We start from the raw sequence: 72,089 nt of genomic DNA, 5'->3' as shown, positions 1-72,089 counted from the left end.
CTTACCTCTCAACACACAAATTAACTCAAAATGGATTAAGGACTTAAATCTAAATCCCCAAACTATGAAACTACTGCAAGAAAACATTGGAAAAAACTCCAGAACATTGGCCTGGGCCATTTATAGTGCTTTGGGAGTGTCATAATAACTTGTTTTTGTTTTTTTTTTTTCATATATTTCCTGTATTATTATGCTGATTTTTTTTGCATCTGCAGAAATAGTTGCTTCTGTTTATTTTTGAAGTTATTTTGTTGGCGTAGGGCATTTTTCCCTGAGAATACAACAATAATGTATGTTGAGTAGAGCCATATGACTTTACTTCTGGGTGAATTCAGTGTTAAAATACATGAGTTTTTTGGTTTAAATAGCCTTAATATAGTAGGTTTCTCAAATGCTGATGGTAGTAGCAAAAGAGCTTGTGCACAGCAACCAAAATAACAGAGTAAACTACCACCTACAGAATGGAAAATTATTTGCAAATAATGCACATGACAGAACACTAATCGCCAAAATTTAAAAGGAACTCAAACAACCCAACTCAACAAAAACAAAATAATCCTATTACAAAGTGAGCACATGCCATTTTTCAAAAGACATACAAATGGCCAAGAAGCATATGAATAAATGTTAAACTTCATTTCTCTTATCAGAGAAATGCAATTTTAAATCACAATGAGATATAATTTTACCCTAGTCAGAAAGACTATTATTAAAAACTCAAAAAATAATAGATGTCTGTCAGGATGTGAAGAAAGAGAATGCTTATACACTGTTGGTAGGAATGTGAATTAATACAACCTATATGGAAAACAGAAAGGAGATTTCTCAAAGAACTAAAAATAGAACTACCATTTGATCCAGCAATCCCACTACTGGGTTAACTATCCAAAGGAAAAGAAATCATTTTATCAAAAAGATACCTGCAGTCGTATATTTGTTGCAGCACTATTCACAATAGCAAAAAGATGGAATCAATCTCTGTCCACTGATAGATGAATGAACAAAGAAAATATGGTGTATATATATATAAGTGTGTGTAAATAGATACACACATGCACACACTTTATATGTATATACATATATACACATATTCAAACATTCATATATATATTGGATATATATGTTATATATATTGAAACATATATATATAACATGGAATAGTATTCAGCCAGAAAAAAAGAAAAGAAATCATGTATTTTGCAGAAACATGTATGAAACTGGGGTCCATTATCTTAAATGGAACAACTCAGAGACAGAAAATCAAATACTGCATGTTCTCACTTACAAGTAAAAGCTAAATAATGTGTATACATGGACATGAAATGTGTAAAAAGAGACACTGGAGATTCAGAAGGATGAGAAATTACTTAAGGGAAAAATGTACATTATTTGGTTAATGGTTACACTAAAAGCCCAGACGTCACTATTACACATTATATCCTTGCAACGAAACTGCATTGTACCCCTTAAAATTCTACATAAATAAAATAAAATTAGGAATCTTTGTTTATACCAAAGTAAAGAAAATAAGCCACCGATTGGGAAAAGCTATTTGCAATGCACATGCAGTAAAAGGGTTTTAACAGACTAAAAAAATGAACTTTCACAAACATACAAAAACAAACCCAGAAAATTCAATAAATGGGTAAAAGCTAACAGATTCTTCAAAATTAGATAATATTAAAATGACAAATAAACATATATAGATTCTCTACTTCATTGTTATTCAGAGAAATGCAAACTGTAACAATAGTGACCTATCATTATAGAAGAGCTAAATTTTAAAAGACTAATAATGGAACAGTTGGTAAAAATGTAGACCAACAGAAACTTATGGATACTTCAAGACATCATGTTGTATATGATAAATACATAATTTACTATCCATCAAATTTAAAAATTAAAAAATACCATCTGAGGGGTGTGAGATATTGAATTCTTAATGTAATTTAAAATTTCTTAATGTTGGTTCTGATTATAGTGAAGATGATTTTAATTGTAATTTGCTGAATAAAAAATGACTAGTTTCTTTACAAATGGACTACTTAAATGATTAGAATGTAAAAGCAAATTACACAAAGTGAGATTTAATTAAGGAGGATATAATAATACCTCACAATTTTTGATCTTTTAAAATAGAACTGTATTTAGCAGTTGAACTGTCTTATTTAATATTCATAAAAATCTGGGCACTAGACATTATCATCAAACATAATTTAGAAATAAGAAAACCAGCTGAGCACAGTGGCTCATGCCTGTAATCTCAGCACTTTGGGAGGCCAGGTGGGCTGATCACCTGAGGTTAGGAGTTTGAGACCAGCCTGGCTAGCATGGTGAAACTCCTTTTCTACTAAAAATACAAAAAATTAGCTGAGTGTGGTAGCACATGCCTGAAATCCAAGTATTTGGGAGGCTGAGGCAGAGAACTGCTTGAACCTGGGAGGCAAAGGTTGCAGTAAGCCGAGATTGCACCATTGCACTCCAGCCTGAGCAACAAGGGTGAAATTCCACCTCAAAAAAAGAAAGAAAGAAAGAACAAAACCAAGTATTACAGAGCACAAGTAACCTTTCCTATTGTTAGATCTAGGAGTTGGAAGTAAGCAGTCTCATCCTGAATTTGTGTTCTTGGTATGCAGAGGAAGTGAAAACAATTACATAAACAAAAACTGATATTCAAGATTTTCAAATTAGGCATACTTTTAGTAACTTAGATTGATAAAGAAAAACTGCCTAGAACATCAACGAAGAATTACTGATTTTCAGGATTAATAGGAGTCTAAGATGCCATTATCCTAGCTGAACACTCTCTATTTCAGTTTTCTTTTGGACATCATTCTTCATCCTTGTGAGGCTCCACACATTAATTCCTTTTGTAGAACTGAAATTGGTAAGTTTTGTTTTGGTTTCATTTAGCTTCCAATGGCTGACCCTAACTCTGTCCCTGATTAATTTGTAGTCTAATTATATTACAGTGGGTGGTTCTAAAATAATTAGATAAATGTATCAAGTTATACATAAATAATTTCTTCAAATATTTCCAGTTCGTTCTTCTTTTTTTTCACATGGAATGATTCCTGATACCTTTCCTCAGGATATGTTCATTTGTCAACATCCCTTATTGATAAAATTGGAAAATTTCATAGGATAATTGCAAATATAAAGAGATAACTTATGTCCAATATCTGGGACATGATAAAATCTTTCAAATTTCCTTAAGAATTCAGAGCTGTGATAGTCTCATTTGTGTGTGGAGTAGGTCCCTCTTCAAAATTACAAAGTTCATTTATTTTAATTTATGAAAGTTTTTTTATTTTTCCTTTGGGGCAAAGAAAGAAAAGTATTCATGGGCACTCTCCTTTTCAATATGTTCATTTATTTAGGTTGTATTTCTATGAGTGGAATTGATGGATAAAAAATTGTCTATTGGGATAGAGGCTAAGTTGCTGTAATGAAGAAAATCCCAAAATACAATCAATGGCTTAAATATGATAGAAGTTCATTTCTAAATCAGGAAACAGCATAATTATCAGGGTAATCCTGCCTCCTGAGAACTTTTAGGAAGGGGGGCTTTCTCCATCTTGTTCACTATCAACTAATAAGACATTGCCCTTATCTTCATGACCAAAATTACGTCACTGCTAAAATCTGCTTTCCAGTCTAAAGAAAGCAGCAGTCCCAAACAAGAGATTTCACTTTTATTATAAATTGTAACTGACCTGGAAGCTGCACACGTAAATATTGTTCTCATTTTCTTGAAGAGAATGGATTTGAACAGACAGGTTGGTTATAAGGAGTCTGGGGAGTGTGGTCTTCATCCGTGAAGCCATATGCATTACTTCAGCTCTTTTCCTGTGAAAAGAGAAGAAAATTTGGTGGGTCAACCATCTCTTCTACAGAGAGTACATTCTTTTGTTTCTATGAATTTCAAAATAATTTTCAAGATTCTTTACAAATCTCTTTAAAATATTAGTAAACATATTAGTAATCTGTAGTGTATAAATCAAAATTTTTAAGACAGGAAATTAATAATAAAGTCAACATCAACATGTGGTAAGGAATGTAATTGACTCAATAAGCAAACATCTCAAGTTACAGAAACAGAAGGGTGTAATCATATTAGGAATGTGTATGTTGACCACAAGCCTTTGTGCTGTCATGGGCTTTAGTGAATATAATTTACTTAAAGAATAGAGAGTAAAATTTGTCTTGCAGGTTGGTTCAATGTGGTCAGTTAAGGCAGCTTCACTTGTACCAACTGCTCTGTGGTACATCATATGTTTCTCTGAACACCATATTCTCAAAAATCTGCTCAAAGCTTTCTTTCCTCTAATAATTCAGAGCTCACTCTAAGTAGTCACATTAACATTACAATAAGAAATTCACATTTCTTATGTATGCTGGTTACTTTTCTAGTAAATACTGCTTATATTGAAGAATCATTTACTAATATTTTTGCTATCACATGAAAAAGTGTTTGCACAAACAAGATAAATAAGTGGAAACCAAAATTTGCATGTTTAGTGATTTTAGAGGACACCAAAATAAATAATGCATATTGAAAAGGTAACTAAAACCATTCTGCATTCCTTCAATTCCAATCATAGACAAAGAAAGCTTATGATATTCATTTTTGACATTCTGGATTCTCTCCAACCTTTCATGTACATATTCATTTTTAAAAGTTTTGTTCCAGGATAGCCCTATTGAACTGTACAAATTCTGAGGGAAGAAAGCAACACATGCAGCATTTCAAATACATCCTTGCTCTTAAACCTGAGATGGCGAGTCCACGACTACTCACTGGAACCCGTTCTAGGAGAGCTCTGTACTGCATGAAGATCATGGGAAGGAAAAGCCTCTACTCTCCAGGACCTTAGGTTTTAGAAAGTGACGATAAAATATACTCTAAGAAACAACTATTTACCAAGTCTAATCTGAAAGCTTTGAATCATTCATATTTTAGTCCCACATCCAAGTAATCACAAAGTCTCATATTCTAACTTCTCATCTTCACAGCCACTAGTTTATAATATTTCCAACAGCAATGTCACTTGTCCAACTGGCTCTGGTCTTATCTCACTGTAATACTCTCTTGTAGAGAGATTTCTTCCACTCTGCACCATAACCTTGAAACATATAAGAATTTATTAATAAATAAATTACAGATGAGTAACATAAAACACAACTTAGGTAATGACTCTGTTCTCATGCTCATAACTCATCTCTGACTTAGTCAATATAATATGCTCAGTCACCTACTTTCTCCACATTCTTATATGGCATACTTAGTCTATGCTCTTCATAAAAGATTGACATTTTTAGGGTTGAAATATAATTATGTCATCTCCATTCTCAGTTGAAATATTTTAAATATACCCTCAAAACTCTTAGATAAGTCCCAATTCCCTTATATGGCTCTTGAAGTTCTGGATGTGATGTTGCCTTGCTGTCTGGATTTATCTCTAGTTATTACTCTTCATGTGTGCTAAAGTATGCCATTTAAAACTATTTATAGTTATCTAACTTTATATTCTCTCTTGCCTTGGGTCTTTAGCACTTCCTGTTTCTTCCCTAAATGTACCCACCCCTTTCATGTTGCTTGTAAATTCCTTGTTGTCTTCCATGACTCTAGTCTGAGCACTAAAGTATCTTTCTTAAATGTTCCCATAAAACCATGTACTCATCATAACACTAATTATACTACGTTGACATTGTCAACTTTCTTTTTCAGATGCCTATGAAAACTCAAACTCCCTGATTATAGGGACTGTATATTTTTCTACTTTCTATGCTAAGTGACTAGTATAGTATCTCATACATAGAAAATATACAATAATAATTTGTTAAATTGAAATTCACAATTTGTGGTATAGATTAAATGTATTTGTGCCTAACTAAAAAAATGGGGGGGGGGTGGTTTCTCTATGATAGACATTATGCTGGATATTGATTCCAATTTTAATGTGCTAAAATTTCTGTCATTCCAGAACACATCTTAGTGTGTTACTTTCTTTCTCTTTCATTTTTTATGTAAGTTGCCACATTTGTTATTGTTTTTTAGAAAATACTTGCGATAACTCCACATTTGAATCCATATCTGCATTGCAAATATTGCGTAGAGTTAATTGGAGAGAACTTGAATTTTCTCTTGAAACAAAATTCTTATGCATCTAGTATAAATAAATTGAGCAAAAGTTTCATTCTTTTGCATATAGGTATCCAGTTTTCCCAGCACCATTTATTGAAGTCTATCTTTTTCCCCATTTTCTGTTTCTGACATACGATACATAGCATGGAAGGGAATCAATAAGCATTTGTTTGAAATAAAAATACCTGAGTAGCTTTGCTGGAATAAAGATAACCCAGGGGCCAGGTAAAAGAGATGAAGTATATGGACTACAAATGGGATCTGAGTCATAAGAATAGACGTGGGGAAATGAAGAGGTTGAATGACTGAGCTGTGATCAAACAGATAAGTTATCCAAGTAGATAGGAATATAATAGATGATATTTCTCTAAGATTTATAATGAGCAATTTTCAAAACATCTAGGCTAGAGAAATATAAACTGAGAATGTTGAAATTATAGCAAAATTTTGAAAATACATTAGAACATCTCCAACAATGATAGAACATGTCAGAGCCTCATAATTTTAGTTCTTAAAATTTTAACTAAACGTGCATGCTGGGATGAATAATTTGGCCTTTGATAACCTTGTTTAAAAGCTTCAAAAAATCACAATCTAGAACATTGTAAGATTTTTATATTTTGCGCCTGAGAGAATTATAAATTATTCTTCGGAAATGTTGTCTTTCTAAATTTGAGAGTTGTCTAAAGAGGAAATAACCTCCAAATCTACATGCTCACTGAAGACAGAGTAAAATAAGACGTGCCTTTACTGAAGCAGAGGAGATTTGGAAAAAATTTAATCAAACCCTTCCCATGTTAGGGATTTCTCCTCACATTTACTTAGAACTTCAAAGAGGAAAGGTTTTGAAAATGATATAGGCATTCCAACGTACAGCTGGAAAACTTTTTATAATTCTATAATTAAAATTTTTTTTACTATTTAAAAAATGTTTGTGGGTACATAGTAGGTATATATATTTATGAGGTACATGAGATATTTTTATACAGATATTCATGGGAAATAAGTACACCATGGAGAATGGCGTTATCCATCCCCTCAAGCATTTATCCTTTGAGTTACAAACAATCTAACTACATTCTTTAAGTTATTAAAACTATACAATTAAGTTATTGTCACTGAAGTTTCTGAGACGCCTCCAAACTGTTCTCCATAGTGGTTGTACTAAGTCACATTTTCACCAGCAGTGTACAAGAGTTCTCTTTTCTCCACAACCTTGCAAGCATTTGTTCTGGCCTGGCTTTTGGATATAAGTCAATTTAACTGGGGTGAGATGATATCTCATTGTAGCTTTGATTTGCATGTCTCTGATGATCAATAATGTTGAGCACCTTTTGATACTCTTTCTATGGCTTCTTTTGAGAAATGTCTATGCAAATCTTTTGCCTAATTTTCCTCAGATTATTAGATTTTCTTCCTATAGATTTGTTGGAGCTCCTTGTATATTTCGGTTATTAATCCTTGTCAGATGGGTGGTTTTCAAATATGTTCTCACATTCTGTGTGGTGTCTTTTCACTTTGTGGATTGTATTCTTTGCTATTAAGCTTTTTAACTCGATGTGTTTGCACTTGTCCCTTTTTGCTTTGGTTGCCTGTGCTTGTAGGGTATTGCTCGAGAAATTTTTTTTCCCAGACCAATGTCTTGGAGACTTTCCCCAAAGTTTTCCGGTATTAGTTTCATAGTTTGAGATCTTGGATTTAAAACTTTAATTCATCTTTATTTGATTTTTGTGTATGGTGATAGTTAAGTGTCTAGTTTGATTCTTTTGCATATAGATATCCAATTTTCCCAGCACCATTTATTGAAGGCTGTCTTCTTCCCCATTGTATGTTTCTGATGTCCTTGTCAAAAATGAGTTTACTGTAGTGGGGCGGATTTGATTCTGGTGTTTTCTGTTCTTTTCCATTGGCCTATGTGTCTGTTTTTATGCCAGTACCATGCTATTTTTGTTACTAAAGTTGTGTCATAAAATTTGAAATCAGGTAATGTGAATCTTCCAGTTTTGTTCTTTTTGCTTAGGGTAGCTTTGGCTATTCTGAATCTTTTGTGGTTCCATACAAATTTCAGGATTGTTTTTTCTATTTCTATGAAGAATGTCATTGTTATTTTGATAGGGATTGCATTAAACTTATATATTGCTTTGAGTAGTATGAACATTTTAACCGTATTGAAGCTATCAATCCATGAACATGAAATATTTTTTCCATTATTTGGTTTCCTGTTCAATTCCTTTCATTAGTGTTGTATAGTTTTCATTATAAAGTTATTTCTTTGGTTAAATTAAGTCCTAGGTATTTAATTTTATTGCTGGCTATTACAAATGGGTCTATGGTTTTATCCTTTATTCTGTTGCTGTATCATGTTAATTGATTTCTGTATGTTGAACCATCCTTACATCCCAGGGATAAATATTATTTGGTCATGATGAATGATCTTTCTAATGTATTGTTGAATTTGGTTTCTTAGTATTTTGCTGAGGATTTTTGCATCAATATTTATCAGAGATATTGATCTGTAGTTTTCTCTATTTGAAATGTCTTTGCCAGGTTTTGTTATCAGGGCAATAATGACCTCAGAGAATGAATCTGGAAGCACTCTCTCCTCTTCTACTATTTTTTGAATAGCTTGATTGGATTGGCATTAGTTCTTTAAATGTTTCTCATTCAGTAATATGTGCTAACATATTCTTTAAATGTTTGGTAGAATTCAGCAGAATTCAGATGAAACCATCTGGTCCCAGGGTTTTCTTTACAGGGAGGGTTTTTATTATGGCTTAGATCTTATTACTTGCAATTGGTCTGCTCAGGTTTTGGATTTCTTCCTGTTTTAATCTTTTTTTTTTTTTTTTTTTTTAAATTGCATTTTAGGTTTTGGGGTACATGTGTATAACATTCAAGGTTGTTGCACAGGTGCACACGTGGCAGTATGATTTGCTGCCTCCCTCCCCTTCACCTATATCTGGCATTTCTCCCCGTGCTATCCCTCCCCAACTCCCCACCCCCCCACTATCCCCCCTCCCCCCCAACAGACCCCCGTGTATAGTGCTCCCCTCCCTGTGTCCATGTGTTCTCCTTGTTCAACACCCGCCTATGAGTGAGAACATGTAGTGTTTGATTTTGTGTTCTTGTGTCAGTTTGCTGAGAATGATGTTTTCCAGGTTCATCCATGTCCCTACGAAGGATGTGAACTCCTCCTTTTTAATGGCTGCATAATATTCCATGGTGTATATGTGCCACATTTTTCCTGTCCAGTCTATCATCGATGGGCATTTGGGCTGGTTCCAGGTCTTTGCTATTGTAAACTGTGCTGCAATGAACATTCGTGTGCATGTGTCCTTATAGTAGAACGATTTATAATCCTTTGGATATATGCCCAGTAATGGGATTGCTGGGTCAAATGGAATTTCTATTTCTAGGTCCTTGAGGAATCGCCACACTGTTTTCCACAGTGGTTGAACTAATTTACACTCCCACCAACAGTGTAAAAGTGTTCCTATTTCTCCACATCCTCTCCAGCATCTGTTTTCTCCAGATTTTTTACAAAAGCCAAAATAGACAAATGGGACCTAATCAAACTCCACAGCTTTTGCACGGCAAAAGAAACAGTCAATAGAGTGAATCGGCAACCAACAGAATGGGAAAAAATTTTTGCAGCCTACCCGTCTGACAAAGGGCTGATATCCAGAATTTACAATGAGCTAAAAAAGATTTACAAGAAAAAAACAAACAAGCCCATTCAAAAATGGGTGAAGGATATGAACAGATACTTTACAAAAGAAGACATACATGAGGCCAACAAACATATGAAAAAATGCTCATCATCACTGGTCATTAGAGAAATGCAAATCAAAACTACATTGAGATACCATCTCACGCCAGTTAGAATGGCGATCATTAAAAAATCTGTTTTAATCTTGATAGGTTATATATGACTAGGAATTCATTTATTTCTTCTATGTTTTCCAGCTTATTGGTATATAGGGGCTCATATTAGCCACTAACGATCCTTTTAATTTCTGCAGTATCAGTAGTAATGTCTCCATTTTCACTTCTGATTTTATTAATTTTTATCTTCTTTCTTTTTTCCTAGCCTGGCTAAAGATTTGTTAATTTAGTTTAACTTTTCAAATAACCTACTTTTTGTTTCATTGACTTTGGGGATTTTTAAAATTCCATTTATTTCTGCTCCAATATTTATTATTTATTTTCTTCTACTAATTTTGGGTTTGATTTGCTCTTGCCTTTCTAGTTCTTTAAGATACATCATTAGATTGTGTATTTGAAGATTTTCCTCTTTGTTGATGTAGGCGCTTAATAGCTATCAACTGCATCTTAGTGCTGCTTTTTATGTTCGTTCATTCTAGCCTAGACAAGAGCAATTTTTCTGGAATTCTCCCTTTCTCTCTTGCATTATTTTTTCTCATGAGCATAATAAAATTATGCCATTTCACTCTTTTTTGAAAATATAGACATATATGTATGTGTATGTAGGTACGTGTGTATGTGATTCCACCATACCTTCCAGTTACTGTCCCATTTCTTTCTTTCTTTCTAACAGTAAATGTCTCAGAAGCATTGGTTATATCCCAGTTTCTTTACACTTGAACCTGCTTCTATCAGGTCTTTGTCAATACTATTCCACTTACATAGCTGCAGTTAAAGTCATCAGTGGCATACTCTTTGCTGTATCATGTGGTTTATAGTTATTTAACCTATTTGGACTATCAGCAGCATTTGCACAGCTGATAAATCCCTTCTCCTAGACACTTGCTTTGCTTGGCTTCCGAGACACAAATTCCTCTGCTTTCCGTCTCCTTCACTGGTCTCTTCTCACTCTCCTTCATTTATTCCTACTCATCTTTCATATATTTTAGAGCTCAGCCCCTTGGGATTCATTCATGACTAAGAACAATCTATCTCACTGCTTTAATGTTCATCTAGAGTCTCATAACTTCTAATTTGTATATTCAAGTGACTGCAAAACAGAGAAGTAATCTCAAAATATGCATCTCCAAACCCAAATGCCTCCTTTTACTTAGTTTTTTGCAATAGCGTTTTCTATTTCCACTCCTTATTCAATAAGCAGCAGCCCCTTTCCACAAGGCAGCTCCTTATTTCTGATTGTTCAGGCCATATGCCTTGGAGTCACATTTGTTCCACTTTTTCTCTTATCTGCTGTCTATTCATAAATACTCTAGGTTATGCCTTCAGAATATTTCAAGAACTTTTACCCACTCACTGCTGCATTGTTGTTTGTTACTAAAATATGACTTAGACCATGCCTCTGTGGTAATCAAAGTTTTCAATGGTTTACTTTTAATCCAGAGAAAAAATCAGCCATTTAAGACATGTACAATTTGCCGGCTCCTCCTCTGCCATCTCCCCACTCTTCACCTCTCCGATTTCTCTTACTTTTCCTCGTGTTTACACTTTCACCCAGAGTATTATCATTTTCTCTTCCCTCTGGCTGAATGACCTTCTTTCAGATACTTGTCTTTCATTCCTCATTTCCTCCAGACTTGAGTCTCCTTCTCTGACAGGCCTCCATTAACCACAGAAAATTTCTATCTTCCCACTTCCTCTTCTCTTCCTCTTCTACATTTTTCTCCTTACCATTTACTACTCTCTAACATGGAATTTTAACTTTATCCACTTTATAAGGAATTCTGACTGTTTTACCCACTGACATATCCCTAGCACTGAGCTTGTGGCAAATTATAGGTACACAATAAATATTTATTGCATATTGCCGTGTTAGAAATACTAATGAAGACACAGTAGGCTTTCTTTAAAGGAAGGGATTTTTAAAAATGAAAATCTTGGAAAAGGTTTTGAAGAACAAGTTGCATTTGAATTGAGCTTAGATTAAATGATGGGTAATATTTGAGTGTGTGGATAAGGGAATGGTGTCCTGTGGAGGAGATTACTGAGTGTGCAAAGTGAAAGATCCTGGAAAATAAAACATCTACCAAGAACATTGCTTTTCAATTTGGGTGGAATTTGCAAGACTTGAAAAGAAGGTATGTTCAAGTTACTGGGAAGTAACTTGGGACATACAAGATAAACAGAAAGCCTATTTGGGTCACTGAGATTAAGCAATGAATTTCTTCCCTTTTTTGAGCAAACATGCAGATCCTTGCCATGTTACATTTAGATATGTGCAGTGGTTCTAATATCTTCTTCCAGAATTCTGCCAGTGACCGTCTTTCTGCTTATCAAACTGGCTAAGGGAAATCAAATCAACAAACCTCATTTCTTATTGAAGTGAATTAGATACTTATTTATGCATATTTAGGGAATAAAAATCTCAGTTCCAGAATGTTCAAACTATAGACTATTCTGCATAAGCCAGAACATAATTATAAAGATGTAGAAAGAAACCACTTTACTCCAAAGGGGTATAACCTATACATATTTTAATAGAATTTCTCTTTTATACTAGAGACTTAAATTTGAGTTTAGAAAAAGCAATCAGTAAACTTACATAATGAGATTTACGAGGAAATAAATAGTCAAGCAGAAAATTCCTCTCATAGGCAATAATTTTTCTACTTCCTATTCTGCATCTCTTTTTTTCCTGCTTGACTCAAAATAGCAAAATTCTAGCTTTAATTCACAAGAAGCCCTAAAGGCATTCTCTCCTAACAAGGTGTTTTTTCCTTTTGGTTCATCTTCCTTAGCTGTTTTAAGATTAGAGGGCCTGGCTTCCTCTGCCTGGATTTGACGTCCCTCACCACTTTTGAAAATCAGAAATAAATAGTGAATTTTAAAAATATGAGTAAAGTCAAAAGCCAACATTGGTTAACACTGTCAAATACAATGAGAACATCAAGTGAAGTACTTCAAATAGCACTTCAGGTCTGTATATGTAATTATATGAGTTTTTTTTTTTTTTAGAATAATATATTCTTGACCTGGCATGTGTTGGCCTGTCACGTGCTTTAGATTATTAGACTGACAATACCCCCTATGACTTAAGGATATTAATAATCATAATTAGTGTTTGCTTTCAACTCTACTTATATAATTATTACTGTAATTATAAACAATTATTTATTGAGTACCTACATGTCAGCCACTTAATATGAATTATCTGATATAATCCTCACAACAGCCCTGTGCATTAGAATATAGTATAACCTCCAATTGACAAATGAAGGAAGTGAGGCAAAGTGATGTCAAGTTACCTGCCCAAGATCACAAAGCAAGAGGTGGCAGACCCAGAATTCTAAGGCCATCTGATCAGTGCAGCCTGATTTCAGAGTGTACAGTTTTAACCATTCCACAATTCTGCTTACTTTCAGTATATACAACTTCTCCAGTTAAGCAAAAGTGAGAGCTAGCATTAATTAGATGCCTATACATCAGATATCTTGCATTATTTCTTTTAATCTTTGCAACAGTTCTACACATTAGAATTTTACAGGCAAGAAAAAGGTTAATTTAGTAGCCCAAGGTCCTTCTCACTCCAAAAAATAAAGACCTATTTTCCTTAAAAACGTATTGGAAGATTGGCATTAGGGCAGTAATGTTCAGCAGGCATATTTCTGCAAAATCAGAAAATCCATTTTAATTACTTAGTAAAATCACAGCTAAATTAAGAAAGGGACAAATAAAGGTTCATTCCATTATTTTTTCCACTTTCAAGGTCCAGCTCAAATGCTGTATTTTCTAGGTCCAGTTCCTTTATTAAGTGTTCTTCAATTCCCTGATCCCCAAATCAAACTAATCTTATATTTCAATTCATTTAAGGAGAAGCAAGTCTAATAGATAGGGAACAGATGTGCATATTTTTAAACTGCTGTTGCTTACAGTGAAAGTCAGACCTGTTAAACCCTTCATTTTAAAAACCTTTACCCTTTACATTCTGATTATTTTATGGTATATATTCCCCTTAGTAGTAGTGTTATTGTAATGTTCTTATTCTGTCTTCCAAACGATAAGCACATAAGTAAAGACTGTTTTATATTCATTCATTCTTGTATCCTCGGTACTGTTTAATACATTGCCTAGCATGTTGTATATGGTCAAAAATAGTTATGAAATTCATGTCAGTGGATAATTCAATGATCTTATCTTTGATTAATTTTTAAATTTAATCATCTTTAAATGCCTAGAATAGCACCACTCTCTCAGCTTGTATAGCCAGGGTAATTTCTGGACACTTCTGATGACTTTTCCATGATTTAATGAAATAATAAAAGATAAGTTCTACAGATGAGGTAGCAGATTTGCAAAATATTAAATATGCCATTATCTGAAGAGGGAATGAGATGAGCCCTTTCTTTTGTCTCTCCCTTGCTCTGTAATATCTGTGCAAAAATATTAATACAAGAATGAGCTTAGCATATTTCAGGGACTGCCATTAACTGAAATATATATAACAAGCAGGGGAAGATACAATAAATGTGGAATTTATTCTAATTACAATGGGAAGCAAGTGGAGAGCTTTAAGTAGTAAGTTTTATGCTTTTTTTTTTCCTTTGGATTCCTGCATGGAAAAGTTTTTTGAAGGATAAAATATGAATAGAGAGTGGTGAGAATGGCAGAGGACTATTGCAAGAGTCCAGGTGGTTGCTGATGTCACCTTGGACCCGGTTTATCCATGTGGAAATGGTAAGAAGAGGTAAGATTCAGACTTGCCAGTGCACTACCTGTGGGTGTGAATGAGAAATGTAAGAATCAAACCCAGGTCTATAGTATGCTAAAGTTAAAAACATTTGCACACCTATATATTCCCTCAATCAGGCATCTTATTTACTTCTTCTTTTTTTTTTTTTTAAAAAAAAAAAGACAGTATAAGACTTTTAAGCCTAGTTTTTCTTCAGGCTACTTCATTGCTTTCTGATTTACCATTATTATCTTCCTAAAATCTAAAACTAGAGAGTGTCATTACACATTGAAAATATAAGAAAATGCATGGGTGCATGGAAATTAAGTATCTTCAGAGATTATATCTATTCTCAAATTTGACCTTGACAATGCAAGCGGTTATACCAAAGAGATGAACCAATTACTGTAAACAAGATAGAAAGCATGTAATCTTTATCTTTTTCATTGTATAAATAACTTGTAGCATTCCAGACTTTCATCTCATTGCAAACTGATATAACCATAAAAGGATTCTGAGTATCATTTCAAGGAACATTTGTTTGTTCTCATGCATCCCACCTCTCACCAAAAATAATAATAATAATAATAAAGATCATGGCTAGAACTAATGCTCTAAGAGGTACTTTTAACCTTAAGAAAGTATGCAGATTTTAAAATCTATTAGTGAAGCAAAACAAACTTTGTTTCATCTAGTGCTACAGAAATCAGACCACTACCACAAGAGAAGTATAATGCCCATTAAAAATTAAACAGGAATTGTGATATTAAAACATGCCTGGGTTCATTTCCAGAGGTTCTGGTTCAACTGATTTGACATGAAACTCATGAAGCAGTACTTAAATTTTTTTCAGATGATTTTAATGTACAAATATGATTGATGAGAACAAACTTTGAGGAAAATAAATTATGTTGTCTTATTTTTAATAATATCTTAGGATGGGAATTCATCCTAATTTTTCAAGTGAAAATAACTCTCTTGCTCTGGCAAAATTCAGAACTCATGGAAAATACAGTTTTCAACTGTGTGTATTTGTGTGTGTGTGTCTACATGCACGTGAACCCACACATGCCCAAGCACACATATGTAAGCACACATGTAACAATGGTTTAAAAGAGGATTTTTAGAGCTTCACAGTCAGGTAGAGACACATATCTACCAGAGAAAGCATAATTTTCATCATAAGTCAAAGGAAAGGAATGCAATTAAGAGCATGCACAGATATTTAGAAAGCAATACCAAATGGTTTGTAAAAGGGAACCTTTGTGAAAATAGTGATTGTGTGCTATAATTTTCCTGCATTTTTATTTCACTCCCAATTAAATATTCCAGTGTTAAATAGTTCAGGATAGAATTTTTAGACACATTTATATATCCTTCTCTCAAGTCCTTTGCTAGAGGCTACTAATTTTGTTTCCAATGATTTCTGCCTTATCAGCTACTGATTGAAACCCATTAATTAACTTAATTCTATTTAACAAAGATTTAATGAAGACCTACCCTACCACACCAAGTATAGTATAAACCTCATGGAGGTGATTTTCTGTAAATATGATGACCAGCTTTAAACAATTGTGTTGTAGTAAGTCCCTTCTGATGATGGGTTCAAAAGCGAATGCAAAGTCAGGGAAGGTAGAATCTCTAGATCATGTATTCTGGGTGTACAGAGAACTAAGCCCTCTTAAAAGTCCCAAAAGATCTGTTTCTTCTACTTTTTACATAGATTTGAAGTGGACCATTGTGTTGATCAAGAAGTCCCTTTCAAATACTATCTTAAAGGATACAAAACCCAGAGAACATAGGAACCAAGAATGGAATCAGGTCCTCCAGAGCAAAGGAGAATACAAATAAGAAATAAAACTTGTGTAACAGCAATAAGATAATTCTTAGGGAATATTATTTTGATAATAAAAACTTGAAGACTGAGTTTCTCAAGGGTTAAAATGAAAATGTTTTCATTTCTTAATTTATTCTTTCTGAAATTATTTATTGAGCATACTAACATCAGGGAATAGTTTGTGAATTTGGAAATAATGATCAAAATAGACATAATCTCCATTTTCTTGAAGCTTTTATTTAAGAGTATACAAACAAAAAACAGCTGAGTGCATAAATGAATTACATAGTCAGAAGACAATAAATGCCATGAGAAGAAAAAGTGCAGGATAAATGCAAGGGAAGGTCATGGTGGGTTGGAACTTTAAGTAGGGTGATGAAGAAAAGTCTCTTTAAGAAGGTGATACACCAGCAAAGACCTGAAGAGGTGAGGAAATTAGGTGCACAGATGCTTAAGGAAATAGGGACAAGGAAAGGTAACAGTTTGAGATGGGGCAAATATTATCACATTTGTATGCATATGGGAAAAATCTGCTAGAGAAAAAATATGGTGATGAAGAAGAAGAGGAGAAATTGTGGAAACACTGAGCATGGAAGGGGAAGGGATCTAGGGAACATGTGAAGAATGCTTTAGAGAGGAGCATGGACCCAGCTTGTAAACTAACAGGTGGAAAAGCAGAGGACCTTTTGTGCCAGATTGAAATTCCACACACTGAAAAGTCCATTCCTCAGAGTGTGTGCAACACCAGCATCAAATAATTTCCATAACTAATGTTTTTCTTTTGTAAAATTAAAGTTTATAATTAATAACCTATTGTGGCTACTAATTATGTTGGTGGAAAGCAGGAAAACAGTGAAGAGCAGCAAGACTCAGGTTTACATGCAGAAGACACATCAAGAATGGAGCAGACTGCCTAACATCACTCAACTCTGAATCACAAGCTTTCATGTTTTTCATATCCAACTGAACGTGGATATTGAGTGGCCTGCTGTAACTTATACTGTAAGGGCAGTGTGTTGGACCAAGTGAATGTATATGCCACTTCACAGAGGTCCACCATTCCAGATGTTTACTAGCACTCCAGGTTTTGATAAGTTAGGATTAAGGTGTATCACAAAGATTTTTCCTTTTCACTGATCCTGGCTCCTCCTTTGTGCAGTGGCCAGGCCTGGCTTCTGCCTCAGCCAGATCATTTTATTCTACAAATTTCTGCTCCACTGTCAGGTCCTTTTGCCTTATGTACAATAAATCTTAGAAACAAATTTGCACATATTTATTAGAATACCATAATTGGCTAACCCTCAAATCGCATCTGCTTTATTAACAATATGTTTTATCAATAAAAAGAAGCAACTGAGGGGAAGTACAGAGGGTCACTCTTGGAGGTATTCTTGAATAGCTCTCAGGTGTGGGTATGTCTAGCACGTGATTTACTTTGCTCACTGCATTTTACTCTATTTCTTACCATCTATTTAGTTATGTACAAATAACAATTCAATTCAGCAAATCAGGTAATTGCTAAGTGTCAAGAACTATGCTTAGTTCTTAGCTCAAGCTACTGAGATAACGTACTGCCCTCTCCTTTAGGACTGTAGATAAGCTGGAGAAACAAAATTGCAAAAGGCTACTCTCCCTACAATAGGCCAAGTACTGTAACAAACACATAAACCTCATGCTACTGACATACAGAGTAAAGAATCCAGCCTGGAAGAGTCTGGGTTCAGGGAATGCTGAGACTCACAAGAGTACAAGAGTGATCAGAAGTGAACCAGGGTAACAAGGGTGGGAAAGATTACTCCTGGTAAATAATTAGATAATAAACAGAAGATAGATATAGATAATAGAAGATAGATAGATGATAGATTGACAGATAGACAGACAGTAGAAAACATATATGTTGGTGTCTGTATGTTTGTTTGGATGAGTTGGGTAATCTGAAATTTAACATACAATAATATCTAGTTAAACAGAGCTATCCCTCCTAAACTAGGTAAATATTTCCTTGCAAGGTAAATTTTCAAAAGACCATTGTATTCTCAATGTTGAAGAAATAAACGTACACCTTAGACAGGAAAAAGTTATGTCAGGAATACACTATTTTCTAGTCCAACTTGTTTGTAACAGAGGCAAAAAATTATGACAAAAGCCATTCTCTACATAAATAAATTGAAAAGTTCTACAGAGTTCAAATGTTGACCACATAGTGAACCTACTATTGAATTTTTAGATGTGTTTTCTTCAAAGATATACTGATGTAAAGGTCCTTTGAAGAAACATAATAATTCTTTTGAAATCATTTTGAATATACCCTACGTGATACAGATTGAATCATTTGTCCAAGACTTTTTATTTCTCTCTGAAGTTGCTACTGAAAGTCAACCTTACGTAGAACAAATATCAAGTTGTAAAAGTAAAGATTTCTAACAGCCTTGAGGATTTTGAACTTGAAGGAAAAAAATGTACACACTGGAAAATTGTCTTTGTAAAAAGTATAATATGCAATTTAGAATCTCCAAATGCCCAACTCCAACAGTAGTGATAATGCGTTATTGTCAATGGGATAGGCTACTCAAAAGAAACTGACTTTACCATTCAGGACATAGGCGTAGGCAAGGACTTTATGACCAAAACACCAAAAGCATCGGCAACAAAAGCCAAAACAGACAAATGGGACCTAATCAAACTCCACAGCTTTTGCACGGCAAAAGAAACAGTCAATAGAGTGAATCGGCAACCAACAGAATGGGAAAAAATTTTTGCAGCCTACCCGTCTGACAAAGGGCTGATATCCAGAATTTACAATGAACTAAAAAAGATTTACAAGAAAAAAACAAACAAGCCCATTCAAAAATGGGCGAAGGATATGAACAGATACTTTACAAAAGAAGACATACATGAGGCCAACAAACATATGAAAAAATGCTCATCATCACTGGTCATCAGAGAAATGCAAATCAAAACTACATTGAGATACCATCTCACGCCAGTTAGAATGGCGATCATTAAAAAATCTGGAGAAAACAGATGCTGGAGAGGATGTGGAGAAATAGGAACACTTTTACACTGTTGGTGGGAGTGTAAATTAGTTCAACCACTGTGGAAAACAGTGTGGCGATTCCTCAAGGACCTAGAAATAGAAATTCCATTTGACCCAGCAATCTCATTACTGGGCATATATCCAAAGGATTATAAATCGTTCTACTATAAGGACACATGCACACGAATGTTCATTGCAGCACAGTTTACAATAGCAAAGACCTGGAACCAGCCCAAATGCCCATCGATGATAGACTGGACAGGAAAAATGTGGCACATATACACCATGGAATATTATGCAGCCATTAAAAAGGAGGAGTTCACATCCTTCGTAGGGACATGGATGAACCTGGAAAACATCATTCTCAGCAAACTGACACAAGAACACAAAATCAAACACCACATGTTCTCACTCATAGGCGGGTGTTGAACAAGGAGAACACATGGACACAGGGAGGGGAGCACTATACACGGGGGTCTGTTGGGGGGGAGGGGGGATAGTGGGGGGGTGGGGAGTTGGGAGGGATAGCATGGGGAGAAATGCCAGATATAGGTGAAGGGGAGGGAGGCAACAAATCATACTGCCACGTGTGCACCTGTGCAACAACCTTGCATGTTATTCACATGTACCCCAAAACCTAAAATGCAATAAAAAAAAAAAAAAAGAAAAAAAGAAACTGACTTACTGTGTGGACAGGATTTGTCTCTCAAACTTTAATATTTCAAAATTATTCTGAGTTCATTTTTGAAAAAGTAAGAACTTCTCTTTTCTACCTGAGGGTAAAACTCTGTTGCTGGTATAAATGCAGAAGTTAAAAGTAGTTTCAATAACTCAATTATAACATGTAATAATGTTAATATATAATAATTATAGTATATGTTATATAATACAATCTATTATTATAGTGTGCTACTTTTAGAGTATTGATGTGTTATTGCCTCTCTCCACACACCTTTCCAAAAAATAATCAAGTAAAGAAACAACAGAGAATAAAGTAAATCCCATTTCTTCTAATAACATGTTGAACTAAAAAACAAAAAGAGTAGTCTTTTTGTTTAAAGATGCTTTGATATAAGTAAGGTTTTTGGCAATACTTGGATTGTTCACATACTAGCAGAATATGCTGTGGGGGGGGTCCTATACAAAGCATGTTCCTGGCGTTTTATCTTTTAACTAGGGGGTCTTCGGGATGACACTACTTTATATTCGTTTAGTATAATGTGAACAACTGTTTTTCTTGGCCATAACTTTCTCAATATGATACCTGTACAGTGTTAAAAATAGATTTTTGAATGTTACATAATAAAAATGAACATTTTTTAAGAGTAATTGCAGAAAGACTAAGTTATGACATGTATTTTAATATATACTTTCTCAAATCCTTATTTGTATTCTTACGTTTAAGAGTAAAGACCCTAAGACAAAAAAAAAAAAAAAAAAGATAAATATCTGCAGTCTGGAAATGAAGGAAGGCACCTTATCAGTTTTAATTATATTAGGTTTCATTTTCAAGTGTCAGATTGTCCAATTCCGTACAGCCCTTTTACTAGTTCTCTGAATGATCTGTATAGACAATACCATATTGTGTCAGTTTCCTGGCATAGGACAGGATGTATTTTAAAAAAAACATCATGGAAGAGAAAACATTATTCAATCTCCAATTACCAGCTTCCTCAGTCACCTAACTTCTTAGAGCATCAGTTTTAATATCTGAAAATGTAAGGATCACTACAAATGCCTTACCTATCTCATAGAGCAGTTGGGAAAGTCCAAGATAAGAAACATAGATCTGAAGGTGGCTAAGTGATGTGTAAAATGATAGTTGTTCTATTTTGCAATGTACAATTATGGTGAGTCTAGGATTGAGTCTGACACTGCCTAAATCAAAGTTCTCCACTCTTCTCTGGATTATATCCCCTGCTGTTTATTCTGGAAGTTTGGTGTATTACGATTCTCCTAAATTTTCAATATCTCCATGTTAATGGCTAGTTATCATCAGCATTTAAACATAATCCTAAACTGTCTTAAGAAAGAGTCTTTATTAATCATAATCCTTTTTGGTTACCAGCATCTCTCTCCTCCCTTTTAGAACCAAGCTATCACAAAGTTGTGTATCCCAAGTTTCTTCATTTTTATGTTCCTTTCCCCTTCCACCTCATACAATTTGAACTCCAACTAAACGAATCCATAAAAACAGAAACTTATCTCAAAAATGACCTCTTTCTGAAGACTACATCTTCTTTAACATTTTATTTTACACTGTTTACCAAATCTTTCTTCCTGTAACACTTTTGTGGGAGGTGTCTTCCATGAAACTGCATTTTACTGCTTTTCTTTCTGCCTTTTTAGCTGCTTGTCTTGATCTTTTTAGAAGCCGCCTCCTCCTCTTCTGTTTATCCCTTGAAGACTGACATTCTTTAAAACTCCACCACAGGATCTTCATGCTCTTCACCTTTACCTTTCTCACTATAAAATCATATTTGCATGGCTTAAATACACAGGGTGCTCTTTCATTCATCTCAGTTTATTTTCTCCTGGACTTCAGATGGATGGACGTATCCAAGGATATCTTCACTCCAATGTTTCACATGCAATTTGGACTCATCTTTGTTTTCCCATACCTACCTCCTGTGTCCCTCTGTCTAAATGAATGACATCATAATCTTCCCAGTGACTTACGCCAAATCTGTGTTTTAGCTTAGATTTCTCCCTTCCCTCAACTTCCACATCAAATTATTAACATGTCTTGCCGGTCCTACTTCTTAAATGTCTCTCAAATACATCTTCATCTTTTGATAACCTCACCACCAATTTTGGTTACAACGATGTCCCATCTAAACTGCTGAAAATATTTTACAACCTGTGGTAGCACAAAAGATTGACTGCAGTGTGTTTGTGGAGATGTTTTGGCATGCTCATTGTATTAATTATCTATTGCCATACAACAAACCACCATAAACTTAGTGCCTTAAAACAACACACATTCCTATCTTACACTTACTGTGAGTCAAAATTGGGTACGGTTTAGCTGAGTTCTCTGCTACAGTATCTCTCACAATGCTAAAATCTAGGTGTCTTATCTCAAAGCACAACTGGGGGAGGATCTACTTGTAAGATCATGCAGTTGTCGGCAGGATTCATTTTGGGTTGATGCACTAAGGACCTTAATTCCTTGATGGCTGCTAATCAGAGGAAGCTCTTTGTATCCTGTCATGTGAGCCCCTCCGTAATGCAGCATGCAACATGGTGGCTTGTTTTATCAGAACTAACAAGGGATAGAGTTTGACAGCAAGACTGAGGCCAGAATCTTATGTAACCGATTCACAAAAATGACATTTCATCCTCTTGGCTAGAAGCAGGTCATAGACTCTGTGCACACACAAGAGGGAGAAACTGCACATAAGGATAAATACCAAAATCACCAGAGGCCATCTTAAAATTGATCTGCCAGATTTCATTATTCCTTTCTGCTTCTTAAATTTCCCACAGCAGCACACAATCTAGGTAAATACTATTGCTGTCTACACAGATGCAGTTTTAAGGAAAATCCTTGAGGATGCAGAGGTAGGTAATGAGACCATCTCATGTACTTTCTTATTATCTTTTTTCTCCTTACATAGCCCTACGTTGTGTTATAATTGTTGTGTTACATGTATAATGACAGAGACCTTGGTTATCTTATTCATCACAATGCCCAGAACAGAGTCTGCTGTATAGTAAGTGTTCAAAAAATATTTCTTCCATAAATAACCACAACTAAATAAAATGCAGTGTGGCATTTTTGCTCTCTGTAGCTTATATTCAAAAGATTGATAAATCCCTCAAACAAATAACCTTAATAAAACAATTCTGTCTTCATCACCACTGAATTTATCTAAATCCATCTAGAATTATTTATGGTTTTTGCTTCTACCCCCTCCAGGATTATTGGGTACTATTCCTTAATAACTCCATCTTTTGCTCTAAAATTATCTCTTTCTTGACTGAAGAAGATACTCAATTTCTGCATTCTTATTTTTTAATATTTAATTATTTATACTCTCTGTACTCATCATAAGATTGAAGATTACAATCCAAACACTTCTTAATTAAAATGTTTCAGCCTTATTCTTCTGTTTTCATGTAGAAAATGCCCAATCCCCTTGGTAAGCTGCCTGGATCTTCTCCAACTGCATATCTTATTTAGGGTGCAATGATGAGCATTTCACACTGATTCACAGTGGTTTTAAGGAAAGATAAAATTCATGTTGCTAAGTTGAGATACAAAAATAAAGATGGTGTCATTCCTCTAAGATCTTTATAAGAACCTTAGTCGTTACGTAAATTAGTGGCTGGGCTGGCATGAAGGCTTAAATAATGGTTTGGATGCACTGAATGCAAATGGAAAACCCTGCTCCAAGTAGAGTTTATCTTCTGTGAACTTTATTACTGTTTTCTTAACTTCCATTTGTCCATAATACATTCCCTCCCTGAGGTTCCAAGGTGAATCAGACCTTTTTTAAAGTACCTTATGCCTACTAACCAAATAATAGAAAATTAAATTGGAAATTTTAATTGGAACCAGTTACAGGGGAACATAGATCCTGGTTATACCATTTTGACCCAGTGCTGACCATAGAAAAGACACAATACCAAACCCTGTAATCCTGAATGTTGAAATCCTAAAAGACAAAATTCCCTAAATCTATAAACATCTAAAATTCAGAAAATCACCATCTCAGAAGATTAAAATCCCAAAAAATGAAAATCTGAAAGTCAAATTCTGTGCAATGTATTAGTGCATTTTCAGTTGTACTCAGGATAGTTGCATCATGTTAGTTGCATAATGTTATGTGGAACAATATTACCTTTTTATTGTCTTTATTTTGAAATTAAGTATGATTTAAGGAGACATGAATGGATGCCACGTTGACATGGAGTGGACTTGTGGACTTAATTGTCAGGGTCAACCAGACTAGATTAAAGAATATCTAGAAACCTGGTGAAGTATTACTTTGGGTGTGTCCGTGAGAGTGTTTCCAGAGGAGATCACTATGTGAGTCTGAGTGACTAGGTAGGGAAGATCTGCCCTCACTGTTGGAGGGCACCATCCAATTGGCTGAGGGCCTGGAGAGAACAAATATAGAAGCCAAATTGGTCTTTATCTGAGAGCTGGGGCAAACTTTTCTTTAGCTTCCTAGGACATCAGAACTTTAGGCTCACTGGCCTTTGAACACCAGGACTAACACCAGTACCCCTAACCAGGTCCTGAAGCTTTCAACGTTGGACTGAGAATTACACCACTGGCTATCTTGTTTCTGAGGCTATTGAATTTTGATTGAACCATACTACTGGCATCCCTGGGTCTTCATCTTGCAGACAGCCTGTGGAACTTCTCAGCCTCCATAATCACATTAGCCAATTCCTATAATGAAGTCCCTCTCATGTATCTATTTATATATGTTCTTGGTTGTGTCTCTCTGGAGAAGCCTGATGAATACTGACTTGGTATTTAGGAAACTGAATATTATTCCTTCTTACTGTATTGTATTTGTTACAACATAAGAGAAGAGATTGTGAAGTTGTTCTCTCACAAGGAAGCTGTACTACAATAAGTGTATGAGGCTACTCAACGGTGAAACATAAAATTTAAAAGCTGATTGTTATTGGTGCTGCGAAAAGCAGAAAATCACTTAGTTGCAATAACTGAGTGATAACCAATCCTAAAAACAGCATATACTTACAAAATGTGTAGACCACAACCACACACCAAATACCAGTGAAGCAAGTGTTTTGAAGATCCTAGAAGTGAAAATTCAAGTGAAAAAGACAAGAAATCCCTGCCAAATAATTTAACCTTGTATGACTTCTGCATCTTCACACATAGCACGAAATTGCTACATTATGTATTTTATTTTAGCATTATTTTCAATACTGAAATCCAAAATTCTGCAAAGAATTTTTAAGAGTTCTAATTTGTTTTATGCATGTTTTGCAAATTTGATTCCATGAAAGTACATTATCACAATGTTTACTTTTTGTGTAAGCATTGTGCATATATATATAAAAAAATTGAAACTTCTTCAATCAACTAAGAAAGAAAAGATTCTTCTTTAACATCTGCAGCATTTGTGAAAGAAAAGATTTCTCAGGATCCTGTCTCTTTGGGCAGCTGCATATGCAGTGGTGACCCACTGCAGTTTTTGATGGATTTCATCAAAAGACTCAGATTTCTTGTTGCAATATTTCATGACAATGGTTATAAACCGGGTGCATGCAATTACTAACCATAGTAATATATGTTTATACATTTTGGTTTTAGACTTATGTCATATGAATACAGTTCATCTTCTCAAAACTGCCATACCACCGTGACTATCATTAGTTTACCTGAGTATTTATGCTTACAAAAATATGTTTATTATTGCCTACTTAATTGTGTAAAGTGGCCCATAAAGTGTTGTCATGTTTTTATGTTTCTCAAGTAAATATTCTTTTAAAAATGAGATAAATTATCTTTTAATGAATTAATTTTTTTTTACAATTATATTTTCCAGATTTTGATCTCTCAGGATTTCAACAATCAGGATTGTGCCTTTTCAATTATGGCTCAAATCTATTTTGGCTTAATCGTATAGGCTGTGAGAAGCCATTGAAAGTTTTGTCACAGAGGAATCACATGATGAAAACTGAGCATAAAAAGGATAAAAAGTGCATTTAGAGACTGTTACTATAATATCAGGAAGAAGAGGCTGAAGAATAATGATGAGGGTGATGTTTTAAAAACTACATGCCAACAGAATGGGAAAAAAATTTTGCGATCTACCCATCTGACAAAGGGCTAATATCCAGAATCTACAAAGAACTAAAACAGATTTACAAGAAAAAAAACAAACCCATTCAAAAGTGGGCGAAGGATATGAACAGACACTTTTCAAAAGAGGACATATATGATGGCAGCAAACATATGAAAAAATGCTCATCATCACTGGTCATTAGAGAAATGCAAATCAAAACTACATTGAGATACTACCTCATGCCAGTTAGAATGGCGATCATTAAAAAATCTGGAGATAACAGATGCTGGAGAGGATGTGGAGAAATAGAAACAGTTTTACACCATTGGTGGGAGTGTAAATTAGTTCAACCATTGGGGAAGACAGTGTGGCCATTCCTCAAGGACCTAGAAATAGAAATTCCATTTGACCCAGCAATCCCATTATTAGGTATGTAGTCAAAGGAGTATAAATCATTTTATTATAAGGATGCATGTATACGAATGTTCCTTGCGGCACTGTTTACAATAGCAAAAGACTTGGAACCAGCCCAAATACCCATTGATGATAGACTGGACAGGGAAAATGTGGCACATATACACCATGAAATACTATGCAGCCATAAAAAATGATCAGTTTGTGTCCTTTGTAGGGACATGGATGAACCTGGAAACCATCATTCTCAGCAAACTGACACAAGAACACAAAATCAAACACCGCATGTTCTCACTCATAGGAGGGTGTTGAACAATGAGAACAGATGGACACAGGGAGAGGAACATCACACACTGGGGTCTGTTGGAGGGGGCCGAGGGAGGGAGAGCGGGGGGTGGGGAGGTCGGGGATGGATAACATCGGGAGAAATGCCAGATGTGGGTGATGGGGAGGAAGGCAGCAAACCACATTGCCATGTATGTACCTATGCAACAATCCTGCATGTTCTTCACATGTACCCCAAAACCTAGAACGCAATAAAATATAAAAAATAAATAAATAAAAGTATGAATATGGCCAGGCATGGTGGCTCATGCCTGTAATGCCATTAGTGAATGAGACCCTAACTCTATAAAAAATAAAAAGTGCAGTTGTTCGTGTCTGTAGAACCAGCTACTCATGAGGCTGAGATGGTAGGCTTGCTTAAGCCTATGAGGTTGAGTGAGCCATGGTCATGCAACTGCACTCCAGCCTGGAGAAAAGAGCAAGACTCTGTCTCAAGTAAAAAAAAAACCATATAGAAATGGTATACTATGAACATGCTGGAAAAAAGGACATTTGTCTTGACTTAATGATTCTGAACCTGGATAAAAACATATCCTTAGACAGAAGTAATATGTTTTAGTATTCAACAACACATTAGAGTTTTGATGAGATCTATCGAAACTTGCATAAAACAAATTACAACTCTTTAAAATTCGTTACAGAATTTTAAATTCCAGTATTGAAAATAATGCTAAAATGAAATACATAACCTAGCAATTTCATGTTATGTGTAAAGGAGCAGAAGTCATACAAGATTAAATTATTGCATTAAGAAATCACAACAGGGAGATAATGACAGAGAAAATTGGAGGAATGATTAGACAGCATATTATTTAAATTTATGCAAATGAGGTTTAAAGCAGATGAAAATAATTGTTGCTAAGGAAAAAATAAAATACCAAAAATGTTCCCTGAAGATACAGCAAATTCTAAATTATTAAAATTTTTAATTAATTTTTAAATTATTTAGTTTTTTATCTTTTAAAATCACATTAGCAAAGGTAACAACAACAACCAAACAAGGGAAAATACCTAGAAAGAAACTGCAGAATCTACATGAAGAAAACTTTAAAGTCTCCTGGGAGATGCAAACAAGTATTTTAAAAAATTGAAATGTAGGCCAGGTGCGGTGGCTCACACCTATAATCCCACACTTTGGGAGGCGGAGGGGCGAATCATTTGAGGTCAGGGGTTCAAGACTAGTCTGGCCAACACTGTGAAACCCTGTCCCTAGTAAAAATTAAAAAAAAAAAATAGCTAGGTCTGGTACCAGGAACTTGTAATTCCAGCTACTAGGAGGCTGAGGCAGAAGAATCTCTTGAACTCAGGAGGCGGAGGTTGCAGTGAGCAGAGATCATGCCACTGCACTCCAATCTGGGTGACTGAGAGAGACTCCATCTCAAAAAAAAAAAAGAAAAGAAAAGAAAAAGTATATTCTATTTCTGTATGTCAATTTTTAACATTTCATAAATATCAGTTATCCCTAAATTAATCTGCACATTTAATATGACAGCAATAAGATGACAATAAAGTTTTAGAAATAAATAAGCTGATTCTAAATTTCATCTAGAAAATTGTTAATAGCATTAAAAAAAAAACAAATCTTTTAAGAAAATATTAAGAAGGGATTAGTCTTCTTATATGGAAAAAAAAAAATATATATATATATATAAAGCTACAGCAAAAAAAAAATGTGGTTCTGATACACAAATATGTACACAAATAAATGAAACAAGATAGATGATATGCTGTTAAGCTTAGCCTTTGCTCTGAGATCCAATTTCCATGCTTGCTTTTCTCTCATGTGAATGGCATGAAACTACATTTATAATTTCTCTTTATTTTCTGATTGGGTCTACACAATAAGAGGTACCGGCAGAAGTTGGCAGGAAGGAAGGGGAGAAAATCCAGGATATTTCTCTGGCTCTCTCTCCATGACTCCTATTTCTGTCAGACAGCTACTATCTTCATGATCTTAGCCCTTAAGGGACTGGATGTCCCTTAAAAAAGCTGTCTCCCAATTTAAATCCTGACTTTTGGACTCCCATTACTAACTTCTCTTTTGTCACCATAGCAATAGTAGTTGTATCAGCTTCCTGCTCTTGCTAATCTTCAGGTTGTCTCACTTTCCCCTTTCTGGTTCCTTCATTTCCCTTACCCATGTAACCAATTCTGTCCATTCTCCCAGCATGTATAAGGGCACCTTAATCCTACAAAGCATTAAATATTTTTCATGAGATAGGTTTATCATTATAGAGTCAATTTGCTTTTCTCTTATGAGCAAGATTTTACATCTGTTTATCTATTTAAGATATTTCACATCTAATTGTATTTTTCCCTTCTGTATACTGTCTAGTTATACCTTTGCTCATTTTTCTTATATTGTTCATTGTTTTTGAAGATTAGTAGTATAATTTTTTTTGGCTTTGTTGTGTTTTTGAGATGGAGTCTCCCTCTGTTGTCCAGTCTGAAGTGCTGTGGTGCAATCTAGGCTTACTGCAATCTCCGCCTCCCAGGTTCAAGCAATTCTTCCACCTCAGTCTCCTGAGTAGTTGGGTTACAGGGGTTTGCCACCACATGCAGCTAATTTTTGTATTTGTGGCCTGGGTTTTATCACGTTGGCCAGGCTGGTCTCAAACTCCGGACCTAAGGGGATCCACTCGCCACTGCTTCCCAAAGTACTGAGATTATAGGCGTGAGCCAACGCACCCCCTGCCTGTAGTATAATATTTTTATATCAAAAAATAGACTATTATCTGTAATTAAAGAATATATATTTTACAGTTTGATTTTGTTTACTCTGCTTTTGTTTCCTGGAAGTTTTATTTGTATGTAATCTCATTTATTTATCTGCCTTGTCTTTCATATCTGAGTTTTCTTGTAATAATTTTACAAAATGTTTTTAAGTGTAAATCATTTGACCCATCTGGATTTTATTCTGGGCATAAGGAGTTAGATAGGCTATCACATTATTTTTTCATAAATGTTCTCCAATTTTCTCAACCCAATTTGCTTAATGGCACCTATTTCCCTCCTTAAATATATTGCCACTGGGAACATGTGGGGTCTGGGCAATAAAACTGAAATCACGGTAGGTGATTTGACCAGTACTAAGAGAGAAGAGATTTGGCCTCCTCATCTTTTCCCAGGTGCCATTCGGGTACAAATTCTGCAAATGTGAGTAAAAGATTTTGATAATGTGACATCATAAGACACTGGAATCAAATGGCATTAGAAGAGTGTGCTGTTGGTTATAATGAAACAATATCAGACCAGTACTTTATTGGACATTCGTATTATTTTCAGTCTTTTATTAACAATGAAACAATTCATGTCCTAATGCTTATTTCAATTTGAAAATGTGCAGTTGTGGTGAAAGGAAAAATTTCTTGGAGTAGGATTGCTAGGATTTGAGTGAATATTTCCTTATCTAGTAGTTTCTGTGGATTTGCTTCCCGCTCTTGCTAATCTTCGGGTTGTCTCACTGTCCCCTTTCTTGTACCCTCATTTCACCTGTGTAATCAGTTCCCTATATCAAAGTTTTCTGCTTGTAATACCTACCAAGATGTGTTACATATAATAACAAGCAAAATGCAGTAGAGCATATGTGTTATACTGTCCTTGTATTAAGAATGTATATAGAGATAGACATACATTCAATGTATAAAATAACATTGAAAAGATAGTAAAGAACTATCAGAGGGGAAAAGAGTGATTAATGCACAGGTGGGGAGACATTTAACATAAACTTTTGAACCTTTTTATTCTTTCTACTATGTGCCTGTGTAACTTTAGGAATGTAAAAATACGAACATTACAACTTACAGGAGCAACATGGTTGGTGGGCTCTTCTAAATGAAGGAAGCCATTTCTTTTACAAGAAAATGACAGTTTCCACATCCAACTTGACTATTCTATTTTATTGTTGCTTTTCCACTGTTTGTTATTTAAATTATGCAGCTACATATAGCTCACATCACCACAAATTCCAACAGGGAGCCAATTCCTTTATTGCTGTAGTTGGATTGTAAGTTCCTTGTAGTGAGTTGTTACAGTAACAGAACCATCACCTGGCTCCAGATATTCTTGGTTATTCAGATGTTTTTGTTACAATGGGATTTACTTTAACAGGATTTAACCTGCAGGGACCACAAGAGTGGTGATCCCAGCATCCATGTAAACACTGGGGAATAACATCAATTGTATAGTACTTGATACCTAATCCTCTTGGTTCCACTAAGTAAATTTGTTGAGAAGTTAACCTTTAATCTTCAAAAGGAAGACTGTTTACTTCCCAGAGCCATTTTACTAGATTTATAGGAATGCACCAATTTCTTTTCCTCTCAGAGTGTGAAAAATCTGACATTAATTAACTCAAGTTTTACTTCAACCTTTTACTCCCTAGACTAATAATTTTAAAAAGAAAGCCCTCAGGATTCTGAAAGACACTGGATAAGGTATTTATAACTTCCAAAGTGAAAAGAATTCTAAACATGAAGGAGCACAATGAAAAAAAAAAACCTTTTATCTTGCTTAAGCTTTTTAAATGTAGCTTTTTTACCCTCTCAGTTGGACTATCTTTTCCTCTGTCTTCTAAACCACCATTAGTGTAAGTTGACTATAGCAATTTTTCAAGCAGATTGTATAATGTTTTCATGTTACTAACTTGCTCTCTGTTCCTAATTTAATCTATTTTTTATTCTCTTGATTAACACATTGATTTTAGAAGTATGTTGGCCTCAAGCTATATTATACATCTCTTGAAAAATGCTTACTCAAGACTACTGATTTCTGATATTGTTTCATTATAACCAACAGCACACTCTTCTAATGCCATTTGATTCCAGTGTCTTATGATGTCACATTATCAAAATCTTTTACTCACATTTGCAGAATTTGTACCCGAATGGCACCTGGGAAAAGATGAGGAGGCCAAATCTCTTCTCTCTTAGTCAAAATGCTGGGTCTTCCCCCATTGGGTAGAACAGCAATTACTCTCAAGCTTAAAAATTGGTAGTGTTAGTTTCAAGAGGTTATCTGAGTGATTGCCAGAGTTCAGACAGTGGTAGACTTATTTTATTATTGTTTTCCTCACCTCACACAGTATAATCCATCCCCTAGCCTTCTCCAATGATTGTTTCCTTACCATCTGTTTGACTTACTGCTCTGGCTCTCTTTTGCTTCTTCCATGTACAGTTTATTGATAACAAGAAAACTTCAAAAAATTTATAAAGAACTAAATAATATACGTTATAATTAAATTTCCTTTGCAAGTAAAGAAATAAATTTAAAGAGTAAATGATGATCAAAATCCGCAGACTGTAGAAATGTATCTGAGAATGATGACTGCACATTTTTAAAACCGGCAGAAAAGAAGCACTGATACACGGCAGGGAGACCAATACCTCCATTCAACAATAAAGTGAGCACTTACAAGAAGTTGTTTTGTGAGCACTGTGGGAAATTAGATGATGAATAGAACATGGACCCCTCTTTCAAAGTTCTTAAATATGGTGGCAAAAAAAAAGATGTGTGTATAAACAAAAGTAATACAAGACAAAAAGTAGGAAACATTACTGTCTAATCTTCCCTGATCCTTGTCACCATTTCCAACCACAGCTTTGCCACTCATCTGTTTTTGACAATATTCACCATGCATAGCTCCATTTTAAGGTAACCAACCATGTGCCTGGATTTGTTGGGAAAGTCTGGGTCATGCCTACAGTTTAAGCATAATTACTAATTGTTCCTCTCACTCTCAAAAATGGCCCAGATTAGGCAATTCATCATGTGATCCCCTTAATTACTGTGCCATTTTATTGCTTTTTCTTATGTGTCTACTTCTCCACAAGAATTTAATTTCCTTGAGAAACAAGACCATGTTTTTAATTAAAAAATATCTTACATTTAGCATGTGCCTAATGTATAGTGGGAAATCAATAAAAACAGTGAAAAAAGTACTGTCTACATTGGAGGAAAAGGCAAATGTACATGTATTTAAAAGAAAGGAGGATATTTCAATGGAGACACTGACATCTAAAATGAACCTTGAAGGAAGGACAAGATATACTCCAGAGGAGATGAAAAGAATTAAACTCTAGGTGAGAAGCTTCAGTGATATCAAGGCAAAAGGCAGAGATGTAGACAGAGAGGACAAGTATTAAATTACCGCTAAAAAATACAGAAATGCAGTGCTGTTCCCAGTCTCAAGAAGAGGAAATGAAGTCTACCCTGTGTTGAGATAAACTCAATATTCTCCTATGGCCTTCAGGATCAAATAAATTTCCTTGGTATATATTACTTTCCAAGATAAAGCTACATATTGTAATTTGTACCCCAGATGGTTTTTTAATTTTTATTTTTAATTGTTGCTGGAGTAACACAAATGAATAGCAGTATGAAATATTAGCAAAAAGTAGATGCTCTATACTGACATGGTTTCAAGACACAGCTTTGACACTGTGTGTGACCTTGAGCACATTACTAAACCTCTCTAATACCCAGTTTTATCATCTTTAGTACAAGAAAAACCACTGCATTCTGTTTCTGTGAGTACTGACAGACAGCAGAGGCTGGTACAAAGCAAGCAATCAACCAATGCAGTGATTAGCTATTATCATCAACTGAAAAATGAACAAGCGAAACTTCTCTTGTATGTGTCTACATGATTAAAGAACAAATCCCAGATCATTTCTGCAACAGAAAGAGTAGATAAATCTGTTTGCTGTATTTCAGCATATGCCTACATTCTAAATGGATTTTTTTCTAGATTTGCTTCATCAATAGTAAACACTTCAAATTTCTAAACTATGTTTGAATTCTTGAAGTCATACATTTGCATCATTGGGAAAGAGCTTTCTTTCAGAGACTTGGAACACATTTTACAACATCTATTTCTGAAACTGAGAATTTCTATAATTTCCAAAAGTGTTTTTTAGAGAAAGAGAGATGTTGGTATGTTTCAAAAATAGAAGGATGAGGAGGAGAAAGCGGGGGAAGAAACAGAAGGAGGGAGAGAAAGGGAAAAGAGAAGAAGGAGGAGAAAGAGAGGAGAGGAGAGAATGGGGAGGTGGAGGGGAAAAACGGATTTGCCAAATAAGTAAATATGCTTAGAGAAAAACATTAATATTTAAATGTCTCTTTACTTAAAAAGTCTTATTTTTTACACTATGTAATTTCTCATATATATGTATATACACACTTTATTGTTCACACACACACTTTTTTTTTTTTAAAGATAGTAGTATCTCTGTTGCCCAGGCTGGAATGCAGTGGTGAGATCCAGCTGACTGCAACCTCTGCCTCCTGGGTTCAATCAATTCTCCTGCCTCAGTCTCCCAAGTAGCTGGGATTAAAGGCACCTGCCACCAAGCCCAGCTAATATTTGTATTTTTGGAAGAGACTGGGTTTGACCATGTTGCCTAGGCTGGTCTCACTGACCTTATGTGATCCGCCCACCTTGGCCTCCCAAAGTGCAGAGATTACAGGCATGAGCCACTACACCCAGCCCCTCATATATATTTGATTATGGATACCTTTTCTCTTTTTGTGATTTTCTTTTGTTTTTATAGATTTAGGGAATGTAAGTGCATTTTTCCTATATTCAGATATTGCATAGTATTTTCCTTCAAGTGTAGCATATTCCATTGAACACTGTGGAAAATGAAATACTGTTCAAGTTCAACCCATTTCAGTTTGCAAAGAAAGAAACTGAAGCAATAAATCTTAATTGACTTGCTCAAGTTCCTACAATTGATTTGTCACAGCACAAGACATACAGTCCTATATTCTTTATAAGGTCACCATTAATACTAAAAGATTATATCAGATAATTTGCGAAAGACAATTGCTTGTTGATACTAACAAGTACGTGCCTATCACACTGATATGAATCTGTACTTTAACAGTATATTATTCTGTTTTTATCTTGGCAATAACATTTCTTCTACCTGATTGTTTGCATCAAAATGTATCTAATGTGTCATGTGGCTTTAGTGTGTGTCAGTCATCACGCTTCTGACTGGTGTTTCCCAGTCTAGTTCCATCTCTGTAATTGTCTCCCAACATCCAATGTTCGGCTCTTATAGACGTTTCGTATTTCTTTCTCAACTATGTCATCACTGATTGGATAGTCTTGTATCCTATGACTTCATGGCTGTAGGTTAGTTTTAAGATTTAAATGATGTGACACAGGTGTGCTATGTATGCTTTTAAGCTTCTCCATGGATATTAATTAGCTCTAAACAATAATATCCAAGAAGACTATTTCAAGTTGATTTATACTACATTCTTGAAGTATACAGAAGGCCCAAGATTATAAGGTCACTTGTTGATTTCTGAACTGTTAGAATTGGAACAGACTTTGGAATTACTCAGTTAACTATTTCATCGACTGCAGAAGTCAGTTCCATCTATTAGCATGAAAAGTCCCCTTCCCTAAATTGAAAATATTGATGGTAGGAATCAGATATTATATAGCAGCTTGTTTTTTTGTTAGAAAGTTGTGTTAGGATTTCAACATACACAATATAAATGTAATCCATCGCGTAAACAGAACCAAAGACAAAAACCACAGGATTATCTCAATAGATGCAGAAAAGGCCTTTGACAAAATTCAACAGCCCTTTATGCTAAAAACTCTCCATAAACTAGTTATCAGTGGAATGTATCTCAAAATAATAAGAGCTATTTATGACAAACCCACAGCAAATATCATACTGAATGGGCAAAAACCGGAAACATTCCTTTTGAAAACTGGCGCAAGACAAGGATGGCCTCCTCTCTCACCACTCCTATTCAATATAGTATTGGAAATTCTTGCCAATATAGTATTGGCAAGAAAAAGAAATAAAGGGTATTCAAATAGGTAAAGACGAAGTAAAACTGTCTCTATTTGCAGACAACATGATTGTATATTTAGAAGACCCCATCACCTCAGTCCAAAATCTCCTTAAGCTGATAAGCAACTTCAGCAAAGTCTCAGGATACAAAATCAAAGTGCAAAAATCACAAGCATCTTATATATCAGTAATAGACAAACAGTCAAATCATGAGTGAACTCCCATTCACAATTGCTGCAAAGAGAATAAAATATCTAGAAATACAACTAACAAGGGATGTGAAGGAACTCTTCAAGGAGAACTACAACCCACTGCTCAAGGAAATAAGAGAGGACACAAACAGATGGAAAAACATTCCATGCTCATGGTTAGTAAGAATCAATATTGTGAAAATGGCCATACTGCCCAAAGTAACTTATATATTCAATGCTATCCCTATCAAGCTACCATCGACTTTCTTCACAAAATTGGAAAAAAACACCTTAAACTTCATATGCAACCAAAAAACAGCCCACATAGCCAAGACAAACCAAAGGAAAAAAAAAACACACACACACACAAAGGTGGAAGCACCACATTACTTGACTTCAAACTATACTCTAAGATACAAGGTTGCAGTAATCAAAACATCACGGTACTAGTATTGAAACAGAGATATAGATCAATGGAACAGAACAGAGGCCTAAGAAGTAACGCCATACATCTACAACCATCTCATCTTTGACAAACCTGACAAAAACAAGCAATGAAGAAAGAATTCTCTATTTAATAAATGGTGTTGAGAAAACTGACTAGCCATATGCAGAAAGCTGAAACTGGAACCCTTCCTTCCATTTTATACAAAAATTAACTCCAGATGGCTTAAAGATTTAAACATATGATCTTACACCATAAAAACCCTGGAAGAAAACCTAGGCAATACTCTTCAGGACATAAGCATAGACAAGGACTTCATGACTAAAACACCAAAAGCAATGTCAACAAAAGCCAAAATTGCCAAATGGGATCTAATTAACTAAAGAGCTTCTGAACATCATTAGAGTGAACCGGCAACCAATAGAATGGGAAAACATTTTTGCAATCTACCCATCTGACAAAGGGCTAATATCCAAAACCTACAAAGAACTTAAACAAAATTACAGGAAAAAACAAACAACCCCATCAATAAGTGGGCAAAGGATATGAACAGACACTTCTCAAAAGGAGAAATTTATGTAGCCAACAAACAGATGGAAAAAAGCTCATCATCACTGATTATTAGAAAAATGTAAATCAAAACCAAAATGAGATACCATCTCACACCAGTTAGAATGGCAATCATTAAAAACTCAGGAGACGGCCGGGCACGGTGGCTCACGCCTGTAATCCCAGCACTTTGGGAGGTCGAGGTGGGTGGATCACTAGGTCAAGAGATCGAGACCATCCTGGTCAACAAGGTGAAATCCCGTCTCTACTAAAAATGCAAAAATTAGCTGGGCATGGTGGCGCGTGCCTGTAGTCCCAGCTACTCGGGAGGCTGAGGCAGGAGAATTGCTTGAACCTAGGAGGCGGAGGTTTCGGTGAGCCGAGATCGCGCCATTGCACTCCGGCCTGGGTAACAAGAGCGAAACTCCGTCTCAAAAAAAAAAAAAAAAAAAAAAAAAAAAAATACTCAGGAGACAACAGATGCTGGAGAGGAGGTGGAGACAAAGGAAGGCTTTTCACTGTTGGTGGGAGTGTAAATTAGTTCAACCATTGTGGAAGACAGTGTAGCTATTCCTCAAGGATCTAGAATTAGAAACACCATTTGACCCAGCAATCCCATCACTGAGTACATACCCAAAGGGTTATAAATCAACAACACAGTGAGGAGAACATCACACACCAGGGCATGTCAGGGGGTTGGGGGTCAGAGGAGGGGTAGCAAGGGGTGGGGGGACAGGGGAATGATAGCATTAGGAGAAATATCTAATGTAGACAATGGGGTGATGGATGCAGCAAAGCACCATGACACGTGTATACCTATGTAACAAACCTGCATGTTCTGCACATGTACACCAGAACTTAAAGTATAACAAAAAAATGAATTTTTAACCTCATGTTTGGTTGAAATGTATTTTTTCTTAGTCTTTCCTTTCTTCTCTGAAGAAATAAAACAATCTCTGATACTTCTACTTGACATTAACTGAGCTTCAAAAAAGAACAGAAACCTTAGTGAGACATCAGGTGAATGTTTTCTAATCTCAGTTGCTATATCTGATAGGGCTTTTGTAGTGACAGAGAAAAATATAACCATAAAGAAGGTAGTTTTGAGTCATGGAGGAAGGGATCTCAGTTTCTAAACATAGGATGCAAGACCTTCGATTATCTATATTCCTATAATACCCAGGCCAGTGCAAATATTTGTGACATTCAATAATTTGTCTCTTCTCCTGTTTTTAACACTTGCCTTAAGTAAACTAGTAAAACTTAATTCAATTAGTCCTTTCCCCTGAAAATCCAATGGTCTTATATCGTGGAAGAAGACTGAAGAGACATAGACCAAGGGAAATTTATGATGAAGACATGACTCCACTTCTAGATAGTTCCAAGGGTAATTTCAGATTCAGCAGATAGTTAAACCATAATCTACTTAGTATGACGCCTGTGTCTTTGAGGTGTAAAGTCAGTTGGAGGCAGTCTCATATATTACTTAACTTTTTGCCAAGCCATTTATTCCTTTTTGGTAAGAGACTGGCATAGGTTATATAAAGTTCAAGATTGTGCTTTGAAATCCATTTACATCTCTGATTAAGTCAGTGGAACATTCCTTGAACTTTGTGTATAACATTCATTTTATGGAATTTCCATACTATTACTGCTATTTTCTTCCTTTTGTGTTTCCATGGGTTGGTTGAAGAAATCTGGAAGAATGTTCTTGTCTAGTCTGGCATCACAATAATCCGGAAATTCACCATCACCCTCTCACGTGCCTTTCTAAGTGCACACACACTCACATAAACATTGATTATCTGTTTAAAACTTTATAGTGATTTTTGCCAAAAATCGAAAAAACTTTATAAACACAAAAACATAAAATGTTAGTTTTGAAACAAACTGTCCTAGAAGAAACTCTGAAGATCATTAGAATAATTATTTGAGTCATTGTGAACATCACCACTTACTAGCAGAAGTGAAAAAGTTTGATATTGCCTAGCATTTATTAATATCCCCTCCCTGCCCCAAGAAGCAAACTTATCCCTTCTGTTTATATTCCTGCTCGATGTAAACATTTTAGTCACACTGTTACCATGTGTATGGGCTGTGACCATCCAACACCATTCTTGTATAAGAATGTTCCTTTTATTCTTTTATGGCCATAGTTGGGTGGCAATTCCCAAAGGGACAAGTGGTCTGTAAAAATGACCTACGTATAAAATGTTCAACGTCAAATAAATATGTAGTCTTCTGCATGCTACTTCTTTCAGAAAGTTACATTGTGCATTAGCATATAAAAGGATCCCTTAAGTCCTGCTGTAAGATGTCTCATGTATGATACATACATACTCTTCCAAATTTCATTTTAAAACTTTAGAAACTGCTATCACAGCTATACTGTCTCTATTTTGCTTATATTGCTTTGATATACGAACTTTTTAAAAAATAACTTTATAAGCTTGTTTTCTGTAATGTCTTACTTGTTTCCTCTAATATCCAGATTTGTAAGTCAGTTTACAAAACTTTAAAACAGAATTCCCATTCTTATTTAGCTATACTCCCTTTTTTAAAATATCTTATAATTACATGCACATTTTTTTCTCTCACCTTTATAAAATATACTTCATGACATCCTAGGGATTAGGTCTGACTCTTTCCAGGATAGATTTCTTTCATTAGTCAATATTAAATTAAAAAAATAAATAAATACCACAGAATCCTCTCTGCATATTAGAGAACAATTAAAATCATTTTTTAAAATAAAATAATCATTTTTTTGTTGCATTTTTAAAAATAAGTCCATCTAGTAACAATAAAAACTTTGATATGGCAGAAAAACATGTGGTCCCAAACAAAATCAATACAATTTTTATTGACTGTTACTATGGCAAAGTACTGGGTAATAGGATGAGAAGAGTACAGAGACACTTAAAATCTATATTCCCTGTTCTCCACATTTTGTCACCCAGGTGGGAGTGCAGTGGCATGATCATTGCTTACTTCAGCCTTGACCTCCTGGTCTCAAATGATCTTTCCACCTCAGCCTCCCAGGTAGCTGGGACTACAGGTAAATGCCACCACGACTGGCTAATTTTTGTAGGTTTTGGTAGAGATAAAGTTTCATCATGTTGCCTAGGTTGGTCTCGAACTCCTGAGCTCAAAAATCCACATGCCCTGCCTCCCAAAGTGCTGGGATTATAGGCGTGAGCCACTGCACCCGGCTTCTACATTCTTTTTGTCAAGTTGAAAACATGCTGAACAAGTATTTGTAAAATAGAAATAAAGGATTTTAACCACTTTACAAACATAAATAGAAGGGATGCTACAGTCTACTCTGTGATGGTTAAATGAATTGAAGAATACAATAATTTACATGGAAGTTAGTATAAGACATTTTGAAATATCTGATAAAATTTCATAGCAGATAACAAATATTTTTAATATATATGATGAAGTCACTGGAATGTCATCAATTTCTTAGCAGTACCCACATCCAGAGAAGTGTTGTCAGCATTGCTGTATTTGTTAAGATAAGTCGATTTCATTTTAATTGGAATTTCTAGTTCATCTCAGAAATATGTTTAGAAGATATTTTTTCCCAATAGTGTCTTTCCCAATGGTTTATTTAACATCTTGGCACTAACTAAATGGAAATACTATTTTTAAATTTTTATCTGAAAATACTTTAAGAATATAAGTGGAAGAGACACTCGGAAATTTAGAACCATGAAATTGAGTAATAGAAAAATACAGTAGCATTATAAAAACAGTAAAATTAATTTACATAAAATGATTATTTTGGATTTTTACTTAATTTATTTTTTGATACAACTGTTATTCTGGCAACATCTTTTGAAGTAAAAAAGATCCAAGATCTGAATTACTTAGTAGTTATGTGACTACTACTAATACAATCACTTAACCTCTTTTCCCCACAATGTCCTCATCTCAGAATTGAATATAATAACAGTATATAATTTCTAATGATCTGATGGCAATCAAATTAGATAATTTAACTGCTTAGCAATTTTTCTATCAAAAACTACTATTATTATTTCAAAACAGAAATGGAAATGCAGTAGATATAGTATCTCTCAGTTTCAGCAACACAGTTGACAAAGTCTCTTATAATTCCCCGTGAACAAGATAAAATCTAAGCTGGATGACAGAACAATTATGTGGATCCAGGCTGGTTGAACAACTGAAAACTGAAAATATTAATTAATGGATCTTTATTACTGTGAAGGAGGTACACTATGGGGTTCCACAGTTGGCCCTTTTCTGTTCAACAGTTTCATCAATGAAACTGGGGAAAAGCACAAGGGAACTTACCTAATTTGCACATCAAAGTTGAGAAAAACAACTAACACCTGAAATGAAAGTATATGGGTTCATGTGATCTCAATAAAATACAGCAACTAAAGGTTAAATGTAATGTTAGGAAATGCACTGAAACATACAGTGTTATTTCTATTTAAAATATGTATGTGTACACACAATATTTTTAAAAACTTGTTAAGAAAGAAGCTGCTGTAAAAAAGATCTATAAAATCTTTTTGATTTCAGATTACATTCTTTAGAGGAAGAGTCTATTGTAACAAGCCTACCCAAAACTATATAATCATTCAAACACAATCCAAAATGAATTTTCCTGATCAGTGGTAACCCTATGGGAAGTTTTTGAATCAGGGACCATTTTTTCAAATGCGATTTTAAGCCTGGATTCCAATCCTAAGTCCATTTCCTCTTTTTTTTCTCCTTTTTTAAAAATTATTTTTTGTTAAAGTAAAATATGCATACATAGTTTACAATCTTTATCATTTCTAAGTATACAGTACAGTGGTAATAATCAGGCACTATTTAAAAAATGACTGATCTAAAATAATTGTCACAACTTTATAGAGACTTTCATTGACATGTTAACAAGACCAAGTGCCACAGTGTCATATCTAAGTCAAAAGCATATAAATATGTCAAATCCGTGGTTCTTAAACCATAGTTACTTGGGCCATCTATAAGGACTTTCTGCAGAACATCACACAGGTCTACTTTAAAGATGACTAATTTTAATCAGAAGAAAGAAAATAAGTGACAAGCATATTGGAAGCTTTGGTAAGGTAAATGCAGTCCATTTTTGTTTATTAAATAAAAAAATCTACAAGTATTAGATGACTACCTCACCAGCGAATATTAATGGGCCCATGATTAGGACCGTGGGACCATTAGCATTCTTTCCCAAAGTAAAATTCAAACTATTCCATTCTACATCTTCCACCACTGAGAAATAGGCCTCTTCAAGTACTGGAGGAAGTATAATCCACATTTGAAATAATGGTTCCAACACATTTACCAAGGGACATGGAAGATGGCCAGATTTTAATAGGGCCCATAAAAAAAGATACACTGCAAAAGGTTCAAGCTGTGGTGCAAGCAGCCTTATCAGATGGACCATATGAATCAGCAGACTCTATAGTCTTAGAGGTACTGTGACGGAAATTTTTGTTGCATAAAATTAATGGCAAGTCCCAGTAGGAGAATCAAAACTGAGGCCTTTAGGGTTCCGGAGCAAGAGTGCTCCATATTGTCAGGTGTGGTGGCTCATGGCTGTAATCCCAGCACTTTGGGAGGCCAAGGTAGAAGGATCACTTTAGCCCAAGAGTTTAAGACCATCCTGGGCAACATAGTGAGATCCTGCTCTACAAAAATAAAAATAAAAAACACTTAGCTGGGTATGGTGGTACACACCTGCAGTCTCAGCTACTTGGGAGGCTGAGGCAAAAGGATCACGTGAGCCTGGGAAGTCAAGGCTGCAGTGAGTCATGATCATACCACTGCACTCCAGCATGGGCAACAGAGTGAGACCCTGTCTCAAAAATAAGTAAGAAAATAAATAACATAGTTTGGCTCTGTGTCCCATCCAAATCACATCTCCAATTTTAATCCCCACATGTGGAAGGAGGGACCTAGGGGGAGGTAATTGGATCATGGGCAAAGTTTCCTTCAGGCTGTTCTAATGATGGTGAATGAATTCTCATGACATCTGATGGCTTAAACACATTTGGCAGTAGCCCCCTCACTCTCTGTCTCTCTTGCCACCATGTGAAACATGCCTTGCTTTCCCTTCACCTTTTACAATGATTGTTAAGTTTCCTGAGATCTCCCCAACCATGAGGAACTGTAAGTCAATTAAACCTCTTTTCTTTATAAACTCCCCGGTCACAGGTAGTGCTTTATTGTAGTATGAAAACAGCCTAATACATTAAGTATTAAAAATAAGTGTTCCATCATTAACAGAGACTTAATTATACATCAGAGAATTATATACCTCAGTGAAGGAACAGTTATGGTTATTCTACTGGGCCCTGACAGAGTAAGATCAAGTGAGCATGCAGAGAGAACTGCATTCGTTGGATTTTGTCAGGTCCATTAAGTCATTTTTGGGCAGGCTAACACTAATCCATTAAATGAAAATGATATATACAGAATTGGGCAGTATAGGACCAGAGATCAAATATATATTGCATAGAACCTTATGTTGTCTACCACTATATTATTGGCACTTCTTCCTCACTACACAACTGATGGAAGAGATAATACAGTAAGAGTGCTTCAGACATGACCCAGCTCTGTATGTGGCATATGCCAAAATGAAGTAATGCGGCATTATGATGCTACTCAGTGGTGTCCTTGAAATACATCATCATGGTAGTTATTCTAAAGGAAGGGCTTTGGGTAGTACATCTGGTCATCAATTTCATGTATAAAGAAGTGGCAGGAAAGTAATAATAAATATGGTTTTATGGAAAGTAGAGAATGGCTTGCCTTTCCAGAAAGGAAATAAAAATTAGAAGATTAGGGATTAGAGGCAGGTTGATAACTTATAAAATTGGAAACATTAATGTGAAAATTTTTGTGCCATATGTTACTGCCAACCAGAGAACATCCACCACCAGAGAAGGCACTAAATAACCAAGTACACATAATAATATAACCATTTGATGTTAGTCAACTTGCTGTCATCTTCCACCCTAATGCTGTCACAATGGAAAGATAAATGGAGTACTATGAATGCAGGGATGGAGGATTTATGTATGGGTCACACATGAGTCTCTATTCAGCAAGGCTAACTTAGCTACCATGACAATTAAATGTCCAACTTCCCATCTGGAGAGATCAACACTGTATTCCCAAAATGGAATCATCTCTCTATTAGGCCAGTAATGTCTTGGTGTCAAGTTGATTACACTGAAACCCTTCCACCTTGGAAGGGGCAGTGAGCACATATTCCTCTTTTGCCTGTAGTGCCTGACAAAGTACCACTGTCTCAGGACTTAGTGTTTAATTTTTTGACATAGCAGCCCACTTAACATTGTGGTATACCAAACAACCAACTTTACAGAAAAGAAGATAAACATCAGACATGAGAACATGGGATCTACTGCTCCTATAACATACCACAGTACCTGACAGAATAAATAGAATGGCCTTCTAAAGCTGAGGAGCTAGGCTTGAGGTGATAACATGCAGAGGTAAGGCACTGTCTTCCAGGATGCATTATATATACTAAATTAACAACCATTTTTCGTTGTTATTATTTTTCACCATTAAGGCCCAAGATCCAAAGAATGGAAGTTGTAGAGACCTTACCTGGCCTCACTCTCCGTTGCCAACTTGGATATTTTGAGATCCTCCTCCCTACAACCCTACGTTCTGCCTTCATAAAAGTCCTGATTCATAAAGGAAATATAACTACAATAGGCACAGCAGGAATCTAGCTGCCAAGAGAAAGGCATATAAGGAATAATAACATTATCATGGAAACTGTGACTCTAGTCATGAGGACAAAGTAGGGCTGCTATGACACAATAGGGAAAGGAAGAAATATGTCAGCCACACAGATGATTCATTGGGAATCTCAGTACCACCTGCCAATTTTTAATGGTATGTTTACAATTACTGCGTAAAAACTCACTGAAAAATCTATTTTTTGTTAACAGCACAGTTACATCAGTATGGATTTTGCTCATTTCTTGGGTATCTTTACCAAACAAACTCTGCCCTTCTTGGTCTCAGATAACAGCTGATCTCAGCTGGGGATTTCAGTAGTGCTACTGCCACCCCTGGTGTTCATGCTTACCAATAGACAGAGTAAAAAGGTAAAAAACTATCTACCCCTCTGATGAACTCTGAGCTTCATCAGAGGGAGGCATTCTTTTAATACATAACTATAGTAGGGAAAGTGTCCCAGAGTGGCAGTGAAGAACAGGGTTCTTCCCTATTAAATCACTCTTTCTCTTTTAAATCCAAAGCTTCAAGATGCCTTCAAATGCAGCAAAATTAGGCAATATACCATAGGAGAGAGGGTCATGCTGATTAACCCTAAAAGGAAATAATAGTTTAATTTTCATTAAATATTCTTATTTATCGGATATTCAAAGTGCTTTAAAGAAAATTGCCACCTCATCAGGGGTGAGGAAAGTCTTCACACAATATCCCATCTCTCCTTATCAAATAGCTGCAGTCCAGCTATGTTTGGGACTAATCTGTTTGTGCCCTTGAATTCGGTTTATGCTATCACACAAAAATTCCACTTTTCATCACTCTTTTCTCTCAGCCTCCATGCAAATAAAGCTGCATCATGTTCCCTTCTCTTCTTCTTTCTTAAATCCTGAAACTCTCACTGTGCCCATTGGAATTCATAATTTCTTTTCAGAAAAATATCTGGTATTCTTCATCTCTCTAATTGAAATATGGCTTTTCCCTCAGGAATTTATTTTGCCTCATATGAAATTTGTTTCCTTTCCCATGATATTGTAACCCTGGGCCTAAAACTATTTATATTTAGACATTTCATCTCATGGGTAACAGTACCCTAATATTGCTATTATCTTTCTGAACTGTAATTGCCTGTTTGTGTACTTCCTTTAATAAAATATAAACAACTTGATGTACATGATGACAGTCTCATATTCAGAGCTGCATTGAGCACAGTATTTTGCATATCAAAAGACCTCCTACACATCTGTTAAAAGAAACAATAAATAAATATAACAATAAAGACATTCCAGATATTTCAGAAATGTTTGTAACTTAAACTCAATCACTCCACTTCAAACACTTGTCCTAAGGAAACCCTAAGAAAATTTATTCAGATATGTTCAAGAAGATCTGAATCTTGACTCAGTGGGGGTGGGAAGCTAAATTTACACAAAAAGTGACTGCTTAGGTATGTTACTATGCATTTATAAAATGAAACACTATGAAGCCACTAAAGTCATATTTTGCAAGAATAGTAAGAAATGTTCATTACATTTATTATGAACTCAAGTTTATAGGCAGATAACTGTTAAGTAAAAGAAGCTATTTCCAATTTTTTAAAAATCCAAGAGTCTAATGAAGGTTTCCTCTTGTGGTGAGATTATGAGTGATTTTTTTCTCATTAAAATATGTGTCCTATAGGCATGGGCAAGGACTTAACGACTAAAACATCAAAAGCAATGGCAACGAAAGCCAAAATTGACAAATAAGACCTAATTAAACTAAAGTGCTTCTGCACAGCAAAATAAACTATCATTAGAGTAAAGCAGCAACAAACAGAATGGGAAAAGATTTTTGCACCATCCCCATCTGACAAAGGGCTAATATCCAGAATCTACAAAGAACTAAAACAAATTTACAAAAAAAAAAGAAAAAACAACCCCATCAAAAAGTGGGCAAAGGATGTGAACAGACACTTCTCAAAAGAAGACATTTATGCAGCCAACAAATATATGTAAAAAAGCTCATCATCACTGGTCATTAGAGAAATGCAAATCAAAACCACACTGAGATACCATCTCATGGCAATTAGAATGGCAATCATTAAAAAATCAAGAGACAACAGATGCCGGAGAGGATGTGGAGAAATACGAAAATTTACACTGTTAGTGGGAGTGTAAATTAGTTCAACCATTGTGGAAGACAGTGTAGCGATTCCTCAAGGATCTAGAACTAGAAATACCATTTGACCCAGCAATCCCATTACTGGTTATATACCCAAAGGATTATAAATCATTCTATTATAAAGACACATGCACATGTATGTTTATTGTTGCACTGTTCACATAGCAAAGACTTGGAATCAACCCAAATGTCCATCAATGATAGACTGGATAAAGAAAATGTGGCACAAACATACCATGGAATACTATGCAGCCATAATAACGGATGACTTCATGTTCTTTGCAGGGACATGGATAAAACTGCAAATTATCATTCTCAGCAAACCAACACAATAACAGAAAACCAAACACCACATGTTCTCATGCATAAGTGGGTGCCGAACAATGAGAACACATGGACACAGGGAGGGAACATCACACACTGGGGCTTGTCAGGGGGTGGAGAACTAGGGGAGGGATAGCAGGGGGTGGGGGTTAGGAGAGGGATGGCATTAGAAGAAATACTAATGTAGATGATGGGGTGATGCAACAAACAACCACGGCACGTGTATACCTGTGTAACAAACCTGCATGTACTGCACATGTACCCCAGAACTTAAAGTATAATAAAAAAAAATGTGTCCTAAAAATTCCACAAATGGAAAAGGCTCTTTACTACTCTGAGACTCAGATTCCTTACCAGTTAACTAAGAAAAATTTCCCCACAATATTTTTTTTTCACTCTACAATGATAACTCCACATTTTCAATGTGGATATACTTTCTGCTCACAGATTGTGCCCTGTTGAATAACTGTAAGATGATAAACCTCGAGTTAGGGCAAGGAATTATCACTGATTAGGAATGCCAATAGTATACATCTTACACTGTTGCTCTGTTTCCCTTTTTCCATAAAACGTGCAATTACATTAATAATACATTCCCTAATTGAGCAATGAATTAAAGCTTTGGGAACTAGCCAGCAGGTCTAGACTCACCTACATATGTCTGATGACTTCTGAAGCAGGGAAGATAAATGTCTCCCTTAGGAACAAGGCATTTAACATGGTAGAAGAACACCCTGACTCCCTGGCAAACAGTTTTCTATGAAAGTTCTCATTCAGTTGAGATTTGATCTCTTCACAGTGAAAAGTAAAGTAAGATAAAAGATTGCCTCTACTCAATACAGAAAAATTATATTGTCTTCTTCAGTGTTTGGATTCAGGGTATGGCTTTAGAAGAGCTATTTCTCATCATACAGGTCAAAGCTCACTTCAAAATATGCCATTACGACAGAAGTCTCTGTACAACAAAAATATTTTTCCAGCTGACAATACCTACATCTGTAATTATTCCTATAAGAAATTTCAATTATTATGCCAGTAATATGTAAAATCCTTTAGAGAAAGTGAGGAAGTCAATGGTAGATTCTGAATATTTTATAATAGTATTGTGTGCATTCACTGCATGCAGTTTGTGTTTTTTATGCAAAGAAATATTAGTCATACATTTTTCAGTTATCCACAATTATAGGCAGTTATTAGTAGTAGCATCATCCATGAATATAAAATGCAAGAATGTAAGTCATATTTAACATATACTTATTTATTGTTTACCCTCCATTTTATTACTTTCTGAAGTAATGAAATTGGTAAATATCACTCATTTTTTTGACAGAGAAAACATCTGCAGATAGATTCCACTCTATCACATGGAAAGTCATCAACAGGATGATTTGGTTCTTGTCCTTCCCTGTGCCCTGGCCCCACAGCCTCTTAATCTGCAACACTGTCATTTAAAGAACATTTTGGTGGGTCAACTAAAGGACAGTAATTTGTCTTTCAAGTCTTCATACCTGTTTCTGTTTATCAGGTTTTGCCAACACATTGTGGGTATTTGGAAGATAAGAGCAGTGCTATGGAATCCATTTTTTCAGCATTAATAAAAGGAGTCTTTTATATCACTGAAGACTGCACACACACATTAGGGGCCTGCACCTGGGTTCTGTTTTGAACTGTATGGGGGCCGTTTCCTCTGAGAGATTTCATGCAACACCTAGAAACTTCAGTCTTTTCATTTTGCATAAGTAAAGCAGTCTTTGTTTCAGTTCAGTCTAATTTGCCTTGTCCTTCAATCATCCTGTGATTAGCTCCCTTCTCAATGCCTGAATTCATATTTTAATTCTTGCTTTTATATCTCTAATTCACCACTAACCATTCCCAAATTTTTGCTGATTCAAAGAACAGATAAACCCAAGTGTGAGAAACATATATATAAAGATATATATACATATATATATAAACTCTGTAATCCTGAAATTTATTAAGCAAGCCCTTTTTTATCCTTAAGTGTTGATGACACTTAAACCTCTGCCACAAGTAAGTGTTGCTCAGTTTTACCCTACTATTTTCATTCTTGCTTTAAAATACTCAAGAAGTATCAGTAACTTAAAAAAAATTCAAAATCTATTGTGATGAAAATTGTTCATGTTATTTTCATGAACCAATTTCAATTTGGATGGGTCATACTCTCTAAAGAATTCTGAGAAAGGTGCAATGATGAATATACAAAAAAACAGACTAAATGATAGTCTCTCTCCACATCAAGTTACCACCTACTAAGGGTGACAGTCATGATGGTATCGATGAATAATCATGAGGTATATCAATTTGGAGAAGAGACTTTGTTTCTTATAAAAGGTTGCAGCCTATAGAGTGGTCATTCTGACAGACTGAAAAGTTTATCCTCCAAAAGAGATCAAAATCAAATATTTTGATGCAGGAACAGGTGAGACAAAAATGTATTCTGAATAGATTTCCAACTATGCATATTCAACAGACCATAGGAAGACACATGGAGATTCGAAGATTCGCAAAGGAGGCTGTAACACAAGCATACAGAAGAAACATGTATGTTACATATGACCCATGTTTCACTTTGAAGTGGAAACAACATTAAAATGCAGTAAAATCAATTTCTAAATGTCAAAAGGTGAAACAGGGACACAAAAAAACTCAGTGCACAATCTCCATAAACTGGCCAGAACCAGTCCATTGTTGGTGATGTCTTATCAGAACAAAGTTACTGAAATTAGTCTCTTGTCCAATCAAAGCTGTATTTGTGGCTTGGGGAACAGAAGGATCGATTAGTTAGTGTCTGGTGGTTGGTGAGCTGCAGTTGTTTCAACATTGCTTATCTCAAGGCCAGTGATTGTTCAGCTACTTGAAAAAAAGAAAATCCCTGTGGCAATTACAACATAGTTTATTAAGTGTAGGGGTGCGTGACCTAATCTTTCCCTGGCATGGCCTGAGGTCTTGTTTATAATTTGCTATCTCAACTCCACAAAAAGTTTGTTCTGTCAGTCATATGATCTGACACTCTATTTTAACAGTGAACTGTAAAGAATACCGATTTGGGAACAAGAAGAGTTGCTTCAAGACCCAGATCTTATCCTCACAGGTTATGGACTTTATACAGCTTACTTTATCTTTAGAATAGCTTGCCTGCCTCCCAGATGCCGTTAGGCCCAATAATTATATAAAAATACTTTACAGACTGCGTTTCAGCTACCAAATAGAAGGTGCCGCTAAGGAAAGAAGATATGATTCGAGTAGTGGCATAAGAGATTAAAATAATAGTTACTAAGATTAACTGCACACAATATATGATAGAAACTTTGCTAAAGGCTTTATTCATATTTCATTGCTTTATCACCAGAGCAACTTGTTGAGGTAGGTACTATAATTACTGTATTTTACAGATAAGAATATAAGGTTTAGGGAGTTCAGTAAACTGCCCAAGATTACAGAGCTACCAAATGTTTGCGCTGGAATTTAAATTTGGTTCTCACTGACACCACAACCTGTGCAGGAGTATGAAGTTGGATATTCTCCTAACTCTGTAACTTCTTCTCCCTTCCCTCTTTCTCTGTCTCTCCAACCTCCCTTTATTCACTTTCCTTTTACACTCCTCCTCTCCTATATACATGTTTTCCGGTGACAGAAGAAAAAGAACATTTTCCTATATTAAGGGAAGGAACAGTTTCCTATTTTAAGGAATACTTAATATACACCAAAAAAGTATCAGTCTTAATAAAATTAACACCCATATACTCACGATAGCATTTTGGAAATAAAACATCCTCAATACAATTGAAGTCCTCTATGAATCCCACCTCAAAGCATTATTTTCTCTTTTTATTACTATTTATTCAATCTCCTGTTTGTAAATTGCATACATTTCCTTACGTATGTACTTGTATGTATGGATACATTCTTAAACAATAAGTAGTGTTTTTTCTATTTTCAAACTTTCTATAAATTAAATTATAACCTGTAGATTTATTTGCACTCATGTTTGAAAGTTTTATCAACATTGATATACCTAGCTTTTGTTCATTCATACTTTCTTTACGGTATTCAATTATATAAATATCTAAAAACCTATTTATTTTTCAGTTTATGAGCATTTAGATTGTTTCTAATTTGTTTCTATTACAAATAATACTAATATAAGGACAATAGAATTGCTAAATTATAGTGTGAACACACTATCAACTTTTAGAAGATAGCTAGATTATTCTTCAAGGCAGTTGAATTAATTTATACAAATTCAGGAAGTTATAAGAATACTAACTTGCTCATCTTTTTAAGGACTGTATTATTATTCTACTTAACTTTTTTACCAATTATTAATCTAATGGGCATGAAATTGTATTTCAACATGGCTATGCTTAGTGTTTTCCTAATTATTAGGGAGATTGAGTCTGTTTTCCAGTCTATGAATTGTCCATTTTCTATTTGGTTGTTGGTCTTTCTTTATTGCCTTATACAAATTAAAGATATTGGCAAGATTCTAATTTTGACATACTTTTGTTTTTAATTGTATTTAAAATAGAGGCCAATTTGTGGAAAACTAACATCTGTGCTACGGTATATACATGCATATAACTTCCATGAAATTACATCTTTTTACACTAGAATTTTGCATTTTCTTCATATTGTTTACAACATTTGTTAAATATATTCCTATGTACTGTTTATTCTGTGGCTATTTTAAATACTATTTTTAAAACTATATTTCTTAAAAGTTTATTACTGGAATAATGTAATTGGTAGGTATGTGTTTGTGTGTGTATATGTGTTATCTTACATAAGCAAAGTCATCAATTTTACTCAACTTCAAAAATTATACTGGAGATTCTCTGGGTGTTACTATGGTATATTCACATTGTTTTTGAATTAAAACAGGTTTGTGTGTTTCTTTCCTATTTTTGGTCTGTTTTTCTTGCCTAACATGCTAGCTAGGAAAAGTGTGACGGTGGAAACAACTATGGTAATATCTTTGACTTTTTCCACTTTTAAAAGTTAAATCTTATATCACCATTTTTGTTTTATGTTATAAATTACCTAGAAATTCATGTTACCACATTTTTGTACTACTGAAGTTACTCCACAATAATTTGTGTCCTATTACTATTTGTTAATCAGAGTTTTCCCAAGAAACAGAATTCATAGAAAAAAAAAAAAATATATATATATATATGTATGTATGTATTTCCATTTTTGGAAAGCATATATTATTCGACATCTATCTATATGATTACATGTATAATTATTCTCTATATATAATTATACATATTATTCTATATATCTATATAGTCTATATATATACATATATGAATTGTGAATTCATGTATATGTACCATGTGTGCACGTGTGTGTGTGTGTGTATATACACACACATAAAATGATGAAATTTATTATGGGAATCGATTTATGCAATTATGGAGACCAGGAAGTTCCATAATACACCATCAATTATACACCATCATCTGTAAGTTGGAGACCCAGGGAACCTGGTGCTTTAACTTAGTCCAAGTCTTAAGGTCTGAGAGCCAGCAGCGCTGATGATGTAACTCCCAATCTGACACCAAAGGCCTAAGAAACAGAGAAATGGGTGTAAGGCCTGAAGTCCAAAGATCCTAAAACTAGAAATTTTGATGTCCAAGGACAGGAGAATAGTGTCCCAGCTCAAAAGAAAGAGATACAGAGAATTTGATCTTCCTTTGCCTTCTTGTTCTGTATATGCTCAATAGATTAGATGATACCTGTCCACACTGGTCTTCTTTACTCAGTCTACCAATTCAAATGCTAATCTCTTTCTGAAAGGCCCTCGTAGACACACCAGGAAGTAATGTTTTACCAGCTATCCAGGCATCACTTAGCTCACTCAAATTGATACACACAATTAACTATCACACTACTTTTTTTAGATTCTGCAGAACACATATTACTAATTTCTTTGAAATGAAATGTAGCTATAATTTTTATACTGTAGTTGTGTAACTTTGCAAAGGTATGAATAGCACTTTAAAATGACTTGAGAAATGTTTTGCTTTAGTACTCTCTGAAATAGTATAAAATTGGTATCATCTGGGATACCTTGTGAGTAGATTTTAACCACTGATTCAGTTTCTCTAATTGTTACAGAATTACCCAGTTTTGCATTTTTTTAATGTATAAATTTTATTTTTCTTAAAACATGTAAATTTTATCTGTATTCAAATGTACCAATACAAAGTTATTTATAGTATTTTCTTATTAGTAATACCTGTCGTATGTCTAATTATAATCACTTTACAATAGCAGTACCTACCACTTTGTCTTCCATTTTTCTCTCAGTATTACGTTTTGGGTTTATTTCCCTTTTTTTGAACACACTTAAATTTCTTTCAAAAAGAGTCAAATAGAAACTAACTGCATTCAATTTTTTCAATGAAAATATATTTTATCCTTTATTACTAAGTAAAAGTTCATTTGAGTATATAATTCAGAATGACAAGGTATTTTTATATCTAGTAATTTGAGTATGTTATCCCACTTTTGTGGCTTACATTTTTCTGCTAAGTAATCAGGTGTCAATCCAATTGTTGTAGGTAATTTTTATTTTTAAAATAGAAACTATAAAAAACATCTTCTACTTTGGTATACGTAAATTTTAGCTATAATGTATCCAAATGTACCTTTTTTAATATTTGTCTTTCTGTGGGTCTTATTGTTTTTTGAATCTGAATAGTCTGTGTCATATCAATCCAAATAAAACTCAGCATTTATATATTCAGCTATTGATTTCTACCATTTATTTTTCTTTACTGTAACTTCAGTAAGACATAGTGAAATACCCTAGCTTGGCTGTGATGAATACATTTCAAACAATCCTGCCAACTCCATTTTACCCATCCTGAGCTACGTAGGGCATTCTTTTCTGAGAATTTTGTAGTCTGAGACACCTGGCATCTTTGTAACCAATTTTCTAAGAAACAGGGCCCACTGGCCCATACATCCTGTACCTGCAACTGTGTAACTGCCTACTCCCGTCCTGAGTGAAAAACAACTTTAAATAGAATTTTGTTGTTAGGCACCACCCCTTCCCCTAACCTGCTCCTTCTGCTTCTGTAATAATGTGCTTACCACCCCCTGACCCTAAACTGATAGAAAAATGGTGACTGCCCTTTATTCTGGGCCAAGAGGTTTTAGCTCTAGCTGACTCTCAGATGCCAGCCATTAAAGCAGACTCTCAACAAACTCAGAATGTGGCGCTTGTTTAAACTCACTCAGGTATAACAATAGAATTTGTAATAACCTACCCTGGGATAGCATAACTGACTCCATTTTAGCTGTAAACTCCAACCTGGCTTCCCCCTCCTTACCACAACCCCTTTGGGTGCATAACTGGGTCATGCTGCACTTAGAAGCATTGAAGGTACTGTTCTTAACACTTGTAAACATTGTAACTGCATCCTGCCTGGCATACCTCCCCACTGCTATCGTAAGAAAAAAGTTTCCCTTTGATCATTGTGTAGAAGGAGCCTGAACACCATCCTTCTTGGTGACACCTGTGCCCTCAGCCCCTTCCTCTAACCTGTTTTTCTGCTTCTGTAAAATTCTGCTTCAACTAGGCTCCCCATCCCCTACCTAAATCAAGGTACAAAAGATAATCAAGCCCCTTCCTCAAGGCTGAGAGAATTTTGAGCATTAGCTGTCTCTTAGGTACCGGCAAATCAATGAAGGACTCTTCATTTGAAATTTGGAGAGTGGCGCGTTCCTTCTAACTTGCTCGGTTACAACAAATTGATCTATCTATTTTGCCTGCTACATCTCAATATTTTTTCTGTATTCACCGACCATGTGTCTATTCTCTGTTTCTGACTAATTTCTTCATATATAATATTCAGTTCAACAATATTCTCTTCACTTGTCTTATTAGCTTCTTTTGATTCCACTGACTTTTAAATTTGTATTATTTTTATTTCTAAATGATATATTTAGGGATCTAAAATATCAGAGACATTTTGATTGCTTGTCCTTCTTTAATCATATTTTAAATTCTTTTTAAATATTGTAATCACTGTTATTTTGTAGTTTGAATCTGATAATTCCAAATTATTTAAATTATCATTGTTCCAATTCTATAATTTATTATTTCAACTAACTCTTCCTTATGGTGAATTATTGTCTCATGTTTTGTGATTTGAGGAATAAAGCTCATATTTATATCTTAATATTTGATATTCAAAGGAGGCCTAAGTTGAGTGCAAATTATCCAAGGAGGATGTGAGATAGCTTTAGCTGGGCAAAAGAGGACATTGTCAAGTAGGACCACTTTGAATTTACATCTCACTGTGGGATTTTCTGGGCCATGCAGAAAGACAGAGTTTTGCTACAGTTCCATGAGAACAAGTCTGTGGCTATGTTCTTCTGTAGTTAGAGCAAGTCCAACAATGAGAAGTTCCAATACCATTTTTCTCTATTTGGTCGATTTTTCTTTTCCAGTTTCACTAAGGTTGTAGGCTTTGGATACAATTAACATTAAATAAGAGTCCCTTTCCCCTCATTGTTTCAGGCCAAAGACTTTTCTCATGTCTTCTTCAAAGACTTTAAAACCCAAAGCTCTAAGTTCTCGGTATAGCCAAATGTCAAGATAACCCTGCATTAGCTTGTGATTTTGAACGCATGTTGTAGTCACCCACTTCTTTTTTATTCTGAGAATTTCCTTTCTTTCAGCAGAGATATATATTAATGGCTAAAGGTTTTTAAAGTCATATGTTGCTTTTTTTTCAGTATGGTTAGTATTGTGTATTGGGAAGATTATTAACCTTCCTTTCTTTTGGCAGAGATATAAATTAAGGGTTTAGTGATTTTTAAACAGCTAAAATATATATATTAATGGTTTAATGGTTTTGAAAGTCGTATGTTGGATTTTTTCCAGCATGTTTAGTGTTTTGTATTGGGAAGATTATCAACCTGAACTTCTGGAAGCATAAATCTGTAAATTTGTACAAAGTTGCAGGTTGAAAACAAATTCTGAGATGGGATCATGAAAATCTCTTTTTCCCAAATGTAAAATAAAGATTAGACTCCAGTGTGCTTAACTACTGGGCTCTTCGCTTCTCTTTTTTCTCTTGCCATGGAGGATAACAGAAAAAGTGATTATGTAATTAAATTGTTTTGTAACACATTTCTATATAATTCACATATTGAACTTATCAGTCATAGAACCTCCCAAAAATATTTGAATGTTTAATTAACATTTTTGACTTTTAAAATTAGCAAAGCAAGTTAAGGTAACTAAAGACAATTTTGCTTCTTTTTTGGACTCAAGAAATCTAGTCTCCAAAAGAAAATCAGCCAAATGACTCCATAAGGATTTTCTCCCCATGCAAAATTCATAAACATTTTTTTTAAAAAAACCTCTGCCCTTTGTTATTTTCAAATAAGATATCTCAATACCCTGCCAAAATAAAAGATTACAAGTATTTTCACTTGTTTACTCAGACAAAAAAGACAACTATGTATCTTTTTCCTCAAGGGAAATAAAGTGTTTTCATAAGCTTTGTGCCTTCAGCTAAGAGGATGAACACTCTTGACAGCTAGTGAGTGACAGACAAGTCTTGGATATAACAAAGATTTGCTACTCTAAGTGACTTTTGATGCAAACCTGATGTAAGATCATTTCTCTTCTTCAGCAGATAGAGATTCTAACTTCATTACTTATTAAAACTTAACAGAAGTCATTCAAAACATCTTGACTCTTCTGTTTCTATTCAGGACAACAGAAAACATTAGAAGAGTGTGTGTGTGTGCACGTGCACGTGCGCGTGCGTGTTTTTATTTCCTTGACTTCTGTATTAGTCTGTTCTCACATTGCTATAAAGAACGACCTGAAACTAGGTAACTTATAAAGAAAACAGGTTTAATCGGTTCATGGTTCCACAGACTGTTTAGGAAGCATGGCTGGGAAGACCTGAAGAAATTTACATCATGGCAGAAGGCAAAGGAAGCTGGCATATCTTACATGGCTGGAGCAGGCAGCACAGAGAGCAAAGAGGAATGTGTGACACACTTTTAAACAAGCAGATCTCATGAGAATTCAATCATGAGACAGCACTAGGAGCATCATACTAAACCATTAGATACCACTTCCATGTCAATCATCTTCACCAGGTCCCTCCCACAACATTGTGGATTACAACTCAACATGAGATTTGGGAACACAGAGCCATATGATTCTGCCCTTGGCCCCTCCCAAATCTCATACTTTTTTATATTTCAAAGCAGAATCATGCATTCCTAACAGTCCCCCCAAAGTCTTAACTCACTCCAGCATTAACTCAAAAATCCACAGTCCAAAGTCTCATATGAGACAAGGCAAGTCTCTTTCACTTGAGCCTATAAAACCAAAAACAACTTAGTTACTTCCAAGATACAATGGGGGTACATGCGTTAGGTAAACATTTCCTTTCCAAAAGAGAGAAATTGGCCTAAACAAAGGGTCTACAGGATGCTTGCAAGTTCAAAACCCAGCAGGGCAGTCATTAAATCTCAAAGCTCCAAAATAATCTCTTTGACTTCATGTCTCACATCCAGGTCATATTAACCCAAGGGATGGACTCCCAAGATCTTAGGCAGCTCCATCCCTGTGGCTCTGCAGTGCTCAGCTCTCATGACTGCTCTCAAGACTGCCTGTGGCCTCTACGTTCCCTTTTCCCTGACTTCTTCCATATCAGCAATATTGAGCCATTCTATTTATAAGGGAGACAAAGAACTTTTCTGATCGAGTCACAACTCAAACCCATACACCAGCTTCCTCACCCTCACCCTTTGCACGGAACTATTCATCATGCATTGTTTTGGCTTAATATTAGTATACTTTCTTTCTGATCATGGTGCATCAAAATGTTAGTAACAGACATAGGCCCAGGTCCTCAGGCAAGCTACTGGCTTTCAGAGGCAGCTAACTATAAACAGTACAGTTTTTAAGAGACAAAACTAGATCTTACATATTTTTATGAAAGTTTTGCACCCCAAGGGAAATTAGCAGTCTCTAGCCAAATCAAAGAGTAGATTTCCAGGCTCCCCTTGCTAATAGCTAGAGTCCTACACGAAAGCTAAATGTTTTCCTCGAGAGAAGAGAAAAAGATAACTTGGTTGGACAATGGAAAACCTTGTATCTCGGGGTTTGTGCCGGGTGCAGTGGCTCATCTGTATTCCCAGCACTTTGGGAGGCCGAGGTTGGCGGCCTTGAGATCAGGAGCTCAAGATAAGCCTGGTCAATATGGTGAAACTATCTCTTCTTAAAAAATACAAAAATTAGCCAGGTGTGATGGTGGGTACCTGTAGTCCCAGCTACTCGGTAGGTTGAGACATGAGAATCACCTGAACCAGGGAGGGGGAGGTTGCAGTGAGCCAAGATCACACTGCCACACTCTGGCCTGGGTGACAGAGTGAGATTCCATCTCAAAAAAATTTTTTAAAAAGATAAAGAAGTATTTTGGGGTTTGTAAGGCCATTGAGAAATATTGTTTTGGACTAGTGTAGAACTTAAAAACCTACATTCTGGTTCAGAGTAGCCACTGTTTATGGATTTTATTTTTGTTTTAATAACACATCCTTGGGATACCTTGCATTCCACATCTTTCAAAACATGGAATCTTCAGGCTATTGGGATATCAATAGATTGGATTTCCCAGAATCTAAGTGAAGAGGAGAAAAGTATTAGGTTAAGGGATAAGTAAGACCTCCATAAAGTAACCTGAGCTGTCCCTCTGTGCCACTAGTATTTTTAATACCAGTCTGCCCCCAGAGTACACCTTAGGAGTAATTTTACTCATCTTTAAAAAGTTTCTTTTTTTACATGATAAGGCAAAAATGAGGAATTCTCTCACAAACTGACACCAATTTATATGCAACTAATGATACTATACAGCTGGAAGAAACAGACAAGATTTCCTTAAGTTCCTTTGGTCTCCAGGGTTGCTAAATGCCAGTTAGGGTTTTCCATGTTGGGTGGCCACAAGGAGTGGAAGTAAGAACCAAAACCAACATATAATATCAATAACATTTTTTAGTGTTTCCATATTTCAGTGTTATTTGGAAATAAACAAATCTGAAACTGGACTTAACAACACCAAAACAACTTTCAAAACTTTTACATTTTTTTTCAAAGGGACATATTTTAAATATTTTCTCATCTTGGCATAATTACTCTAGGCTTTTATACGCACAGATATTTAACAAAAAATGAAAATCTACATTTTGATGGAAGTATCTCCCAATGTCACAAATACACAGAAAATGCACTTTCTATTTTTCATTAAAACTGAAGCTCTATCAACCTCACAGCATCTAACAATGGGGCAAATTGCTCCAGGGGTTATGATAGGGCCAGTCATCCTAGAACCACCTATCATTAGCTTTTCAGGATTTCTTCTTGAAGACATCTAACTTTTTCAGATTGTATTTGCTCTAGACATAGACTAAAAAGTGATAGGGTTGTTCACTCATTCATTCATTAATACTTTCTGCATACCTATTCTAAACCATCACTAAGTGCCAAGTAGAGTGCTGGGGATGACAATATAAAAAAGGCAACAAATATGCCTCATGCACTGGAAGACTTCTTCCTCATTTCTCTTTCATGCCATACCTTGAAAAAGCAGATTTTCTTCTTCTTCTTCTTCTCTTCTTTCTCTTTTTCTACCATCTTTCTCCCTCTTTCTCCTTCCTTTATTCATTCTTTCATTCAAAAAAATTAGGAGCACAGTGTGTCAGATACTGTCCTGGGTACTATGCTATCACTAGTGCATAAAATCAGTCCCAGCTTTCATGGGGCTTTTGGTTGAGATATAATGTGAATATGCAAGGGATGAGATGGCTGGCGTCGTTATACAGAATACTGTGATTAGAACTATAAAGGAAATAGAACTCTGTTAGAGAATGCGACTTCTAATTTGAATAGTTTGATGATGATCTGTCTGATGAGATGGTATTTAGGCTGAGATTTGAAAAAAGAGACAGAGGCAGTCTTGGAAAGAACTTAGAAATAAGAAATCAGGTTTTCTAGGAAGAAGAAAAGGTATATGCAAAGGTACTGAGGTTGGAAAAAAATTAAAATGTTTAGGAACCCGAAAGAGAAAAAGAATGAAGTATAATGGCCAAACAGGCAGTTTGAGAAGAAGGTAAAATCTAGATCATATAGAAATGTGTGAGCTATTATGAGAAATTTAAATTTTATTCTAATAAATATAAGGTCATTATAGGATTTCAAGCATGAGATCAATCACAGTCATAATAGCAATGCCAAAAATAATAATATCTCACAGTTTTAAAGCATTTCTCTGCATAGTGGCAAAGCAAACAAAAAGGCAATATATTGCTAATCTGCTTCTTTCAGTAATAACCAAATTACTAAGCCAAAAAGTCAAGATTTAAGAAAGGGAAACAACTTTAAACACAGTTTTAATATTTATAAACCTATTGCCTGATTTTAATCCCTTCTAAATAGGCACAGCTCACTGTTGCTCAACTGTGTCCAAGACGGAAATACTTCTGCAGGTGATAGTCTTATGACAGCAAGGACACTGGAAGTATCATGGGAACAAGAGACCAGGCCTTACACTTCTTAAATCCTTCCCCACGCACACACACACAGCAGATCTACGCATACTGTGGGAGTCTGCTGATCAAAGCACTCTCTCTAAACAGTAACAACATCAACAAGAAGACAAGTGGCTGCTAAATTACTTCTTCGGAAAGTGCAGCACAGAGTATCTGGCCATTGCGCCTTTGCACGAACCCAGTGTGGGGATAATCTGTAATACTGTCCTGTTAATTTTGTCAGGTACTGACAGAGGAAAATGTAGCTACATAAGCTAAGGAAGTGAGACATGGGAGTTTAAAGAATAGAGGCTGATGTAGTATGTGTGGATACAAGTTACAGCAAACTCCTGGGGAAATTTCAGTCACAGTTTCACCTTATCTCTTCAGAGTAGCTTGTAGTTTTTATTTTTCTGCTATGATCTCTGTGGAATGAGACTTTTCTATCTCCAAAATAAATCTTGACCTATTTGGATAAGCATTTAAATGTAGTAAGAATACTTATTGGACATAGTGTTTGAATGAAAATGAACACAGTTTATTTAACATTCTGCCTTTCACCAGTTATCAGAACGATCTAAAACCAATATAATTATTTCAGACCTGCAGCACATGTTGTTATATTCCATTTTAACTTTCTGGGAACACTGCAGAAAAGTTATAGTAGGATACAGGTCTTCGGAAGACTGGATCTCTCCATGGCAGCAGTTATTTGCAACTACATTTTCCCTGGTCAACAAAAATCCAGATAGCCTAATGAGCTCAAAACCATCATTAAATTCTTTGGTAGCCATGTGTGCCCTAATGGCTATTAAATTATCCTGAGAAAGCAAACCACCAAATACAAATGGAAACTAAAGTCTAAGAGGTTACCTACACTTTCTTTATAAACATATTAATTAGAAATTTTATTAAAGTATCCACCTTATTTCTCTGGTTACATCTAGAAAAGTATTAAATTTAGATTGTATTCTTGACTATATCCTAATATGGGCTAATCAACAGATTCACTATGTGGTATTAGATAAGCAAACTGAGATGAAAAACATTAAATACATATAATGCTATTAAACATTAAGAGCATATAAAGATATCCAAGAGGTGTCTGAGAGTTAGCTACATTACAATTTAAAACTAGCCTTACCTTCATAGTTAGCAATTGCAGCCATGTAATATCATTTAAAAAAGCAGTAAAGTCAGAATTTAAATTCCTACCTATATTTTTCACTACTTTGCTGTAAAACATTGAGAAAATTACAGAAAATCTCTGGACCAGATTCTTAAGATTTTTAATGCAGCGGGTAAGAATAAAGTTTTCACATTTGTGTGTTCAATAAATGTAATTTTTTATTTTGTTTACTGTAAGTCAACTTAATGTCTATTCCACTGGGTTAGTAGAAATTTAGCTCCAGTATATTACATATTGCCCTCTCAGTTTCTTTGGGGTACATCAATACTTCAAAAGTTGGCTTTAAATCAGTCTTGCACACTTCTAGACGTCTATCTCTGTCAGCTATTCCTCTCAGCTTGCCTTCAGTGCCTCACCTGCTCCTACCTATGGGATTATCTCTAGTCCAGAGGCTACTGGCCACTTCCAGCCTTGAAAGGTGAGGGTAGAATCAATATGATGTTCACAGGCCACATGGAGCTGGGGGTACTCTGGAGTCACCACCACACAGGCAGTTTTTCTTTGACGTCTTACAGCCTTGGGGAACTCCACTCGGAGAAATAAAGAACAGATACTACTTGCCCTCAACAGCCACAAATCCAGCTGCCATTTGGCCTTCCTTGGAGCTTGGCCTAGGGTGTTAAGCACAGAAAACTCCCTTCAGGCCCATGAAAATCTGTGCTTCTTGATCCTCTTCTTTTCCCCAGAAAAAGAACTTTTTCTAATCTATGGTTGAGAAAGCTGTCCTCTTACTCATGTTGTTTTCTTTCAGTTCCCTTGTGTCTTCTTTAAGTTATTTCCACTTTCCACTGGGTTGGTGAACAGAACAGCCTAACAGATTATAATTTCTCTCTTCCTTCTGCTATTATATCACTTTCCTTAGGCAATGAGTACAGAATGACTGAGCATGAAGAAACTGAGTGAACTCTAAACATTCTTATACTCTACATTCTAAACCTGGAAAAATTAAAGGTAAAATTTCTATCTGAACAGAAAAAGCCAAGAATTCCTAATGTCAAAATTAGAAGAACTAGAGAAGCAAGAACAAACAGATTCAAAAGCCAGCAGAGGACAAGAAATAACTAAGATCAGAGCAGAACTAAAGGAGATAGACATAACAAAAAACCCTTCAAAAAATCAATGAATCCAGGAGCTGGTTGTTTGAAAAGATCAACAAAATAGATGGACCGCCAGCCAGACTAATAAAGAAGAAAAGAGAGAAGACTCAAATAGATGCATTAAAAAATGATAAAGGTAATATCACCACTGATCCCATAGAAACACAAACTACCATCAGAAAGTACTATAAACACATCTGTGCAGATAAAACAGAAAATCTAAAAGAAATGGATAAATTCCCGGACACGTAAACCCTCCCATAAGTAAACCAGGAAAGAGCCTAATCCCTGAATAGACCAATAAGAAGGTCCAAAATTGGCAGTAATTAATAGCTTACCAACCAAAAGAAGTCCAGGACCAGATGGACTCACAGCAGAATTCTACCAGAGGTACATGGAGGAGGTGGTACCATTCCTTCTGAAACTATTCCAAACAATACAAAAGGATGAAATTCTCCCTAACTCGTTTTATTTGGCCAACATCATCTTGATACCAAAACTTGGCAGAGACACAACTAAAAAAGAAAATTTCAGGCCAATATCCATGATGAACATTGATGTGAAAAACCTCAATAAAATACTGGCAAACTGAATCCAACAGCATGTCAAACAGTTTATCCATCACCATCAAGTCGGCTTCATCCTTGTGATACAAGGCTGGTTCAACATATGCAAATCAATAAAAGTAATCCATCACATAAACAGAACAAACGCAAGGAAGGCCTTCAACAAAATTCAACAGCCCTTCATGCTAAAAACTCTCCATAAACTAGGTATCGATGGAAAGTATCTCAAAATAGTAAGAGCTATTTATGACAAACCCACAGCCAATATAACACTGAATGGGCAAAAACTGGAAGTATTTCTTTTGAAAACCAGCTGAAGACAAAGATGCCCTCTTTCACCATACCTATTCAACATAGCATTGGAAGAACTGACCAGGGCCATCAGGCAAGAGAAAGAAATAAAAGGTATCCAAATAGGTAAAGAGAAAGTCAAATTGTCTCTATTTGCAGACAATATGATTGTATATTTACAAGATCCCATTGTCTCAGCCCAAAATCTCCTTAAGATGATAATCAACTTCAGTAAAGTCTCAGTATACAAAATCAATCTGCAAAAACCACAAGCATTCCTATACCCCAATAATAGACAGAGACCCAAATCATGAGTGAACTCCCATTCACAGTTGCTACAAAAAGAATTAAATACGTGGAAATACAACTAACAAGGGAAGTGAAGAACCTCTTCAAGGAGAGCTACAAATTACTGCTCAAGGAAATAACAGAGGACACAAACAGATGGAAAAACATTCCATGCTTATGGTTAGGAAGAATCTGTATCATGAAAATCACCATACTGTCCAAAGTAATCTATAGATTCAATGCTATCCAAATCAAGCTACCACTGACTTTCTTCACAGAACTGAAAAAAAAAAAAAAAAAAAAAAAAAAAACCACTTTAAATTTTATATGGAACCAAAAGAGAGCCCACATAGCCAAGACAATTCTAAGCAAAAAATAAAATAAAAAGCTGTCGGTATCACGCTACCTGACTTTATACTACAAGGCTACAGTAATCAAAACAGCATGGTACTCGTACCAAAACAGAGATATAGACCAATGGAACAGAAGAGACACCTAAGAAATAATGCCACATACCTACAACCAGCTGATCTTTGACAAACCTGACAAAAAAACAGCAATGAAGAATGGATTCCCTATTTAACATATGGTATTGGGAAACTGGCTAGCCATATGCAGAAGGCTGAAACTGGATCCTTTCCTTACACCTTATACAAAAATTAACTCAAGATGGATTAAAGATTTAAATATAAGACCTAAAACCATAAAAACCCTAAAAGAAAACCTAGGCAACCATTCAGGACATTGGCATGGGCAAAGACTTTATGATGAATACACCAAAAGCAATGGCAACAAAAGCCAAAATTGATGAATGGGATCTAATTAAGCTGAAGAGCTTCTGCACAGCAAAGGAAACTGTCAGCAGAGGGAACAGGTAACCTCCAGAATGGGAGAAAATTTTTGCAGTCTACCCATCTGACAAAGGGCTAACATCTAGAATCTAAAATAACTTCAAATTTACCAGAAAAAACAAATAGCCCCATCCAAAAGTGGGCAAAGGATATGAACAGACACTTTTCAAAAGGAGACATTTATGCAGCCAACAAACATATGAAAAAAAGCTCATCATCACTGGTTATTAATTAAAAACATACTGAGATACCATCTCACACCAGTTAGAATGGTGATCATAAAAAAGTCAGGAGACAGATGCTGGAGAAGATGTGGAGAAATAGAAACACTTTTACACTGTTGGTGGCAGTACAAATAATTTCAACCATTATTGAAGACAGTGTGGCAATCCCTCAAGGATCTAGAACTAGAAATACCATATGACCCAGCAATCCCATTACTGGGTATATACCCAAAGGATTATAAATCATTCTGTTATAAAGACACATGTACACATGTTTATTGCAGCACTGTTCACAATAGCAAAGACTTGGAACCAACCCAAATGTCCAACAATGATAGACTGGATAAAGAAAATGTGGCACATATACACCATGGAATACTACGCAGCCATAAAAAAGGATGAGTTCATGTCCTTTGCAGGGACATGGAAAAAACTGGAAACCATCATTCTCAGGAAACTAACACAGGAACAGAAAACCAAACACCACCTATTCTTACTCGTAAGTGGGAGTTTAACAATGAGAACACATGGACACAGGGAGGGGAACATCACACACCAGGGACTGTTGGGTGGTGGAGGGATAGGGGGGATAACATTAGGAGCAATACCTAATGTAGATGACGAGGTAATGGATGCAATGAATCACCATGGCACATGTATAGCTATGAAACAGACCTTCACGTTCTGCACATGTACCCTAGAACTTAAAGTACAATTTAAAAAAAAAAACATAGTGACATAACTTTTTAGAAAATAAAATGCATACAACAAATTTTGTTATCTTATATAGTTAGTAAATGGGTGTGTCAAGTATATAATTTTATTAATTCAGAGTTTACAGAGTCTTCATAATATATAGCTCTCTAATTTTCACAAGGTAGGTACAATTTAGACACAATAAATACTGGTTCCATACAGTCTATGTATCTTCAGTCATTCAGAAGACAATATAGAATCATTTATGGTTTTTAGTGACTATAACTAATATGCTACCTGAGAGCATGTGGAAGTATTCATTAAAATTAGTTCAAGTAGAAAAACAAATTTTATTCTATAAATAGAGTAACTCCAACTCTGTGTGTGTGTGTGTGTGTGTGTGTGCATGCGCGCATGCGTGTGCACGGTTATACCCATGTGATGTGAGCAATTTGGTTGTGCTAGGACCCTATAATTCAATGGATCCACTGTGCATTGCTTAACATTTTAACATAGTCAAGCCAACCAACTTAAAATCCTTTTTGTAAGAAAATAGGCAAATTAGAAAAAAATAGCTGACATTAGAGCAAATTTGAACAGAAATTGAATTATTCATTTAAGGAAAGACAAGCTGTACCAAAACTCAAAAAGCTGACTTAATAATTATTTAGGAACTTAAGCCTGTAAATCCTCAAGCTCTGCTGAGTTTGAATTTATGGTCTCTAAACATTCAAAATGTTCAGTTTGTAACTGTATTAATTAACATAAAAATCTATAAATTTCCAAAATCAAGTGTTCCTTTTGCTGCAATAATCATTAAACTTTGATTGAACCACTACAGGCCTTAAACACTATATTGGGTGTCATAGACACAAACACTGGGACAAAATCACTTCCTTAAGAAGCTCAAGACTGATTCAAGAAACAAATTGTGACTTAGAACACGCTGGCTAGTCATGTAATCAGTTGACAAATATTTGTTGACTGCTAACTTTAGAGTCTAGGCTAGGCACTAGATTAAGATACTTTCCTCTCCTACAAATTGGAGTCACTGGGTTTCTGGAAAAGATAATTTAAAATATATATGCTTAGATAAGGTTTATAATTCTGTAAGAGATCCAGGAGAGGCACCATGTATTCCATTAAAAAGGCACTCCTAGTTGAAGGAAGCAAAGGTAGAGGATATCCAGATTAAAGGAGTGGGAAACATGGCAGTAAAATCAAACAGAAACTCAGTCATTCAAGAAGTTCATTTAACCTGACAAGAGATTAAGAATGTGTAAAGAGAAATTTCAATGATGGGGAGTGCAAGTGTATTAAGGCAGAAAAGTATGGCTAGAATAGAAGCTTGCAGTATTTAGAATAGTAGATATTGTCTCTGAAATTTTCCATCCCCTGATCCTCAGAAACCTAATATTTTAAGTAGTATGCCATGAAGACTCTGCAAACGTAACTAAGGTTAATGACATTCATATGGGGAGATTAGACTGGATTATCTGAGTGACACTGATCTAATCACAAAGCTCTTAAAAGCAGACAACAATCTCTGGTTAGATGGAAAAAAATGGTGAAGTCAGAGAGATTCAGCACATGAGAAGGACTCAACCCATCCTTGTTGACTTTGAAGATGAAGGGAGCCATAAGTAAGGGAATTTGGCTTTACCTGTTAGGGAAAGCCCTGACTAACAGCCAGCAAGGAAATGGGGTCCTTAGTCCTACAACCACAAGGAACTGACTTAACACAACACAAATGAGCTTGAAGTGGATTCTTTGCAGAGTCTCCCCAAAAAGAGCTCAGGACAACAGACACTTTGGTTTTTGTTTTGTGAAACTTAGAACAGAGAAAATAATTGAGCCAACACAGACTTCATACATATAGACCTATAGGATCATAAATCTCTGTTTCAGCCAAAGTCTGTGGTTTATTACAGTAGCAACATAAAACTAACACAAGGTTAAAGAGTTAAGTAAAAAACAGTTTATATAGTCCTTATATGCCTACTAGGTTATGGTGGAGGTTTGCTTCAAAGTGATAGTGGTAAGAGGTAGAACAAATCTAGGCAGACAGGGGCAGGGTCTTGGTGGAACCCTACCTTCAAGCTGAAAAGCCTGAAACCCACGGCCTAAAGTGAAAATTTCTATCCCTGTTTGCCGACTCTCTCCCAATTGTTTCTTTCTGAATTATGTCTTTTTACCAATGGAATGTTGTCTTTTCCAAAACTACCTCCAGCCCACCCCCAAACCTGTGCCTATAAAAACCCCAGACTCAGTGAGAAGAGGAAAGAAGCATCTTGACTGGAGAGGCAACAGGCAATTTGACTTCAGAGGGACAGCTGGACTTTGGGGGAGAGGTGGATTGACCACAGGGAAGAGCCAGCCAGAGACAGCCAAACTTCAGGGAAGAATACCTGCCAATCCCGACCCTCTCTAGCTCCCCCCTCTGCTGAGAGCCATTTCCCATTGCTTAATAAAATTATCTACCTTCGGCCCGGCACAGTGGCTCAAGCCTGTAATCCCAGCACTTTGGGAGGCCGAGGCGGGTGGATCACGAGGTCAAGAGATCGAGACCATCTTGGTCAACATGGTGAAACCTCGTCTCTACTAATACAAAAAATTAGCTGGGCACGGTGGCGCGTGCCTGTAATCCCAGCTACTCAGGAGGCTGAGGCAGGAGAATTGCCTGAACCCAGGAGGCGGAGGTTGCAGTGAGCCGAGATCGCGCCATTGCACTCCAGCCTGGGTAACGAGCGAAACTCCGTCTCAAAAAATAAAAAATAAAAAAAATTATCTACCTTCATCATCTTTCAAGTGTTCAAGCAACCTCTTTCTTCTTGAATGCCAGACAAGAACTAGAGACCCACAAAGTGCAGGTACCAAAAAAGGGCTGTCACATTGGCCCCTTGCCCTCACTGGTGGAAGGCAGCCATCCATGCCACAAGGCAAGGGGCCCACTGAGCTGATAACACACTCCTGCTGTCCTTGGACAGTGGAACTAAGGAGCATTGTAATATGCCCTCTGGAGCTTTGGGGGTCACAGGCATCCCAGTTGGGCACTGCCACAGGGCCCGCATGGAGCCTGCTCCTGCTAACACCCATAGCAGCTGGCTAAATCCCACACTCACTCATTCATGTGCTCCCTCCCACAAGGGGTTGAGTGTGGTGGGCTGAGTAAATGGGGCACCCCATTGCAAGTCCAATGAAGGGGATGAAAAAAACCCTACCTCAATACCATGTATACAATGAAGTAACTTTTGCATAAAAAGTAAATTTCACACTTTGGGAGGCCGAGGCGGGTGGATCACAAGGTCAAGAGATCGAGACCATTCTGGTCAACATGGTGAAACCCCGTCTCTACTAATACAAAAAATTAGCTGGGCATGGTGGCGCGTGCCTGTAATCCCAGCTACTCAGGAGGCTGAGGCAGGAGAATTGCCTGAACCCAGGAGGCGGAGGTTGCGGTGAGCCGAGATCGCGCCATTGCACTCCAGCCTGGGTAACAAGAGCGAAACTCCGTCTCAAAAAAAAAAAAAAAAAAAAAAAAGTAAATTTCAAAGCAAACTTGTGGTGTAGTGTAATGTCTAGAGTAGACATTAGAACGAAACATCACCATCCACAATTTGAGTTCCATGAAGGGAAGAGTTGTCTATACAACATTACTTCTCCATTCCCTAAAACAGTTTCAGCACTTAATAGGTGCTCAACAAATGTTTATTATTGAGTGAATGATACTAATCAGCACTGAAAAGGAGCAGTAAATTATTGTTCAAATTTTTCTTACTTCAAGTATCTTTATGTGTGCATATTTGGGAGGTGGTACTCATTATTTTCTACTGATATTTCCTTCCATTTTTGCTGAGTGAACTACTTAGGCAACAAAATCAAAACTGGTTCAGAAAATGACACTAAATCAAAAAACTGGTTCAGAAAAGACAAAAAGACAAAAATCAAAACTGGTTCAGAAAAGACACAGTGCTATCTTACAGAAGGTGAAAGGAACAATAAATACATTGTTAGGACTTGAGTTGGCAGGAGGTCTTCTGGAATTAGGAGCAAATGCCTACTGAATCTCTCCTATTTAGTGTTTCTGTCTATACCTCTTCCTTGTCATTGCTCTATGTTCTGGATTTCTTACTTGTTGAATTAAGTGGAAATAAAACTACATTTCTTAGGAAGTGTTTAGAGTGAACCATTCCAAATATGTACCATAAACTGCCTTTGAGCAAAAAAAAGAAATTAAACCCAATTGCAAAGACCATTGTGACTTACTGGTTTGGGTCCTAGAAGGGAAACAAATTCATTTTGCACAAGATTATGTTTATATGCTTTTATGTTTGTAATCCTGGCCATTGTTTAGATTGTAATTTCCTCAAAGGAAACAAGGAAGTGAATCCTCATGTATCTGTACAAACATAATTTAATATTTTATGTGCAATGTTCATTTAACAATGTTGTCGGTATTATTTATTTGAAAAAGTTAAAAGAAAAAAAGAACTAAAAGCAGATCCCTTAATAAATTGGCAACTATACTCTTATTCCCATCTTAATTCCAGCTTTTTTCTTGTCCTGTACCCCAGAACAGATAAAAAGACAACTTATTTATTTGGTCATTTGACAGCCAATCACTGAAAGCCTACCATCTGACATGTGCCATATTATATTCAGGTACAAGGTTATAGGAAAATCAGACTCAGGTGGTCCCTGATAATACAGTTTACTTGGGGAAAAAGATATGACATACCCAAGAATAATAATAATATAACAGATTGAGAAGTATTCTTAATAATGTAAAGATTGTATTCCTCAGGCAGAAAAAGGGAAGCAAAACAGTGTGAGGCAGACATTTCCATGGAATTCTGATACAGCACTGGCATATTAGAGGAAGAGCAAGCTGTGTGGAACCGCTAACACACAAGGCTGAAGATGGTGAGCAGCTAGAGATGGAACAGAGAAGTGGGAAAGCCTGCACATGTCCAGCTGAGTTACCTCGTAGATGATGAGCACATCCATAATTTTGGGGCTTCCACTTAATAAAGTTATCATTTTAATTTGCCATGTAAGTTACAAAACCTAATACACTTACAAATTTCTATATTTACAAAGCATTTAGCTAAACAAATAATAGTGTCAGTAATAATAATTGTGTCCCATTTTCTTAAAACAAAAAACGTTTAGATCCTCTTTTTAGTTTTATTGATTTAGAAAGGAAAGTATTCATGTAGGTACTATTTCAGTCACACACACACACAAAATTAATCTGGAAATTGTCCCCTTCATTCCAGAACACAAGTTGTACATATCAAATAGAACAACAGACCGAAAGCTTCTTCGTTTCATTCCCAAACATTTTTTTTTTTTTTTGAGAGGGAGTTTCACTCCTGTTGCCCAGGCTGGAATGCAATGGCGTGATCAGGGTCATAGCAACCTCCACCAGCTGGGTTCAAGCGATTCTCCTGCCTCAGCCTCCTGAGTAGGTGGTCATCCCCAAATATTTTTTAACTGAACAGAAAATAAAAATTCTACCACAAAATAAATACAAACTAAATATAATTAGAGACACTAGCTAGAGAAATACAAAATAATTTTCCATTTTATAAAGAAATGTAAAATGTAACACTTTAAATGAGAACATGTAAATGTTATTTTATATAAACCTAACATCAGAAAATGTCAATAAGGACTATTTATATTAGCATTTATTTTAATAATGGCAGTCAATCTTACTCTCTTCTCAAAAGGAACAATTCTGATTAAAATAAAGGCACAACCCAGAGTTTAAATGAGGAACTTTTAGTTCCTGAATTCATAAAAATTGATATTATTCGTTGCTACTTAGCAATTTTTCCAAAATATGAAAAAATAGTTGGTCAT

The sequence above is a fragment of the Aotus nancymaae genome, unplaced genomic scaffold (assembly GCF_030222135.1).
Source record: "Aotus nancymaae isolate 86718 unplaced genomic scaffold, 86718_ANA_hifiasm-v0.15.2.pri h1tg000040l, whole genome shotgun sequence".
NCBI classification, from domain to species: Eukaryota; Metazoa; Chordata; class Mammalia; order Primates; family Aotidae; genus Aotus; species Aotus nancymaae.
The sequence above is the reverse complement of the archived record's forward strand: the minus strand, read 5'-3'. Positions refer to the sequence as shown.